Source organism: Nicotiana tabacum, chromosome 7 (genome assembly GCF_000715075.1).
Source record: "Nicotiana tabacum cultivar K326 chromosome 7, ASM71507v2, whole genome shotgun sequence".
Classification (NCBI taxonomy): Eukaryota; Viridiplantae; Streptophyta; class Magnoliopsida; order Solanales; family Solanaceae; genus Nicotiana; species Nicotiana tabacum.
In genome coordinates this window covers 30040895-30112983 of record NC_134086.1, presented here as the reverse complement: position 1 = coordinate 30112983, position 72089 = coordinate 30040895, and the positions used below count along the sequence as shown (strand labels likewise).

Here is a 72089-nt window from a genome sequence, read left to right as displayed (position 1 = left end):
ATTGGTTGCAGTATTTCTTAAGATGTGCAATGGGGTCACCGTGCCCATCGTATTTCTCAAACTTGGGGGTCTTGAAACCCGTTGGCAGGTGCACGTGAGGGAATATGCACAGGTCGGCGTAAGACGCTCTTTTGTCCGCTCAATCCTTGCATATTCTTCAAACTTTGTTCAAGGCTTCTCATTTTCTTGGCAATCTCATTTTGTTCTGCAATTCTGGGGTTCTGATCCTGCCCGGGTGCAAGCTCGCACTGAGGCGGTAGAGGATTAGTACTGGTAGCGAACCTAGTTGGTTCCATTGAGAACGATGGGGCTTGGAATGTAAAAGAGGATGAGTTAAAGCTTGGCTTGTACGTGGTAGGCTGTGTCGTAACCGGACAAGGCGATGCAGTAAAGATGTTCATGCTTGCATCAGTGGATGACATTCGGGGATGAGGCTCAGAAGGCGATCCAGCGGAGAAGGCTGAGGTGGCCGGGTACCCAAATGGGGTAGCAGGATAATTTATGGGGACATTAGACGTTCCACTTGACCTGGAGAATAATTCAGGGAATTCGGGGACGACACTTGGCGGCTCTTTTCCATTATTCCAATCGTCCAGCATTTCCAGCATGCGGAGCCGTAGGATTCTATTTTCCTCCGCAGTTGCGGATTCAGGTGTGAGGACGGCTGAGATCGAGCTTTCCTCGGAAACAGGGATCGTTTGCAGTGGAATTTCTGAAGACATTTCCGCACTTCCTTTTGACCTGGTGAAGTAAGTGTGAGTACTGCTTCTGACCCTGACAACAGGTAGTTGAACGCTTCTCCTTGACCTCGTAAAATATGAATGTGAGGCCAGACTTTCACCAAACCAACCGTCTTTTCAAAAAACCCTGAAAATACTCAATGACAAACGCACGGTTAATTTGTAGCAAATAACAGATAGTTAATCTCACGTTGGGCATGATGCACCTATACAGTTAAGTGGATTACTATATGTTTGCTACGAGAGCATGCGTCATTCCGGCATTTTTATTAGTTTTCTTTTTTTTCTTTCTTTTCTTTTCTTTTCTCTTTTGTTTTTCTTTCATGTGTTTTTTTTATTTTTTTTCGCAGTAAAAGAAATGTGACCGGATCCGATGAGGATTGCCTACGTATCACGATGCCTACGTGAATCAGATCATTACGTAGTTCGAATAACACAAATGAGCGTAAAAGAAACAACCTCTTTATTGTTGAAACGTTCTATTACAAGCTACATTTTGCAAAAGAAAAAGCGAACTTTGAAAACAAAACTAGATTCAAAATGGACTAAAAATCACCCTGATGGGAAAAACAAACAGAAGATGCTAAGATACAGATTTGACCTATGAATGCATTATGGTTTTGAAAATTGGTGTCCGCGGGGCATCGTTCGGCCTCACCGCGGTCCTAGGCGTGAGATCCCTCTCAAGTTGCTCCAGCTCGTGCATAGTCTGCTTGACATAACCCATTACTGCCGAGAGGACGGTAACGCTGGACATGTTCTCACATCGTAGACATCGTCTGGTGATGGCATGGGCAATGGCCTTGATCCTATCTCTGGTTTGCTTCTTCTCTACGAGCAGGCTTTATCTGATCGCTGCATATCTTGAAGACTTGAGCATCTTGTACATGTTGATGCTTCAGTCGCCGTACTTCCGACTTCATCTGGGATATTGAGTCGTACCAATATCTGCTCTCAATTTGGAAATCCTTGGCCTGATTAGCTGCTTTGGTCTTGAGTGTAGCCATCTCCCCTTTTATTTCAGCAACAGTTTTCTCGTGGTCGCCTTCCAGTCGATTCAGGTGTCGACGATGCTTATCTGCTCTTGTATCCCACTGTGCCTTGAGCTCTGCTATGACGTTCTCAGATTTCTCCAAACCATCTTGCCATTCTCTGATCTCGCTTTTTAGCCTTTTTATCAGGTGCTCGTCTGATCGACGCCTTGGCTGTTTATCTGCATCCAACCTTATCTGTTTGATTTGGGCTCTGAGCATTTCATTTTCTTGAATTAACCTGTTCCGCTCTCCAAGATCGGTAGCAATTTGCACGTTGTGCTCGTATTTCATGCCTTTTACTTACTGCCTTAACCTGCTGATTTCGGCACAATAGCCTCTTTCCTTTGCTAACCAATCCCAATGCCTTTGTGATGACTCGGCGAAATTCCGGATGTGGGGTCTCTTAGCTGGCCTTTCATGCTCAAGCTCCCTTCTGTACCATGCAAGGTAACCTGGCGCCGTTTCTCCTTTGGCTCGATCCCGTACGCAAGTATCTGATTTCAAATATTGACCCTCATTCCAGATTTGGCGAATCTTTGCTTCTGGGAACTGTCCGTTAGGACTTATCTCAACTGCTTGAGCGCTAAGATCTTCCTCATGAGGTATTGTCTGACATCTTCCGAACTGTCTCAAGACTCGGCAGGGTGCGTAAGGTTGAATGCTCTTAAGCCCCATCAATAAGAAATGAGTTTTAGCTGCAGACATACATAGGATCTCATCAACAGGCAACCACCCCAACATCCATTGTATTTGGCTGGTGGTAAGAGCTTGAAAGAACGAGGTCCATGCCAGGACTCCCTTGGGCCAACTGATCTCTTTGGTTCTCGTGTAAGATTCTTCTATGCATGTCCTTTCCGAGGAACCATGGCTAAAAATCTCGGAATGATGGCAGAGGTGCTCGGTCATCCATATCTGTAGGAGCAAGTTACAACCTTCGAAGAAATTTCCTCCAGCTTTACAAGCTGTGAGAGCTCGAAAGATGTCGGATACCACCATTGGCGCGAGAGTACTGTCACTTTGCGTGAGTAAAGTGCTGACGACCCCAGATATCTTTAAATCAATGTTTCCATCTTTCCTTGGAAATACCAGAAGACCCAGGAACAATATCATGAACGCTACCCGTCTGTGCTCCTCCCACTTCTGACGGACTCCTTTGCTGCACAGTTTGTTGATTGGATTATTGAATCCCCCTCATGACCGTACCTATCATATATGAAGCATGGAGTACAAAATCCGGCTGCCAGGTCCGGGTTGTGGACTGTTCTAGGTATCTTCAATGAATCTAGGAATCGATGTACCGTGACGACTCTTGGGGCGACCAAGTATTTTTCCTTCAAGGGAAGCTCAGTATTCCCGATGTATCCGGCCATTTCTTCCAAAGTCGGGGTGAGTTCAAAATCAGAGAAATGGAAAACATTGTGCGCCGGGTCCCAATAGGTAACCAAAGCTCTTATGATATCTCCCCGAGGCTGGATTTCCAACAAACCCACAAGACCTTTCAGATATTTCTTAACCTCATTTTGTCCTTCAACACCTAGATCATTCCACCATAGCCGTAACTTGACAGGGATTTTGGTCATTATTGAAAAATATTCATTTTGCATCGTGCTCATCCTGCACATTTATTAAGGTGATTTCAACAAAAATGATTTTGACTCAAAATATTTTACAGAGGGGATCAAGTTTTGAACACGGCCTTTAAACACTTCGGGGACGAAGATTTTAAGGCTGTGTGGGTCTACTGGACAAAATGCTAAACAAGACCCAAAGGTGGCTATTTATGCAAAGTCAGCCTTTCGGCGTCCCTTTCGGGAACATTCGGCTATTTATGACAAAACAGCGTCACCCGATTTATTTACGACTCTTTTTTAAAATTTTGACACATTTTTTTTTATTTATTTATTGATTTTGGCTATTTTAGCAAAAATGGTGGTTGAACCCGATGAGGGTTGCCTACGTATCTCACATCCGGTGAGAATCAAACCGGCGTAGTTTGGGCGCATCGTAAAAATAGGAAAAATTGAATAAACCTAGAAATCAGGAATACGTATTTTTATATTTTTTTTAAAAAAGAGATAAAGATTAAAGAAACTATTTTTTTTTATTTTTTTTTTATTAGGAAAAATTTTGACTATTAGTCCGAATTCATAAAAGGGGTACTACGAAAGAAACAACACACATTTGTTTTTTGAATTATGAATTTTCGATTTTTTTTTCTTTACTTTTAAGTAAATACCTTCTCTTTTTTTTGATTTTGGACATGAAAGAATTTTTTTTATTTTTTTATTATTTTTTTAATAATTCAAACTAAGAAGACAAATTTTTTATTTATTTATTATTTTTTTTTTAGAAAAATTCCGGCGAGGTTTTGACAATACTTGAACATTGGTTTTATTTCTTCCAAAATAAGTAATTATCTCCCTACGCTGCTATTTTCCCCTTTTTTTTAGAAACCGGTCAACATGCGGAACCGAAACAAATAAATGCACAACATAGATAGGAATGCAGCAATGATGGTCTTTTCATTTCCGGTTGCCTGTCCTAGACGGACCCAACCCCTGTGTTGAGTCCCCTAAGTCAAATGCAATATGATGCAAATAAGCGTTCCTACTAGGGATCCGGCATGAAGTTTCATTATACTAGGTTTAAACCTTGGTATTTGTTCTAGACTGTGTACCCGAGCGGACAACTCGAGTCGAGGAGGGGGCTACGTACCGGGGACCCGCGAGATCGTCCGGCTTTGTAACTTGTCCGACCTCTTTCTTATTTCAGGTATTGACACTAACAGAATAGGGAGTCTCGATCAGCGAGCTTCTCCCCGGAGGTAAGAAGAGAAGGGTTTCGGCACAGTTTATATACAGTTCAGATAATATCAAAGCGGTAAAAGACAACATTTAGCACGTTATGCAAAATCATGTAATAAAGATCAGATAATAAACCCAAGTATAACAATTATTCTAAGCTCGAATTCTTGAATCATGTTCTAGGGCCTTCTGAAATTCTATAAAATCAGTTGTTTGATGTCACACCTCCTTTTTGCGCGCCTACCCCAAAGGATAAATGCGCGAGGGAGTTTTTTCAATTTAAGTGACAATATTCGAAATGAGATTATTTATTTAATTCAGAGTCGCCACTTGGGAAAGGTTTGGCTTTTGGTGTCCCAAGTCACCGGTTTATCTTGAATCCCAAATCGAGGAAATTTTCGACTTTTCCAAATGAAGTCTGCGAACCAGAAATTCTAAGTAAGGAATTCTGTTGACCCGAGGGAAGGTGTTAGGCACCCTCGAATCCCGTGGTTCTAGCACGGTCGCTTAAATTGTTATAATGGCTAAATATCTGATTCAAATACATGTTGTGACTATATGTGCTTTTATTAAGTTTAAAACCGCTTTTATCATTATCATTTATTTTTATAGAATTGCAACGTCGTGAAAATGCATCTCGAACCACGTCACAATCAATGCACCCGTAGTTGTTAACACATTTCGACTTCGTTGAGATTTGAATTTGGGTCACATCAATGTGCACCCGAATTTAAGAATATAATTTACTTAAACCGTGCCTGAAGAGTCTAGCGCGTTATTATTTAGTGGAAGGCCGTGAGATTCACTAAACGGCCTAGCCTGAATTCTAAAATATTTATTATGATTAGTTGTTGAGGGCCCCGCAATTTGTATTTTTTATTTGGCTAGGCTAGGCTCATTATTTTTAGAAGGGTATCCTATAGTGACTACATTTCTATTATTTTTGTTTCCAGAGATAGAAGAACGAGAAATGTATGCTAATTTAAGTATATGCTTTGGCCTAAGTCAGACTCTTGTCAATTTCTGATTAATTACTTATAAAGTAAAAAAAACATCATGCCTTACGAAAATGCTTTGGTCGAACAAAAGATTACATATGAGATTGATGAAATGCAATACTTAATCCGAACATTACATACGAAAATATTTCTTGTTGAACTTAACTGAACTTATTTGTGCTAGATTAAAGGATAACTGGCAAAGTAAAATGTTTTTAATTTGACGAAGAATCATGTGCGAGCTAACGAAATACAACACTTAATCCGAACACTTCTCGAGTTGAACTTAACTAAACTTATGTGGACTAATCTTAACTAAAAAAAAACTAAATGAAACAGGAACAATATTGTATAAGGTCGAAGTATACATGCCCATATTAACAAACAAACTACCGAGCTAAAACACAACAGGATAAACTTAGTCGAATATCAGTACATACTTTCGAACTGTTGAATTATAAACTAATCAATTTTCACAGGCCTGTTAATGTACTATGAATATTACAATAAATACTTGAACTTCTTCAACCTTTTTCATTTCATGCTTTCAAACTGTTTCAATTACATCAATATGGGACTTGAAATGTGTACCTGAAAATGCTGAAAATGCAAAGGAGAAGAAGAAGAAGATGGGGGAATCAGCAGCAGCAAAAAGCAGAATTAACAGTAGCAGCAGGACAGAAATGCAGCAGCAATAGTGAGCAAGATAGCAGCAGCAATCAGAACAGCACAACAGAAAGGATTCTGTTGCGAGATGGAACTAGAGTTGAAGAAGAAACAGCCAAATGAAATAGCACACAGTGTGATGGCAACAATACTCCAGACAATCCAATTCCGGACTATACCAAATGCAACAAAACACTAACCATAATCTCGATTGAAATTTAGAAGAAGGAACACTGCCTAACGTATTGACAATAGATGAACTTCAGACAAACAAGACCAAGTTTCTGATTTCCTAATCTGTTTTTATCTCTTTCTTGCTCTCTTTCTATTCCTGCCAACTCTTTCTTTTTCTTGTCTATCCTCACAATGTATGTATTTCAAGCTTTCTCTTTCAAAGCTCCTCACAGTGTATTTTTTCCTCTCTCTGTATTTTTCAGATCTCCCGGTCCAGTCCCTCCCTCTCTGTATATCTATCCTTTTATATCTCTCAATGTGCCCCCTTTATCAGCCTTCACATTACTCCTTTTAACAGCCTGTTTAGAATCTCACAGTACCCCTCCCATGTGCCCTTTTTTTCATTTTTAGATTCCAATTAGTTATTTAAGTATATAACCCCATCAACATTCCCTGGCAGACTTATCTTTTCCATTTTATTAACTAAAAGCAAGTATGGGCAGTAGAATATATCTGACAGCATATGCTGTCAAACAATTTTTAAAATCAAAAGCCTTCTTATGCAGGAAAACAGGCTGTGCACAATGCACATGCTGTGCACAAGTGCACATGCCATCAATTCAGATTTCAATTAACAGACCAAGCCTTAGGTTTCTGAAATCATATTAACAGCTATAAGTAACTGGACTTGGTTCTTAATTGATTCAGGCAAATGTTCAACAGAAGCAAGTCGATTTGTTATTGTTCGGACAGTTGAAACTAATTGACGACATATGTCGACTCGACTATATTAATCATAACACATACAACCGTAACCAAAAATCAAACATTCAACAGTATCGACATATGATTTGAATTGTACTGGCTAAGCAAAGTGGTGCTCGAGAAGCCAATTGATCAGTTCAATGTTGAGAATCAGCTAATTGCACACCACTTACATACACATTATCAGGGCAAATAGAAAGACTCATTCAAACAAACAGAAGTTCAGGCAAAGTGGACAAACAGAAGTTGGTAAAATTAAAACAAATATGAACAGACTTTTTAAAAACAAATCACACGGGCTAAAACAAAATAAAGAAAAGAAAACAAGACTCACCTCAAATCTTTGAAAAATCAAAACCTTGACTCGGATTTGGACAGACCTTTCTTAAGGCTGAATGGACTTTAATCGAAGTGTTTCTCAGATGAGAAACACTTTGATTAAAGTCCATTAGACCTTAATCTCTTCGGTTGAACCGGTATGAACCAGTGACGAAGAACTACAAAATTTTCCAAAACTCAGATCCGGGATTCATGCTTCCCTGGTCAGATTCGGACCAAACCAAGTATGGTTTGGTCACGAGGAGGGGTCTGGGGAGTGTTTGGTGTGAAGCTGGGGTTGGTTGGTGTAGATCGAGTTTTGACTCGAATCTTCAAATGAAGATTCGAGGACCTGGAGGGTGATTCGAACCAAACGGTTAACAGGTCTATGTTCAGGGTGGTGAGGGGGTTCTATGGTGTTCAGGGCGAGGTCACCGGCATTCATGCCGCCGGTTTTTCATGGTGAAGAGTACAGGGGCGGCTCTAGGGTTTGTGGGTTTGGGTGAAGACGACGAGGCTGGGGTATTGGATAGGGGGGTAGGGTACGATTATGAACTTATATAGTTAGTGGGTGGACGGATCTCGACCGTTAGATCAATTTAGATCTACAGTCTGGATCTGGTGGTTAAGTGGAACGGTGTCGTTTCAAGTGTTGAGGGTTTGGGTTCGGTCCGTGTGTAAACGGGTCGGGTTCCTCAGTGGGTTGTGGGGAAGTGATCTTGGCCGTTGATCAATATGAGATCAACGGCCCAGATCACACTGGACTAAAACGTCGTCGTTTGGACGTCCTGGGTATCAGGTGGTCTGGACCGGGCAGGCCTGGGTTTTGGGCTGTTTGTTTGGGCCAATTTTGTTAAAATTGGCCCAAGTCCGGAAGAAGAAAGGGACCTTTTCTTTTCTTTTTTTTTTATTATTTTTTATTTCTTTTCCTTATTTATTTAAAAACAAAACTAAACAAAAAATCAAAAATTAAATACACACTCAATACAATTATTCGCACACACACTAAAATATTTCAAAACAAGTAAAATCAAACAAAACAAAATCACGGACAAAGATGCCTGTTTATGCCTTTCTATTTAAACCATGTTACGGTTCAGATTATGCATGACACGTACACATTTTTTTTTATTTTGTTTTAATAAAGTAAATAAATAAAAATGGGCCAAAGTCACAAATAAATCAACAAAGTGCCGCACAAAAATCCAAGAATTATACAGCAGGACCAATTTTATTCTTTTGGAGCGACTGTCGCGCAAAAACAAAAATCACGTGCTCACAGTTGTATTGAGAGAAAAAGACAAGGTAATGACGCGACCACACCAAATTAATCGTTACATAAAGTAGCATGTGCCACTTTATCGTACTGTATTGTATTGTACGTATCGTTTGATAAATACAATACTTGGATAAATTGTGTCGTTTGTCATCGTTTCATGAAATCACGCACCAACAATATGAAGAATAAACGTGCAATATTATTAAGAAAAATTATGATACAGGGTAAAATTATTATATAAAAAAGTAAGCCAAATGATAAAAAAAATTATTTAATAATAATGAAGGTGAGATTGAGAGAAAAAGACAAGGTAACGACGCGACCACACCAAATCGGTCGTTACATAAAGTGATACATTTCGTCGTTATGTAACGACGGATTTAACGACACGATACAATAAAATTTAAGTAACAATCAAAACAAATATTGTATTTAAAATAACAATACGTTATAATACAACAGGTAACTAGGGGTGTTCATGGTTCGGTTTGGATCGGTTTTTCCCTAAAAAGAAATCAAACCAAGTAAGTCGGTTTTTTCTTGATTCGGTTTATGTTGGGTTTTGTCGATTTTTCGATTTTTTCGGTTATTTGTCGGTTTTTTCTTAAATATAAGACATACACTATCAAACACATATTTCGGTGACCACATTTTCAACGTAACACTATCAATCAATTGCCCTTTGAGAAATCTATTATTTAGTAAAATATATTGATGATAATTGAATCAAATAGTGATGAACAATTTAAGGACTCAATTAAAAATATATTTTTTGAACATGAAATGAATTCTTACGCTTAACAAAAGAAAACTACCAATCAAACTAGAATATAAAGGTAAAGAACTGTACTAAAAGTGCAAATGATTAACATTCACCATAAAATTTTTGAAACTTTGTATAAAAATATACATATATATAGGTGTAATAATAAATTTGAAATAACTACTCCTATAGTCGGTTTGGTTCGGATTTTTTTGGTTATTTTTTGATTAAAACCAAACCAAATTTGATCGCTTTTTAAAATTCAAAACCAAAACCAAACCAAACAAAAAAGTATCGATTTTTTTGGTCGGTTTGGTTTGGTTCGATTTTTCGGGTTTTATGAATACCCCTACGGGTAACAACCATCCAAACAAGCTGTTATGTGGCAATAAAGAAGGAAGGAAAAAAGCTAACACACACGCCGGGAAAGTTTAGTGATGCACTCGTGAGAATAATTGATAAAATAGTTAATTAATTATCTTTTTAATTGTTTAAACAATTAGAGAAACTTAAATAAAATATGCCTTAGTCGGCGTAACTTTCTGTTTAGCTTTTCAGATATATTACACTTTGCTTTTGATTTATTCAACGAACTTTATCTTTGGATTAATCTAATGAAATCAAGTTGTAATAGTTTTAATACTTAGGCGTACTTGCTCTACACAAGAAAAATATTTAACAAAAAGAAAGTAAGAAATATTCCACAACTTTATGAAATCACGAAAAGTTCGTTAATTATTTTGGCTTTGAAACAGTCGGTGGATAATTAAACCATGTTTAGAGCTTTAAATGGACTTATATTTAACATTTTATACCATTAAGGCCGATGTTAGACTTCTAGCTAGTATAACAAAATAAAATTATATAGATTCTTGGACAAGAAATAGTAGGATATATTGGAGCTTATGAATTAGTTGAGTCTGTAGCTTTGGTACAATTTAGAAGAAAAAGTATCACTTTTGAATGATAACAAAAAGTAAAGTATAATTATAAATGAGCCTGTGATTATTTTTGAATAACACAAATTTTGTTTTCAAAAATATATTTGCCCATTTGGATATCCAACGTACACAAGAAAGTAACACAAGGCAATAGGCAAGCATGTGAGGGTTTTGTATTTCCAAGATTTCATTTCTAAAGTTTTTTTTTATTGTTGGTAGTCCCAAAGTAAACAACGAAAGAATGTTTTCGATCTCTCTTTGACGAAAAAAATGGCTCTATTTCTCATTCGCATTCTAATTCCTTTTTGATATCTGAAAAAATTAAATACAGTAGATTATAGAAATTAAAGTGAAACAAATGAAGTATCTTCCAGCAAAGGTTGTAAAATTTATTTATATCTATTTGGAATCAAGAAATAAAAGCTCGTTATTTGTTTTTTCGTTTTAGCACAACCTGAAATAGTATCCCACAATCAGAAAAAAATACAAAAAGATTTACAAATTTGAATAACTATATGTAATCTTTAGATAGAAATCATCCACATATAAAGAAGATGTAAATGCAAATGTTATCCCTACGGTTGTGGAGATTATGAGAGCAAAACAGAAGTTTTAAAAGTAATTTTATACGATATATGGGCATATTTAATGATTTTACTTATTTAATCAGTATCAATTTATTTAATCACAACCATGCACGGTTGGTTTCTTTAAAAAAGAAAAATTAATTGTTAGAGGTAATAACGTACTAATTAAAATAAGTCAATTATTTCAGAACTTTAGTCTATCACTCGTTACTTGAACCAACACTTTTTTAGGAATTTCATATCATATAATGTAACAAGTTAAATCGTAATGTAGTGTTTTTATATCGATGAAGATTAACTTATTGATATATATTATGAGAATTTATCATAGAATGAAGTTAGATGTCAGCTTACTGCAACCCTTCTATTTTATGTGAACTTGAAGCCGGCAATGCGAGCAACCGCACAAAGAGAGTTGATGAAGATTAACTTATGCAACCTTTATATGTAAAATCTATATTAACAACTAGGGATGCACGTAAAGGACGGCGCATGCATGTCAAGATCGCCATTTTTTACGAGACTGCCTAGTAATTAGTTAACTCAAATCACTCTCCAAGAAGCCAATGCCAGTGAATGTCTGTGATAAGGCTAATAACATATGTCATTTCAAAATTTAGTTTCCTCTAAGAAATAGTTTCACTTCATTCTTATTATCTTCTCGTATAGGGATGTGATGCTCATGACAGATGGTGGGCCGAGTAGGACATGTCAAAAAAAAGGATTAGCAAAATTTTAGGCTGACAAACTTTTGAAGAATACTCACGTAACACTTTAGGCAAATCTCATGTTAGAATGAATTAAAGAGGAAAGTAAAAAAGCTTTATAATACATAATACAAGTTTATATGGTAAACACGTTTTGAACACGATGATGGCCTAGCCCAAAGAACAAATCCATGAGTCCTGTTAAGACAAACGGACAATAATACGTATCATGAGTTTGGCTGTAATGTTTCGTTCAACTTAATTAGACTATTGAATTTCGTTCTGATTTTTTTTCCTGATTCACTCACAAATTAGATTTGAAAAAAAATGGAAAAAGAAGAAGAAGAAGACCGGTTTCAGGGCTAGTTTATGGTCTATAAAAAATTCCATCTCGATGGTCAAGAAGGATCGAATTTTATAGAGATAGAATTTTTTATCCCAACTCTTTAAAATGGATTTCTCACCACAGAGCCCTCATTCAAAGGGCAAAAGGTGTGACAGAGGTTGTAGCGACTACGGATTTCCCCTCTTCCCAAATATTACATTTCATGAAAATATTATTTGAGGGTGGATATTTTTAATATCATTTTGGTGGTGAACTTTAACAGATCGCTAAGGTCTTTGAAAAAGGAAATATTTTATAGGCTAGTAAATTAAATGATATCGAGGTAGGAAACACAAACTCACGTGTGGCTTGTTAGAAATGGAAATCTCTTGGATAAGAATTGTCATTACAAATAACCAAAAATTACCATTTGAAGTTGGAACAATTACTTTTGTATTTTCAAGGCTAATAAGCAATAACATGTGCCACGATTACTTGCACTCTCTCAGCATAAACTCCAACACACTGTACACATTTTTCAACCCAAACACGAGAGCCATAACCATAGTCGTTTAGTTAATGATGGAAAGATAAAACCGAAGAGGATGGGTTCAATTGCTTTAAGTCTTTTCAACGTGAATCATAGATAAATATGTGAAATGCACTAGAATTTCAGCAAATATTAAATTTTAAACCCATAATTCTAAAAGTACAATGTGTTTTGTGCTAAGAACCTTAGTGGTTGGCGCATTGAATACTTCTTGGACGGTCCCCGTACGGCCTGCTTGCCCACACTGAAGAAGTCATGATTTATATATGTTTTAGGCAGGTGAGAGGGAGTGCATAAGAAGGATTGATATCACTGTATCCATTATAGCCCACCCCATCTACCTATTATTGAAGGTTAATTGTTGCCCCCTCCTTCGAGATTGTAATCCTTATCGAGTCGAGAAGGAATGAGTAATCGGTGGGGGAAGTGTGCATCGGCCCTCTTGGATCCGGCGGGAGTAGATAAGTTAGTATCAATCCGGTGATTGTGTTAAAATCTTGAATCAGCCTCTAAACACGTACAATGTACGAAAAGAAGCTGACAAGGATACGCGCAAACTACCCACATGGAGTAGGTGGAGGAAGAGTGCCTGGGATTACTCACATTTCCCTGTTGGAATTTGGAACCAACCTTGTACACAATATATATCCAGCTTCCCTAGCTAGTTTGTGAAGTTTCATTACATTGAGATTGGAATTATTTCATTCCAAACCTACACTTAGCCTTGAGATTTACACACAAAACATGTTGATAATATGTAATTTAATCTCCGAAGTCCAACTCTTTGCCAACCCTATTCACAGTCCTAGCTAGACATGCACCAATTGCATTTTGTAGCATGACAAAAACACAAATTGAGATGACCATTTCTTGGGCCTAAACTGAATGTCTGTTTAATCAAATGCGTAAAATAATCATATATAGAGGAATATAATATAAAAGAGATGTTATGGGGGAAAGAAGAGTTGCATGTGCATGGAACCTTGGCTAAGGAAGAAACTCTATTCTTTTCATGCAAGAATTAGAAGGTAGTGTTTGTTCTTATTGTGTTATCTTTCCAATGGCTTTGGAAAAAGAGTACGATCATCATTTTTAAATTATCATGACAGCTTTTTATATCCTAAATTTATCGTAGGGAAAAGAAAACATTTTATGTGTTTTGGTTAATATTCTCAAACTAGAGGGTATATTTATATATTAGCTTTGGGAGAAAAAACTTGGATGGCAAGGATCCAATTGATATTTGATAAAGATTGGGAATATTTAGCTAATAGGAGTAGCAAACATTTTCCATGGGAGAAAAAAATTTATGTCCACCTACTCTTGTCTATAGATGGGATTTTTTTTGGTCGATTTCATTATTTCAATAATAGAGAGGGCAACTGTTTAATTTTCTTTTGGAAATTTGTGCATCCGCTATTCAAAACTTATTGATTTGACAAATTCAAATTCGTGCGATGTAGGGCATACTAAAGGGGAAACGCTCCCTATAAGACTTCTAATAAAGCTCAATCACAATACATCTAGTTAAGTGCGGAGGAATCTTTGATCCAATTTAGTTAAAATAGTACGGTCTAGCCAGTTTTCGAACTCGTTATTCAAAAATAGCCAGCGTTTGTCAAATTATTGAAAAATAACCACTATTTTACTGCAACAGAGACCGGTCCAGCATAATATACTGGAGTTCGGTGCACCTGTGTATGAACTTCCAGCATATTGTGCTGGACTGATATACTTTGCTGGGTCCAGTATAATATACTGGAGACTGGAGCAACGGTGCTCAAAACTACAGTATATTATGCTGGACCGGTATATTATACTGGAACTCCAGTATATTATGTTAGAGTATTTTTTTCGGATTTTAAACAGTGTTTTTGTTCAGATTTATCTTTACATGAAAAGTGACTAAATTTCGATTACTTTTAAAATTGTGGCTATTTTTGAATGATCACATGTAAATCTGGCTATTTTTAAATTTCCCCCTCCAATTTACCCTACTCTTTGATGGTGAAAGGAAAACTATTACTATGTAAGATTCCATATATTTGTGAGTGTAATACAATATTGCTTCATATTTTCTAAAGCAATGCGAGGGCTTGTAGAGGTGGATTCAATATTTTGAGTTTATGAGTTTTGGATTCTAGAAAATACAGTTTATTGGGTTCTGAATAAATTATTTATGCATATTTAATGGATTTCTTAATACAAAATATAGGTCTCAACTAAAGAGCTATTGTATTTTACCGAACGCGTAATAAAACTCTAGCTCTGACTCGAAGGTCTTGGAGTACAAAGATGAAACTGTTTATCTCGAAAATATGAGTAACAGTTAAACTTGCTGGTGGTTTTAAACTAAGATATGTGATTTAATCCAATACTAATTGATAAGCAAGGAATCTAATGTATAAATTTAAGAGTAAGGCAAGTCAAATCAATCGTGTAAACAGACCTCGACCTCGAGCAAAGGCGACCTCGAGGTAAATGAGCAAGAACAACATGAACAATAAAACAATAATAAGATGATTCAGATGAGCAGTAGGCAGAAAGTAAGAGAGTATATTCTTTGCTAATGATTGATGATGGTTACAAATGATTGGGGCCCCCTTTATATAGTAGGGGAACCCTAAATAAGGTACATTTCTATTTACAGTAAGGAATCTTACTGGGACAACTGTCTAACCGCCTAGTATGGATTTGTACTAACCCGTACAAATACATTTCGTAATTTATTCCATGATCTTGGGGACGTGGCGGGAATCTTGCTCTTTCTGTTACAAATCCATAATGGCATCATCTCGGGGTTGGTCATACTTGGCTCCGATATTCCTCGAGCACTTAGATCTTCGAGCCTCTTATTCTGCCTTCGAGCCCGAGCTCGGTCTATATTGAACCTGCCCTCGATGCGACCTCTCGAGCCTACAAAATCGGAGGCATATGATTTTGACCGTATACAGATAGTCCCCGCATTTCTTAGAATAAAATGATAAGAAATGATTGGATCCTTGGTTCTTCGGAGTCCTTGATGATGATGCCATTTCTGTGACGTAAGCACTCCATGTGACCGAAACGTCCCATCGGTTCGCTTCTCTGAAATATTAAATGTGTCAGTAACGGTCAGCCACTAACGCCACCGAATCGTTGCCGCTTACCTATAAATACGGGGCTCCTCATTTGATTTAGAGGTTTTACTTCCTTCTTGCAACTTCTCTAGTTTCTCCCTCTCCTCATCTCTTTCCCTTACTACCTGCTTCTACCGTCCCCTTAGTGCCGGAAAATGCTAAACTCCGCCACCCTCTGCATCTCTAAACCCAAAACCATGGTAAATACCTCTAAAATAGTTCCTCAAAAAGAAAAGGCTTCATCCTCTTCCTCCCGTCCAGCCGATGACAAAGCGTCGGCCCTTCACGAGATCGTTCCCGTCACCTGCGTCATAAAGAAAGAATTCAACGTCGAAAGCCCCCTGCAGTTCCTGGCCGATGTGAGCATGCATCGAGGTATATTTGTTCGATAATGGAGAAACACCTCGAGGCTGTGAGAAAGGACTGTGGCTAGGGGGGATGAGGTCGTGGTACAAATCCCGACCCCCGAGGAGAGTGTCACTACCCACATGGAAGGGTTCCTAAGTGCTTACACTTATCCCTTCATACTGGGTCCTCTTGATCCAGTCGTGGTTGACTTCTACAAAATATATCAAGTCACCAAATGCCAGATCTACGCCTCCTTTTGGCGCATAGTGATCATGCTCCGTTATTTCTCCAACAAGGCCAAGGGACTAGAGTTTACCCTCAATCACCTCATCTAATTGTATTGGCCTCAACTTTTCCGAGGACTGATCAAGCTCCAACGCAGATCGAGAAAAGCCTTCTTTGCTAGCAATGATGAGGCCAAAGATCGAGGCTGGATGAGACGGTTCATCCGGGTGAGGACCTCGGACATCATCCCCGAGGAAAAAATGTCGTTCCTAGAGAAATAGAACCCCGATCGTAAGTAAAATCCTTTTCCCGGTATCCTTTGACACTTCGTCTTCTCTTTGTGTGATGCCTTTACCTTTTTTGCGGTTGTTGCTTAGATGCCTCACGCGATCCCCAACCTCGAAGGTTGGGTCCAAAAATTAGTCGCGACCTCCTCGTATGACGAGCGCAAATGGTGTGACTTGTCGAGGGGCAAATGGGAAGCTAAACACCATGGTGAGTTTTTCTGTGTAAGCTTTTTGATGTTTCCCTTATTTACCGTAGTCGTTTGTATCCTCATACTCAATTTTTGATTTATGCAGTCATCGGATATTTCTCCGAGATAAGGCCGGCCCCTCTTGGGGAAGAGATCGATCCCCAATTCTTAAATCGGGGAAAGATATTAAGAGAAAAGGGGTTTCGAAACACGAAGATCCCCAGGACCAAAAGGCTCCTCCTCGAAGACGCAGTAGGAATATTATTCATGTGGACGTAGACTCGGCCCACCAGTTTCTGGATGATGAAGGAAACGAGGGCGAGGAATCGACACTGGTGACCCAAACTAGGAAACCAGTTGAGGCCGCCAAACCCTCCGAGCAGGAGACCTTGACTCGTGATGAGGAAACTCTGAATGAAGACTCGGACAAAGCCCCCGAATCGCCCGGGGTCGAGATTATTCCATCTCCTTCAACAAGTATACCATAGGGGGCAAGTACTGAGACCCCCAAGGCTGAACAGAGCGCCCTAAGTGACTTGCTCGGGATGACAATAGGTCATTCTCCTTCTTTACCATCTTTTTCTGAGGAGACAATAAATGAAGCTCGAGCTCTGCGAACACCTGACCCGAGCAGAGTCCCCGATAAAGAAAATCCTTTCCGGGATTACTTTACTGGGGTTGATGATGCCGCCGACGTTAACGACGCATCTACCCTCTTTGAAGAGGCTCATCGTCTTTTCTCCCGGGTAAGTATTAGCTCCCACTGTAGCAATTTTTCTTCTCTCATTCTCTTATATCTTTTTGTTTTTTCTGTAGGCCATTACTAAGTTCAGGGGCGAGCTAAGACAATGTTAGGATGAGCTCAAGAAGTCTTCGGATGAAGAGAAGGCCATGAGTCTCCTTTATAGCCAAAAAGAGGAGAAGCTCAAGGACCTTTATGCGGATCTGGCCAAAGCTCGTAAAAATGAGGCCGAGCTAGAAAAGCAGGTAACCGTAATTTTAAAAGAGTATGGTCTTCTTGACCTTACGGTGGAGGATAACACTTCAATGTCTCAGCTACAGTAAAAATTGGAGATGATCGGGAAACTTCGGGGTGAGGTCAATTAGGTTAAGGTCAATTGCAACCGATAAAGGAAAAATATGGATCGGCTTACAGCTGATAAAGAAGCTACTCTAGTTCAACTGGACTCAGCTAAGACCCAACTCCGGGGTGCTAAAGTGAAAAATCTGGCCCAGGCTAAGAAGATCGAGGAGCTCGAGGCCAAACTCGCTGAAGTCGAGACTGAGGTTGCTGAAGCCAGGGCAGAAGTGAAGAGGACGAAGGCCACGACTGATAAAACCATCGTCGTGTACTTAAGGGATGACAAGGCTATTCAAGCAGAGCTAAGGGAGGCCTCCGACTGGGAAAGACAGAACAATGATCTGGCTAAGTGTCAATCTCGGAGGGAGACCCTTGAAGAGATCCACGCCCGAGGTTTAGACCTCACTGAAGAGATAGCTCTAGCAAGGGCGCTGGAAACCGATGTCAGGTTTCTCGTTACTTCCGATGATGAAGATTCCGCTAGTGGTTCTGAGAGCAGGGGAGATGAGGATGGAGTCCCCGAGGAGGAGGTTCCCGAAGATGCGGCCCCTGAAGATGCAGCTCCCGAGTATGCGGCTCCCAAAGTAGATTAGGCTCTTTAGGATTTTGTTTTTGTTTCTTTGTTTTTGTGTAAGGCCCATCGTGAGCACTATAAATACCTTTTATAAATATTAAAAATTCCCGTGCTTCATCTCCGATTTGTATTGAATTCTGCTTCGTCTTCATTATGTGAAATTTTTTTATGTTATAATTTTAATGATCAAGTGAACACTGGGTTGGACTCAGAAAAGAATAAACCCTTAGGTTTTTTAGTGATCTTATAACAGAATACCTCTTAAGATTTTTTGTTAACCCCAGAGCTGTGCTTAAGTCAATTTGATGCGAGCTCGGGATGATGGGACTCTCGGGTCCGAGTTGAGTGAGAGCAAGGTCTCGAACTCTACATTTTTCAGCCCTTAGGCCCTTTTATATTGGCCCTTAGGCTCTTTATGTTGGGCTAATTCGGCCTCTAAAACAGCTAAAAAAATTCCCTCTTTTCGGCTAAAAGACTTAGTGAAAATTTCTTTATGCCTTAGCATGTATTTTTGTACCCTTTAGGTTTTTCAAGGGTTCAATCGATCAGAACCCGTTTGTGTTAATACCACTGAGGCTTTTTCAAAGGCCGACATTATCGAAGCCTTCAAATTATTCATCGAAGCCCTTTTTTATTTGCTTTATCGAGGCTAACCTTATTTAACCGGGTTTTCAAAGTATTTGAAGGCCTTTAACTTATGGCGGAAGTCAGGCGTCTCCGAGCCGCACTATTTCGGCCCCTTTTTATATGACCGTAGTCTTTAATATGGCCGTAGCCTTTGGGTGTGTCTCTTGGACTTGTTTCCCGATAACCTTTCAAACTTTTCCAAAAGGTAAGTCCCCGAGTATGATGGACTTGGCCTTCAAGTCGAGGGATGCCGTTTTTAGGTCTTATAAATTCGAGTTTAGATATTGGAATGTGTTTATTGTCGACGGCAGTCTCCAAGTATTCGAGGTGTATTTGCGTTTTGGCCCTTGAGCCATTTTTCACAAAATCATAAGTATGGAGTTCGTATAATAGCAAATTTATTTGAGACACAAAGTATTGTGATATAGAAGGAATGCTTTTTTGAATAATTAATACATGCGTACATGTTTTTCCATCGGGGGTCGACTATTCTATATAGACATGGTTCATCTGACCGTTTGGACCATTACAAGGTTTTCCTATCGAGACCCTCTTTGGCGTGAAGTATTTTCGTCGAAAATATAACCTCCGAGGGTGATGCCCCCCCAGTATTCAAGGTTGATTGAAAAGAAGCCTTGGATACCGTTGAATTCTCCTTAGGTAGCACATAGTTGTTGCCTCGTTAAAAACCTCGCCGGGAAAACCTATTTGGGATAAAACCCGATCTAAGGGAAAAAGAGTGCAACGCGTGCTTTAAAACCTAAGGTCATCATGTAGAAAGGTCCCCTCGACGTCTTCAATCGAACACCTGCAGTGAGTTAGTTTTAAATTCAAATGGAAAAAAGGAGGAGGTCATACCTTAGCAGTAATATCGTTTGAGTAGTGATACATTCCAATTGTTTGGCAATTGGTCGCCCTCCATTGTGCCAAGTTTGTAAGATCCTTTACCAATAACTTCGATGACTCGGTGTGGTCCTTCCCAATTCGGGCCTAGTTTTCCATCATTCGGGTCTCGGGTATTGAGGGTGACTTTCCGTATAACTAAGTCTCTAATTCCGAAGTATCGGAAGTTGGTCCTTCTATTATAATATCTTTCGATCCTTTGCTTTTGCGCGACCATCCGAACAAGTGCAACTTCTTATTTTTCATCTAATAGCTCGAGGCTAGTATTCATAGCCTCGTTATTTGATTCCTCTGATGCATGATGAAATCTGGCGCTGGGTTCCCCGACCTCGTCTGAGATCAAAGCCTCATAGCCATATACTAGGGAGGACGGGTTGCCCCCGTGCTTGACATCGATGTTGTTCGATATGCCCAAAGAACCTCAGGCAGGATTTCTCTCCATTTCCCTTTAGCGTCGTTTAACCTTTTCTTCAAGTTTTGAATGATAGTCTTGTTTGTTTACCTCGAAAATACGAATAACAATTAAACTTGTTTGTGGTTTTAAAGATATGTGATTTAATCTAATACTAATTGATAAGCAAGGAATCTAATGTATAAATTTAAGAGTAAGGCAAGTCAAACCAATCGTGTAAACAGACCTCGACCTAGAGCAAAGGCGACCTCGAGGTAACTGAACAAGAACAACATGAACAATAAAACAATAATAAGATGATTTAGATGAGCAGTAGGTAGAAAGTAAGAGAATATATTCTTTGCTAATGATTGATGATGGTTACAAAAAATTGGGGTCTCCTTTATATATTAGGGGAACCCTAAATAAAGTATATTTCTATTTACAGTAAGGAATCTTATTGGGACAGCTGTCTAACCGCCTAGTACGGATTTGTACTAACCCGTACAAATCTATTCCGGAATTTACGCCATAATCTTGGGGACGTGGCGGGAATCTTGCTCTTTTTGTTACAAATCCATAACGGCATTATCTCGAGATTGATCATACTTGGCTCCGATGTTCCTCGAGCACTTATTAGATCTTCGAGCCTCTTATTCTGGCTTCGAGCCCGAGCTCGGTCTATATTGAACCTATCCTCGATGCGACCTCTCGAGCCTACAAAATCGGAGGCATATGATTTTGACCGTATATACAGACTTCTTATTTTTCAACTTGACTTCATATGGTAAGAAACTATAATTTACATATAAGAAGTTAGGGAGCTCTATACTACTCTCTTTTTAAAATTGAATTTTTTCTTTCTTGAATGAGTCTCAGTCGAAGATTATGATATATTCGACTCTGTAAATGTTATTACGTTATATAAAATTACACTAAAAGGTATTGAGGTTATAGTTTCTTTTGAACTCAGGCATAAGGATGACTTAGAAAGGTATTAGTATTTATTTTGACATAATTCACAAGTTAATTAGCTTCAAGAAACCTTGTAAGAAACACGCTGTCTTTTCAATAGGATTTTGGATTTCAGGTGGCCTGGGGGAAAATTTAAAATTAGCCTGATTTACAAATGCTAATCGAAAGTTAGTCATTATTTTCAAATTAATTAAAAATTTAGCCACTTTTTAATGCGGTGATAAAATCTGGATAAAAATACTCTAAGTTAAAATCCGAAAAAATTTCAGGATAATATGTTGGAGTTTAAACTTTTTACATATGCAATTCCAGTATACTATGCTGGAGTTCAAAATACTCAGCATAATGTACTAGAGTTTGAACTTTTAAAAGTTAAACTCTAGCATAATATGATGGAATTCGCATACAAGGTATTTTCGAAGTTGAACTCCAACACAATGTGCTGAAGTTTTGTACTCAAGGAGTTTCACAATCCAACATATATGCTGGAATTTTTATGTGTCTCAGCTAAGAGTATTAATTTTGTCCAGATTGCATCTTTGAATTAAATAATGGCTATTTTTTAAATTATTTTGCAAATGCTGCCGATTTTTTAATTATTAGTCCGAAAACTAACTAATCCATGCTAATTTGACGTCTAAAAGCGAAATCCCTTTAGCGGGTAGGAGGCTGCCGAATAGCTTTATTCCACCCAAAACCCGGTCCCAGGACCGATTAATTTACGTCAGCCCGGACCGAGATTCGAAATGACTCACTAATCGCGGACTGGGTTGACCCAGCCCGGCCCATTTGACACCCTTAGTAACTCTAGACTCATTTAAATTTTCTTCTTTCCCCTCCCATAATCACCCTCCAAGAAACCTACCTCCCCAAACCCCCCAAATTAAACACAAGAAAATAAAATAATACTCCGTGTGCCACCGTCCACTAGCTAGTTTCTTATAGTAAAAAGGTGACTCCAGCCAGATTGTTACAAGGGGCCCTAGAAATGGCATATTTCCCATGCCTAAAATGCCACTTTTCAAGAGTAGAAAGTGTTCATAAATCTTCTCTTTCACATTGCTTCTTTAATTCGATTACTGTAAAGAGGCTTTCATTTATTTAATTTATTTACTTTTGTAAATTATATATGGATAAAAATCTTATGAATCCTACTTTCTGTTTTCGGCAACATTTTTATTACTAGTATTTTGGTTCATATGGTGAAGCAAACGCGTACATCAATATTTAGTACTTTTGTAAATTTGTTTGATGCTGTTTCTACGCGGAGTCAAAACTAAAGCGTTTTGCAGCTACGATTCAATAATACAAAGCTAGCTTCTTCATTTTTTTCCGAGTCCTCTTTTCCTTATATATAGCATGTTTGGTCAAAAGTGTTTTTTCCCGCAACATTAAGATATTTGGCCAAACTTTAAAAGAAAAAAAAAAGTGTTTTTGAATGTTTTTGAGAAGCAGTAAGAATAGCTTCTTCAAAAAAGTATTTTTTTGAAAAGTAATTTTGATAAAAATACACTTAGAAACACTTTTAAAAAACGCTAATTGCTACTAAAAAAATTTCAAATAAATTAGTCAAATACAAACTACTTCTCACGAAAAGTACTTTTAAAAATTATTTTTTAAAATAAGCTGATTTTAGAAGCTTAGACCGGCTAATAGTAGACTATCAATTGAAGTTCTATAGTACCAAAAGAATCACACGAAGGATCAATAACACGTCTAAAATCTGGTAATCTATTACGTTGGGTATATTGTTATACTTTTCCTCTTTGAATCGCGAATTTTTCTAGTAGTGTTTTTGAATTGCAAACATATTTCATATGTGTAGTCCATAGAATATGCAAAAACCGTCACTGCACCATTTTTGTTAATACGCTTTGTTAGAGATCAACTAATTATGGCATAATTATTTTTCTATTAGCAAGTTTTTAGAATCTCTACTTTCAGCTAGAAGAACACCGCCACAAGACGGCATAAAATCTAGTCAACTAAATTAGATAATCATGGTAGACTATTTCGAGATTGCATATGCAATCCATTACTAAATCATTAATACGTTAGAGAATTGAGGGATAAACTATAATATCTATAAGCTATGGATTCAGACATTATTTTAGCTCAGACCTTGTATATACATTAAAATGTATATATATATATATATATATATATATATATATATATATATATATATATATATATATATATATATATATATATATATATATATATATATATATATATATATATATATATATATATATATATATACATAAAATATATACATGTTGCATTCATTAGTTTAGTTTGGTGTAAAAATGAATTTTGGACTCAAAATTATAGCCCCAATATTTATACCAAACCAAGCAATTTAATCCCCTGTAGGAAAGGGTGTCAATGGATATTCGAAAACCGACTAAACCGACCGAACCGTACCGCACCGAACTGATTTTTAGGTTTCTTTTTAAGAAACCGTAGGTTTTTATATAAATATATAACCACACCGATAATTAGGGTAGGTTTTTTATTTTATAAAAAAAAACGAAAAAAACCCGAACCGTACCAAATAGATTTTACATGTAGAAAATATATTTATTTAGTAAGTTTAAAAACAATAATGCATTAAATTTTCTTTGAGCCTTGGAATTATGAAAACTATTACAAGCCAACAAGTAATTAAACTCAAAATACTAATTCCTAAAACCTATTATGCTACTTCTACTTAAACTAAGTTATTTCAAGTATCTTTATTAGCAAGACACAAAGTATTCTAGCAATTATGAGTAGCAAACTACAATGTATTGAATATGTTTCCTTTCATATAATTTAGATTTATCTTTTTGAATATTTAATCTTCTATAGACTTTATTCTTGAGTCCCAGCTTGGTATATCTTTCAACTCGTGTGATTAATATTTTCTTTGCCTTTGTTTGATTTCTTTTACGTTGTTGTAGAATAGTTGATGGATCTATACTCTAGCCATATTTTTTTTTTTAATTCATCACCCTTTAAACAATAAAAATGTCTAGAGAGTTTTGCTAAGTCCTATAAAAGAACGTACATTATTGCAATTCTACTTCTACTGGTGAATTTTACATGATATTAAAAAAATACCGAAAATTAACTGAACCGTACCGATATCGAAGAGAAACCGACATGATTGTGACGGTTTTGAAAAGTCTAATTTTGGTTATACATAATAGAATAACCGAAAAATTAGTATGGTACAAATTTTATAAAATAATCGACCGAACCGAACCATTGACACCCCTATATATATATATATATATATATATATATATATATATATATATATATATATATATATTAAATTTCAAACGTAGTAACTATTAAATGGTCAATAAGTTCCCGACTCAAATGCCTACACTTTTAAGTGGTTAATTGTTTTACATGATCAGTAGTCCTTGCACATGCATCAGATTCTCTACCAATTTTCTAGGCATTTATTTATGGAGAAATACCAACAATGATTTCCTTTTTTCCCACGGTGTAGAAGCCCTACCAAATATTAATTAATTCATTGAGAAGTGCAAAGTAAGTTAGAGTTAGCATATTAATAATAAGCTAAATACTTTCTTATATACTAAATGCATGTGATTTGAGCATTTAATAAACACAAGTTGGTATCTAAATCATTTGCCATGTTCTAATTATAGAAGCCATGGTCAAAAGACGCAAGAAAAGGAGGAAAAAATGGCAAAAGAATTTATTTTATTTTTTGTAAATTAAACTTGATACACTTATGATTGGCATTGACCAGTGGAAGTGCATGTGTGAGACCACATATATAATTCTAATTTTTAGCTACATCATTCCTTGCACATTCAATTGAGGCAGTTTTTCCAATAATGAGATTCAGTTAATGAGGTCAATAGCTAGGATTTGAATGAATGAAGACTTGTTTTCTAGTTCTACTAGTCAAAATATGTATTAACCTTTTCAATTATGTTAGCCATTATCTAGGGAATAGTCAAAAATCTTTCTTGAATTTTACCAACCCCCTTAAAATCTTCATGTTGTCCTAAATTTTGAGGTTTCCTTTGTCTGCACATTTATGATGTTTCAAGAGGGATAGAAAGAGAAGAAAATAACGTAGGTATACAACTCAATGAGCCTTGGATATGTATTACTCCATTCATTTCTTTGCCTCTTTTATGTGCATATGTGTTATATATATATATATATATATATATATATATATATATATATATATATATATATATAACACATATGCACATAAAAGAGGCAAAGAAATGAATGGAGTAATACATATATATTGATTCGTGATTCGATTAATTTTGAATTGCACAGGAAAGATTCGTTGTGATATAAAGCACTCTCTACTGAAAGGAACTTTAATATTTTTAGAGCTCAAACTCAAAACAATACATAATTAATTAAGGAAGGGAAGATTGTTTATAATATAGAAATATATATTTTTAGTCGCTCTTAAAAATAATAGACGATAAAAAATATTTTTTTTGTATATATATATATATATATGTATATATATTATATACAAAAATATACATATTTTATATATTTTTTGACTAGAGAATGCAATTAGTTTCGACCAAGCAGCCAATTTTATATTTTACTCTTTATAATATATATCCGACTACATCCTTTGGTGATGGCTTTATTGTATACTCCGTAAAAGAAGAGAGATTAACCTAATTAATTTATAGGGTTGAAACCTATAAAGGCTAATTAGGACGAAGTAATTATTTGACAAAATTATTAAAGTCTAGGTCGTTGTCTAATAGATTGTTCCTTTAATAGGACTATCATATCACAATACACTTTATATGAAATTGACGTTCAAGATATAAGTTTAAGACTAACCGTGTTAGTTTTCCATTATTCATAAAACAATTATTTTTCCAGTCAAATATAAACTCGTATATTTAAAACTCTATGCTCTAGACTAATCAAAATTACAATAGGGAAAATGTAAGAACAAAAGGTTTTGAGATATGGCACAAAATTAAGATCCAACTGATCGCGTTTAATTTATCAATGGAATTTGGTTAATGCTAAATTAGAAGAGGTCTTTTGTCTTTTACTTCATTCATATTTACCAGGTTATACCGATTAATGATTATCATATAGATTTACCTCATTACCTTTTAAGTGAGCAAGTTGTGCCAATACAATCAAACTTTTCTATAACAACCTCATTTGTTTCGATATTTTTTGGTTGTTATAGTGAAATGCTGTTATAGAAGACATATATTATAATATAACGTAAAAATTAGTTCCGAGAAAAACTTAGCTTTTATAATGAACGACTGTTATATAAGAATGATAATATAGAGAGGTTTGAATATATATTTTTATACCATAGTACATATTCCAAATAATTTTCAATTTTCCCTTTTAATGACAAAGTCATAAGATGGAGTTTGTCATAAATAATGCTAAACAAGACCATCTTGGAATTACTTGTTGTACAATCATTTTTTCCTTTCTTGGGGAAAGTACTTTTTCTCCAGTAATATGTCTTGAATCCTTACAGTTCATTGAATTAAGATGATATACTAATTAGTAGCATTAGATTTCTAACTTTGTTTTGAAGCCATTTCTAGATTTCATGTTCAAAGGACAAGTTAATTTCACAGGTCCTTTAATCAACATGTCTCAATCCAAAGAACCTAAACTCTCAAGTTAGATTCAAAATTTAATTTCCCAAGAACAATTTGCCCCACAACTAAAATTATATAAAATAATAAGTTAATAAAAAATTCTTATAAAAAATTTATATATACTTCTGTGATTGTACTGTAAGATTATATATTCTAATGCAACTAACTCCATAACTGTAATAACTGAAACACATTAAAATATTTGATATTTATATCATGTGACAGAGCCAAATGTCCGTAAAATAAGATAAGAGGAATCAATTAGAAAAAAACATGGGAATTCATGTGATCACATGACCCTGTGAAGAGTTGTTTGAGACCATTTCTCAAAATTAGCCAATGACCTCCCTAATAATATTTTACATCTGCAGCTAAATTAAATAACTTTAGGTTAATTGTTGCAGAATTATCCCATTTGGAATTAATTAATTTTAATTATTCATTTTATGTGATATGATCGGTTGCATTACTTGCATTTCTCCCTTGCCCTGTGCCAGAAGTTAGGGGGTCCGCGAGAGGAGTTACATATAGAGGCGGATTTAGAATTTAAAGTTTGGTTCCAACAAAAAAAATAAAGAGATAAAGAGATTTTGCTTCCAACTATCCACGCTTGATAATCAGATTTTATTGAGTTTTAAGTAGAAGTTTGAAGTTAATTATAATTTAGATGTTTATAGTTGGAAATAATTGAAGGTGTATATATAAAGAAAACGATTTGGAAGTAAATTTCCAAATTGTTTGTTGGACAAAGAAATCTCATAATGAAGTAGAAAATCATTTTAATTAGGACCACATTAATACGCAGCAAATTAATAAATAATGTAGTCAAGTAGCGTGTTAATATTCTCACTAACTCATTACTCATAGATGATGATCAACATTGTTGCAAATGATAATCTTATTAGAATCTCAATATTTTGGAATTATATCCACCATATTAGGCAATCATGGTTAAGTTTATTTAAGGTAAAATCATGTATCAATCTTAGTGAAGTATACAACTACGTTACATCCTTCACTAAGTAATTAATCCGTGCGATCTATAAGTCACGGGTTCGAGTCGTAGAAGTATCCATTAATGCTTGCATTATGGTATACTGTCTATATTACATCCCTTCAAATGCAGCTCTTCCCCGGATCCTACATAAATGCGGGGATGCTTTATGCACTGGGCTACCTTCATTAATTCATTTCAAAATCTTTAGAGGTAAATTTGTTCCATAAATAATGCACCCATACGTGTAATATACATGCATGCATGTATACATAACATACATACACATGCACATATGCTATAAAACAAGCATCTATAATACCTCGAGGAGGGGCGAGGGGAATTTACCATCGTTTCAACATACGACATGCAGACTTAATGGGATTGGCTCTCTGAGTATATACACACTAAGCGCCAGTTATTACAATATTCTAGTATTTCAGACTTATTGATTCAGAATTCAAGATTCAATTTCATATTGTATCTATTCCTTATAACCTAGAGAACTAGAACACTTTTTTTTTGTATTGAATAATTTTTTTAAGGAAACCCGGAGCAACAATAAAAGTTGTCTCTGTATGATTTATGGGTCACGAGTTCGAATTGTGAAAGACGTGAACACATGATACTTTGTGCACCGGATTATATGGACCAAGTTTTTAAACATGTCCATATCCATCAACTAAAATGTTTGGGCTTCATGAAGGCCTTAAATCCCACGTGCGGAAATTCAATAGCCCAAGTAATAAGTATTCTTTTGAAATTACCAATTTTCTTCTTTCACCAATTTAAACTAATAAAGAAACAGTATAACTATATTCATAATTTCATATCATGAAACTGAAACCACCCAAAATAGGTTAGCAAACAAATAACCAAATTTGTTCTAACTTTTGAATTATCTAAAAAAGAATAGTAGTTGATTTGAATACCATGGCATTTAATTTGTCGCAACCCGTTGTATGGAGTAAATTAGTTGAATACAAGTGGCTAAATAACAAGGTGACACATGGAATCGGGAACAAATAGAAGTTGAACCAATGGATAATCGGCATCGGTCACGAAGTGCATAACCGGTACAAGATGGATTCCGAAGGGAACACACCGATGGCAAAGACTCAAAGGCTTGACATCGGATAACATTTAATGAGCAACCGTTGCAAAGGAATATTTGCACTCAAAGCCAACCGTTATGCACCCATCAATGACATTTTTGTATACTTTGCTGACTCCAGTATAATATATTGGAGACTGGAGCACCGGTGCTCCAAACTCCAGTGTATTATGCTGGACCGGTATACTTGCTGGAACTCCAGTATATAATGCTGGAGTTCTAGTGTACTTATGTTGAAACTCCATCATATTATGCTGGAGTTCCAGCATACTTATCTTGGAACTCCAGTATAATATGCTGGAGTTCAAGTATACTTGTCTTGGAACTCCAGCATAATATGCTGGTGTATTTTCCGGGTTTTGAACAGTATTTTCGCTCAGATTTATCTTTACATGAAAAGTGACTAAATTTCAATTACTTTTGAAACTGGGCTATTTTTTAATTTCACCCTAAAAGCAGGTAAAAATAGCACGGTATAGCCAGTTTTCGGATTGGTTATTCAAAAATAACAGTGTTTACCAACTCAATGAAAAATTGCCACTATTTTGCTGCAACAGAGACCGGTCCAGCATAATATACTGGAGTTCGGTGCACTTGTGTATGAACTCCAGCATATTATGCTGGACCGGTATACTTTGCTGACTCCAGTAAAATATACTGGAGACTGGAGCACCGGTGCTCCAAACTCCAGTATATTATGCTGGACCAATATATTTGCTGGAACTCCAGTATATTATGCTGGAGTTCTAGTGTACTTATGCTGGAACTCCATCATATTATGCTGGAGTTCGAGCATACTTATTCTGGAACTCCAGTATAATATGTTGGAGTTCAAGTATACTTATGCTGGAACTCCAACATAATATACTGACGTATTTTTCTGATTTTGAACAGTGTTTTTACTCAGATTTATCTTTACATGAAAAGTGGCTAAATTTCGATTACTTTTGAAACTGGGCTATTTTTGAACGACCAGTTGTAAATCTGGCTATTTTTGAATTTCTCCCTAAAAGCAGGGGTGGAACTAGAAGCCCGATTACGGGTTCGGCAGAACCCAGTAACTTTTGCTCAAACAATATATTTGTGTTAACAAATTCATTAAATATATAAAAATATGAAATTTAGAACCCAGTTATTAGCACTCAAGGTCACCAATCAAAATTTAAGAACCCATAAAATTAAAATTCTGGCTCCGCCTCTGGATTTAGCTACTTATTTTCCCTTTTGTTTGGAGTTTAGACCAATATTAATTTTTGGGATTGTCTGTAACCTGGTTGACCTAGGTGTTACAGAATGAGTTTGGTATTAAATAAAAAAATTGAACCAACTTGTTAAACTTGGTTTCTGGTTGTTCTTTAAACCTTTCTTACAATGATAAAACTGGTTTGCTGCTTTATTACTTTGATTATAGTAGTTGTTTTCATTGTTGTTAATTTCATTGGTTTATCAACATTCCATCTGATATCCCTTTTTTATTGTTTAATCATCTCATCTCACAGAGGTCTAGAATGCAAATTGAAAACACAATAATCAAGAAGGGAATTCATATCCTAACAAGATATGTCTATCCTTTTAAATGCACTAAAGTATTCAAGATGTTAAAGGCGGTAGAGGTAAAAGGTTAGTAGGCGGTTGAACGTCTTTCCTTTCATACTAGTAATCATAGTCTAATTCTCGCGTTTCCATTATCTTAGATTTCTATTACTTGTAATCATAGTCTTATTCTCGCATTTCCATAGTCTAAGATTTCTATTACTTCCCGATTACTTGTAATCATAGTCTTATTCTCGCATTTATATAGTCTTAGATTTTTATTACTTCCTGATGATGCATATGATTTGGTTATACTATTATCTTGATGTGTTACTGCTTCTCTTTTATGAATCTTCACTACTACATGTCTTCCGCTATGGTGTTGTGATTGTGCACGCTAACTTTGAGCCGAAGGTCTATAGGAAATAGTCCATCTACCTACACAAGGTAAGGGTAAGACTGTATACTTACTACCCTTCCCAGACTGCATTTGTGGGATTACACTGTGTATACTGTTATTGTTGTTGTTTTAAAGACTGTAGGGGTACATTATACATATGAGGTAACTTGTGAATTCATGTTGAAAAATTAGAGACCTGCGCTTTGATGATGTCCATCTCATTGAAGAAGTATTAGGCATGTGCCTAATAAAAATTTCTTTGGTTTGGTTGCCAACCTTGTTGACTTGGTTTAGTTAGGTAGCCAACCTTGTTGAATTAGTTTGGTTTGGTAGCCAACCTTGTTGAATTTCTTTGGTTTGGTAGCCAACTTTGTTGAATTGTGAAAAGTGTGTGTAAATTGTCAAATATTGTATGCTTTAGAGAGTGAAGCTTTGGCTATAAAAGGAGAGCTTTAACTCTCATTTCTTCACACCAACAAAGAGAGAAAGAAAGAGTGAGGTTTCACAGACAGGGTATAAGAAAATAGTGTGTGAGGAAAATAGAGAGTGAGCGATATTGTAGTGAGGTAGGAATATCAAAAGAAAGTTATTTCTTTTGAGTGTTATAGTGGTCTTTGGAGTATTTTACTCAGACCTACAAAGTGTAAAATTCCTTACTATAGTGATATCAGTTGCTCCTCTCGGGACCGTGGTTTTTTCCTTTATTAAAAGGGTTTTCCACGTAAAAATCTTGGTGTCGTTGTTACTCTTTTATTCTTGTTAATTATCGTATCTCGGTGCTACATTATTATTCCGCTTTTATTACTGTGAATATTATTTCTGTGGGGGTTTATTCCCAACAACTGGTATCAGAGCACAGGTTCTGCTCGTTCACTGAAATACTATTCACTATCAGTAGTACTATACTCGGTGAAAAATAAAAATGTCTGGAGTAAAGTACGAGGTAGCAAAATTTAACGGAGATAACGATTTCTCAACATGGCAAAGAAGGATGAGGGATCTGCTCATCCAACAAGGATTACACAAGGTGCTAGATGCTGATGCCAAAAAGCCTGATACCATGAAAGCTGAGGATTGAGTTGACTTGGATAAAAAAGCTGCTAGTGCAATCAGGTTGCACTTATCAGATGATGTGGTAAATAACATCATTGATGAAGACACTGCACGTGAAATTTGGACAAGGTTGGAAAGTCTATACATGTCCAAAACACTAACAAATAAATTGTACTTGAAGAAGCAGTTATACGCCCTACACATGGGTGAAGGTATGGATTTTTGTCACATGTAAATGTGTTTAACGGACTAATCACACAGCTTGCCAACCTCGGAGTGAAAATCAAGGAAGAAGATAAAGCCATCTTGCTATTAAACTCGTTGCCATCTTCGTACGATAATTTGGTAACAACCATCCTGCACGGTAAGACTACTATTGAGTTGAAAGATTTCACATCGGCTCTTTTACTCAATGAGAAGATGAGAAAGAAGCCTGAAAATCAAGGACATGCTCTTATCACAGAAGGTAGAGGCAGGAGTTATCAAATGAGTTCGAACAACTATGGTAGATCCGGAGCTCGTGGGAAGTCAAAGAACCGATCCAAATCAAGAGCCAGAAATTGCTACAACTGTGATCAATCAGGTCACTTCAAAAGAGATTGCCCAAATCCAAGGAAGGGCAAAGGTGAAACCAGTGGCCAGAAGAATGACGACAACACAACCGCCATGGTGCAAAACAATGATAATGTTGTCCTCTTTATAAATGAGGAAGAGGAATGCATGCACCTGTCAGGTCCAGAGTCGGAATGGGTGGTTGACACAACGACATCTTACCATGCCACACCGGTAAGAGATCTGTTATGCAGATATGTAGCAGGTGATTTCGGCACAGTGAGAATGGGTAACACAAGTTACTCAAAGATTGCGGGATTGGTGACATTTGTATCAAGACAAATGTCGGATGCACATTGGTTCTAAAGGATGTGCGACATGTACTTGATTTGCAGATGAACCTGATCTCGGGAATTGCTTTAGATCGAGATGGATATGAGAGCTATTTTGCAAATCAAAAGTGGACTCACTAAGGGATCATTGGTGATTGCAAAGGGAGTTTCTCGTGGCACGTTGTACAGGACAAATGCAGAAATATGCTAAGGTGAATTGAACGCGGCACAAGATGAGATTTCTGCAGATTTGTGGCACAAAATAATGGGTCATATGAGCGAGAAGGGATTGCAGATTCTTGCCAAGAAATCACTTATTTCTTATGCCAAAAGTACAACGGTAAAACCTTGTGACTACTGTTTATTTGGTAAGCAACATAGAGTCTCATTTCAGACATCGTCTGAAAGAAAATTGAATATACTTGATTTAGTATATTCTGATGTTTGTGGCCCAATGGAAATTGAATCAATGGGCGGTAACAAATATTTTGTTACTTTTATTGATGATGCTTCACGAAAATTATGGGTTTATATTTTGAAAACCAAAGATCAGGTGTTGCAAGTTTTCCAGAAGTTTCATGCTCTAGTAGAAAGGGAGACGGGTCGAAAGCTAAAGCGTCTCCGAAGTGACAATGGAGGTGAGTACACTTCAAGGGAATTTGAAGAGTATTGTTCAAGTCATGGGATCATACATGAAAAGACAGTTCCTGGAACCCCGCAGCACAATGGCATAGCCGAGAGGATGAACCGTACAATTGTGGAGAAGGTGAGAAGCATGCTTAGAATGGCTAAACTGCCTAAGTCATTCTGGGGTGAAGCAGTTCAGACGACCTGTTACCTGATCAATAGGATTCCATCAGTTCCGTTGGCGTTTGACATCCTAGAGAGAGTTTGGACCAACAAGGAGGCGTCCTACTCGCATCTGAAGGTGTTCGGTTGTAGAGCTTTTGCACATGTACCAAAAGAGCAGAGAATAAAGCTGAATGATAAATCTGTTCCCTGCATATTTATCGGATATGGAGATGAAGAGTTCGGGTACAGATTGTGGGATCTTGTAAAGAAGAAGGTCATCAGAAGCAGAGATGTAGTCTTCCGAGAAAGTGAAGGTGGAACTGCTACCGATATGTTAGAAAATGCGAAGAATGGTATAATTCCTAACCTCTTTACTATTCCTTCTACTTCTAACAATCCCACAAATGCAAAAAGTACGACCGATGAGGTTGCCGAGCAGGGGGAGCAACCTGGTGAAGTTATTGAGCAGGGAAAACAACTTGATAAAGGTGTCGAGGAAGTGGAGCACCCCACTCAGGGAGAAGAACAACCTCAACCTCTGAGGAGATCAGAGAGGCCAAGGGTAGAGTCATGCAGGTACTCTTCCACAGAGTGTGTCCTCATCAGTGATGAGGGGGAGCCAGAAAGTCTTAAGGAGGTGTTGTCCCATCCAGAAAAGAAGCAGTGGATGAAAGCTATGCAAGAAGAGATGGAATCTCTACGAAAAAATGGCACTTACAAGCTGGTTGAACTTCCAAAGGGTAAAAGATCACTCAAATACAAATGGGTCTTTAAACTCAAGAAAGATGGAAATGGCAAGCTGGTCAGATACAAAGCTCGATTGGTGGTTAAAGGCTTCGAACAGAAGAAAGGTATTGATTTTAACGAAATTTTCTCACATGTTATCAAAATGACTTCTATTCGAACAATTTTGAGGTTAGCAGCTAACCTAGATCTTGAAGTGGAGCAGTTGGATGTGAAAACTGCATTTCTTCATGGAGATTTGGAAGAGGAGATTTATATGGTGCAGCCAGAAGGATTTGAAGTAGTTGTAAAGAAACACATGGTGTGCAAATTGAATAAGAGTCTTTATGGATTGAAGCATGCACCAAGGCAGTGGTACATGAAGTTTGACTCATTCATGAAAAGTCAAACATACCTAAAGACCTATTCTGATCCATGTGTATACTTCAAAAGATTTTCTGAGAATAACTTTATTATATTGTTGTTCTATGTGGATGACATGTTAATTGTAAGAAAAGACAAGGGGCTGATAGCAAAGTTGAAGGGAGATCTGTCCAAGTCATTTGATATGAAGGACTTAGGCCCAGCACAACAAATTCTAGGGATGAAGATAGTTCGAGAGAGAACAAGTAGAAAGTTATGGCTATCTCAGGAGAAGTACATTGAACGTGTACTAGAATGCTTCAACATGAAAAATGCTAAGCCAGTCAGGACACCTCTTGCTAGTCATCTAAAGTCGAGCAAAAAGATGTGTCCTACAACAGTGGAAGAGAAAGGGAACATGGCTAGAGTTCCTTATTCTTCAGCAGTCGGAAGCTTGATGTATGCAATGGTATGTACTAGACCTAATATTGCTCACGCAGTTGGTGTTGTCAGCATGTTTCTTGAAAATCCTGGAAAGGAACATTGGGAAGCAGTCAAGTGGATATTCAGGTACCTGAGAGGTACCACGGGAGATTGTTTGTGCTTTGGAGGATCTGATCCAATCTTGAAGGGCTATACAGATGCTGATATGGCAGGTGACATTGACAATAGAAAATCCACTACTGGATATTTGTTTACATTTTTAGGGGGAGCTACATCATGGCAGTCTAAGTTGCAGAAGTGTGTTGCACTTTCAACAACTGAAGCAGAGTACATTGCCGCTACAGAAACTGGCAAGGAGATGGTATGGCTCAAACGGTTCCTTCAAGAGCTTGGATTGTATCAGAAGGAGTATGTCGTCTATTGTGACAGTCAAAGTACAATAGACCTTAGCAAGAACTCTATGTACCGTGCAAGGACCAAACACATTGATGTGAGATATCATTGGATTCGAGAAATGGTAGATGATGAATCTCTAAAAGTCTGAAGATTTCTACAAGTGAGAATCCCGTAGATATGCTGACCAAGGTGGTACCAAGGGACAAGTTCGAGCTATGGAAAGAACTTGTCGGCATGCACTCAAACTAGAAGACAATGCTACCTCCTCTAGATGAATGAGACTGGAGGGGGAGATTGATGATGTCCATCTCATTGAAGAAGTATTAGGCATGTGCCTAATAAAAGTTTCTTTGGTTTGTAGCCAACCTTGTTGACTTGGTTTGGTTAGGTAGCCAACCTTGTTGAATTAGTTTGGTTTGGTAGCCAACCTTGTTAAATTTCTTTGGTTTGGTAGCCAACTTTGTTGAATTGTGAAAAGTGTGTGTAAATTGTCAAATATTGTAGGCTTTAGAGAGTGAAGCTTTGGCTATAAAAGGAGAGCTTCAACTCTCATTTCTTCACACCAACAAAGAGAGAAAGAAAGAGTGAAGTTTCACAGACAGGGTATAAGAAAATAGTCTGTGAGGAAAATAGAGAGTGAGCGATATTGTAGTGATGTGGGAATATCAAAAGAGAGTTATTTCTTTTGAGTGTTGTAGTGGTCTTTGGAGTATTTTACTCCAACCTACAAAGTGTAAAATTTCTTACTATAGTGATATCAGTTGCTCCTCTCGGGGCCGTGGTTTTTTCCCTTATTAAAAGAGTTTTCCACGTAAAAATCTTGGTGTCGTTGTTACTCTTCTATTCTTATTAATTACCGTATCTCGGTGCTACATTATTATTCCGCTTTTATTACCGTGAATATTATTTCTGTGGGGGTTTATTCCCAACACGCTTTGTACTCTTTGAATGTAAGTTTATGGTATTCCTTTGATTGACTCAAGTTGAGAAAAGACTATACTCTACCAAGTAATGAGTTTTCTCTTTTTACATGAAATCTTTACTGCTGTTACTGCAGCTGTTGCAAGATTTTGGAACAAGAACCATTAAAATGGATCACAGCCACAGGAAATAGTAAATGCAGGTCATTTACAAAGACATGTTCATCCTGCTGAATTTGCGATTTCTGATACATAAAAAATTGGAGATAGGATTCCATTTCAATGTCTGCTGAAGAAGGATATACATGAATCAAATTTAAAAATCCTTTAGACAAAGGGACACCTTTAGGGGGCACTAAATTGGCCATTTGCTCTTACAATATAGTACTCCAATTAGTCCTTGTTACAAAGAATCTAACTAATGGCAACTATAAAAGTGTACAAAAATGAGACAATAAGAAGAACAAAGACTAACTGGAACAAGCTCTAGGTTGGAAAACTTCATCCTTGCCCCTTCTCCTATCTAAACTAGACCTACAATTTTACAAGAGACTACCTTAGAGCAACTTTACAAGGGGCTTTGGAATTTATAATATGAAGAGACAACTACCGGAGGGACAAAAGAATCGGTTGGTGGATGTACAATAGTGATATTCATGACGTGCTAACTTGGATGACGTCCTTCCAACAAACATGCAATTGGTGCTAGAGAAATGTTAGCCTTATTCGCATAAAAATTGGAAGGCTGGATGTTCAAGCAGTTCTTTTGCAGGTTTTACACCGGTAAAATCAACATCCTTGAGGGAACTGTTAATCTCCTCAACAGAGATGGGGATGCTGCATTGGAAGCAAATAGATGAATGATAGAACATGATCTATGTTCATTTTGACAGCAAAATGGAATTTATAAGCTACCTGGAATTATCATCCAATATAAAGTTATTATCTGCCTCCTTTGCTTTGTCTACGTCATTCCCGTCTTCTTTTGCTTGATCCTTAAAGCTGGAAATGACCTGTTCCGAGCAATATGGTTTAGGAACCAAGTGCAGAAAAGTTGATTTAAGCTTTGTCATTGAGAGAGAATCACCAAAGCTAAGGTGGTTTAACTTCGCAGATAGAAGAAAAGTAATCCAAAAACAAGAAGTTGAGGATGTAACTGATATCATGTATTGATGAGCGTTGTTGACTAGCAAATCGTCTCTAAGGAGCACATTTCATATACCTAATTAGTACTCACCCCCAGCCCCAAAAGCACCCAAAACTAAGAAAAGAGATTTAGTAAAATAAAATATAAGCAGAAGGAGAGAAAGGTAGACTTACATCTGGGGATACACCTTGAGTATTGAAATCCTCATCCCAGTAAAGCGTGCATATTCGATACAACTGTTGACTACTCAGAATCTGAAAAGATAATCCCACAAAAAAAAGACACTCAGTGCAAGGTGTTAAAATGATTACGACATGAATGCCAAGGACTCATATCATAACATAAAGATTAACTTCAAAACATCCATCTTAACACTGCGAATAATTCATTTAAGCCCTTAACAATCGGTATACAATTCATAACTTGTCCAATAGTATGCTTCCCGTGCTAGCACTTAAACAACTAACTAAGAAATTTTTACTGCCACATGTGGCAGCCTGGAACTGCCATGTATTAACAAATAACAATATTTGAAATCTACAATTAAGAAGACTATAAAGATGAACTTACGGGGCAGAGATCAGTTGTTAGATCTTCAGATGAAAGTCTCGACTTCTGATTAATAACCTGAAAACAAGCTATTTAGACAGGGCAAAATAGATGGTACATTTAAGGTCATTATCTCAAATTTGGAGATAAATTTCCAAAAACATGGTGTCACTTCCAAGTAACAGGAAACACTTCTGCAAATTCATACTAGGACGTAAACCGGATAGAAGGCCTCTATTACCTACGAGTAAAAAATTTAGGAGAAAAAGAACATCTGATTGATCAAAATTTGCCCATTCAGAGAGGAGAAACATACCAAAAATCCTACTGCCTGCCTCACATGCTTTAGTTCATCCCAAGAAGAACCAACATACTGCGAAGAAAGAAGGGTTACCAGGAGTTAAAACCTCAAGAAGTATAAAATTACAGATATGTAAATACAGTTCATGATATCTAACATCTACTAATAATGTACCCTTAGGGTACCAATGACAGATTACCTCTTCTTTAACATTGCCACACCAAAGTTCTAGTTCTTGCAATCCAGCTTTTACATACTCCCCGTTGCTGAATGAACAGCACTCTTTATTAAGGAGAAGGCTGCAATGAGGATTAAATAATATGGTAAGTGGTGTGTCCATGAATTTCTGGCCAATCTTTCTGCTATGAGATAGGAAAAAAGTTACCTATTGAAAAGCTGAACATTTATGTACGAAAAAATCTGGTTTAGAATTTTCTGGACAAAAACTGGATGAACCTGAAACAAAATATTCATATAAGTCCACTCATCAGTTTATAATAATATTTGCACATCACACTATTTCCAATAATGAAAAACATACATAATTTTCTTTCAGTGTACCGAGAAGCCCATTTAGGCTCTCAATTAAGCCGTCCCAGGGACCTGGTGGAGAACGACCATCGAGGGACTTCCGTGGTGATTGCGAGGAGCCACCTTTTGATATTTGAGATGCCTAATTAAGATGGAAAGTGCAAGTAAAGTTAGAAATTTGAATATCAGAAATACAAAGACCATAATCCTGAGAATTTTTTACTCAAAATACAAATTAGTTGGAAGCACAGTAGCTTATCACAATTTTCTTTAAAAAGCCAGAATCCTAGTCAACGCGACAGTGAAATATAGGGGCCCAATGAATCCTTGTGAGCTAGGGAAAAGTGCTAATTGAGAAGAGGATTTTATTCATGTGATATTTTGATTAACACACGCCAAATGCTATTATTCATATTGTTCAACCCCACTTGTGGGATTATACTGGGTTGTTGTTGTTGTTGTACACGCCAAATGATATTATTCATATTGTTCAGAATATGTATGTGTACTGATTTTAACTGCGTCAGGTTCAAAATACAAAATTGTATAACTTCAAGACTAGACACGACGCGGGTCTGCGTTCAGCCCTTTCCTATTTGCCCTGGTGATGGATGCTATAACACATCATATTCAGGGGGAGGTGCCATGGTGCATGCTATTTGCTGATGACATAGTTCTAATCGACGAGACACGACGCGGCGTCAGCGAGAGGTTAGAGGTTTGGAGACACACCCTTGAGTCCAAAGGTTTCAGGTTGAGCAGGACGAAGACGGAATACCTTGAGTGCAAATTTGGGGCAGAGCCGACGGAAGCGGGAGTGGAAGTGAGGCTTGATTCTCAAGTCATCCCTAAGAGGGGTAGTTTCAAGTACCTGGGGTCGTTTATTCAGGGGTCCGGGGAGATCGACGAGGATGTCACACACCGTATAGGGGTGGGGTGGATGAAATGGAGGTTAGCGACGGGAGTCCTGTGTGACAAGAAAGTGCCACTGTTACTGAAAGGTAAATTTTATAGGGCAGTGGTTAGGCCTGCTATGTTGTATGGGACCGAGTGTTGGCCGGTGAAGATCTCACACATCCAGAGGATGAAAGTTGCAGAGATGAGGATGTTGAGGTGGATGTGCGGGCATACAAGGAAGGATAAGATTAGAAATGAAGATATTCGAGAGAAGGTGGGTGTGGCCCCCATGGAGGACAAGATGCGGGAAGCAAGACTCAGATGGTTCGGGCACATTCAGAGGAGGAACACTGATGCACCGGTGAGAAGGTGTGAACGACTGGCAGTGGTGGGTACGAGGAGAGGTAGGGGGAGACCTAAGAAGTATTGGGGAGAGGTGATCAGGCAGGATATGACGCGACTTAGGGTTACTGAGGACACGGCCCTAAACAGGGAATTGTGGAGATCGAGCATTAAGGTGGTAGGTTAGGGAAATTGTGATGTCTTTGTTACAGCGCACTAGAGTGAGACTAGCCAGTTAGGAAGTAGTCTTAGGATGCTATTGATCAACTACTGATGATGGGCTTTATCTCCTGTGTATTAATACCTTACATCTTTCTCGTATTTCCTATATCTCTTATATTGTTGTTACTTTGTTTTTATGGTATTTATGTTATGTTATGGATTTTATGGTACTTTATGTTGTTTTATTATGAGTCTATTGATAGTACTAATATAGTGTCTCTTGTTGCCTCTTTGAGCCGAGGGTCTCCTGGAAACAGCCTCTCTGCCCCTCGGGGTAGAGGTAAGGTCTGCGTACATATTACCCTCCCCAGACCCCACTTGTGGGATTACACTGGGTTGTTGTTGTTGTTGTTGTTGTATAACTTCAAGACTACAAAACTGGAAATGAGGACAACATTAAGCTGACTACACAGCCAAATAAAACAAGACATTGTCATAGTACTTCTGGAAAACATGGTGATATACCTGGATACATGAAGTCAGTAATGAAGATAAGTCCCTTTTCCAGTTATCTCGAATAATTCCATAAATCTTTTCGACATAAGCACTGAGCTGTAGCTTGAAAAGCAAAGCTGGCTGCTTTGCCTCAACCTGGCGTACAGTGTCGAGACCACCAATTGCAATGTTGGCTGATGAAGACCTGAAACTCTAGAAAAGAAGTACAATCCTTTCATCAATAAAGCTGCATATTCCAGTTCCTCATTCTAGGTACCAGTATGTTTTATTCTGAGAGATTTACATTATGTCCAGCCAACGAAACTGAAAACAAGTAATAGTTACATTGTCTTGCTTGGACGCAGCATATGAGTACATAAACTATTAGAAAGTCAAGGACATCACCAACAGGTAGCCACCTAATAAGTAAGTCAATGGTGAAAATAATGTGGTTTTATACCTTAAACCGTGCATCACACCTATATATAAAGTGTATATTGTATTTCATATTAATCAAGTTAGAATCAATATGATTAGTTCTCCTTATCTCTTCCTCTACATTCAAACTTTCATCATTCTATCAGAGCCTATTCAATCTGTGTAAAACATTAAAGTTAATTTCGATCTCTCCGGTATTTTTAGTTTCTGTAACAGACTCCCCCCCCCCCCCCCCAAAAAAAAAAAAAATTCAACATCAACAGTAGTATCAGATACATGTCCAATTTTGTAGGTAACATAACAGGGAAATCAAAGAATAACTGTAGAAGCTTTCTATGGATGTGCTTTCAAATACACAAAGTAATAGTGCAAAAGATATAGCCAACTACTATAATGGTTTCTTTGCATAATATTATGCCACCCAGTTTTGGTTTAGATATAATGAAAGGGAACACCATAGAAACTTTAATTCAATAGTTTTAGGAGCACATTCAATAATAAAGACGATGTAAGAATTTAAATACCTGCGCCATTCTACCAAAAAACGATGTTGGTTGGGGCGGTTTACTTGGAGCTGAACTAGTAGTTTTCAGCGTATGCTGAAGCAAAAACAACAATGTTGCACCATTGGACAGCCAATAAGCCATGTGATTATTGTTTGTCTCGTCCTGCAAATTGATATAAGACGAGCATGTGTGTAAATAAGCGTATATCATCAGTTAGAGAGAGCATTTTTAAGCCGTGATTTTAGAGGATAAAAACTGAAACTACAGTCACATAGATTATGACTTCACCGGGAACTGTTTAAGCTTATGTTTTGTAGATTATAGCATGTATAGTGTAACACCTATTCTGCTTAAGCTGGAAGTTAAGATGATGAGCTAACTTGACAAATCCTTCTGATTTCAGTCATCAGCTGCTTTCTTTCATTGTCTTCAGGATTTCTTTAGGAGGGTGGAAGATGAGAAGCGGTTAGCACCTCTCAGATGTAACGGGTAATAATGAAATTCCTTCCCATTTTTGAAATGATGCATTTTTGACATAGCAGTACAAAAGTCCAATTCCGGACCAATACAGGCTAGTATGTATTACACTGATGTCATGACTCATGAACACCTACAAACACAACCTCTAATTTCTACAAGATATTGAAAATTACCTCTATCGCAGAACCAATCATCTGAATAAGACGATCAAATACATTAGTTTTTTCTGCTTCGAAGGAATTCCAATGAAGTAGGCATTTGTATATGGTAAATGCCGCCACTGGTTTCCCTTCACTGAACCCTAGATCTTGACTGACACATTTGATAAGATTATCCACACTCTCCTGAAACATAATATTAAAGAGGATATTAAAATTAGTAGCCACATTATTATTCATTCACAGGAAAGTGGAGGAATAATACCTCTGCTGATATATTATCCATCTCTTTCATGAAATATACCAGTGGGAATAAAACAACTTCTCAAACACTAGTAGCACTTGTTGCGGAAGCCAAATGTATATAGTGTGAATAAGTCACAACTACTATACCAAAAATTATGACAGCCACCAAATAATAAATAAGACAATAAAACAACAATAAAGGAAACACCAGAATTTACGAGGTTCGGCTAATTTTGCCTACTCCTCGGACACAACCAATATTTTATTCCACTCCAAAAATACAAGTGAAATAATACTAAAGAGAGAAGATACAAATGCCTTAAACAGATGAGAAGGCAAATGAGAGGTGTGTTTCAATCCTAAACATTAGGCCTTCTTTTATAGGGGAAAAATCCCCCCAAACTTAACTCCCAACCAATGTGGGACTTTGGCATTTTGCCAAACTTCAACAAATCTCCACCTTGGCAAAATTCCACATTTTCAATTCTCTCTCAATAACAAATTTTGGTTGTGTCTTCATCTTCAATCTTCAGTGTTCAACAATGTTGATCAAATCCAAACAATGTTGAAACTTGACCGCAATCACCACCTTTGTCAGCATATCAGCAGGATTCTCTGTAGTATGAATTTTCTTCACCGTGACTCCACCTTCTTCTATGATTTCTCGTACGAAATGATACCGAACATCAATGTGCTTCGTCCTTGCATGATAAACTTGGTTCTTCGCTAATTGAATAGCACTTTGACTATCACAAAAAATTGTGATACCTTTTTGTTCAACACCAAGCTCCTTTAGCAATCCTTGAAGCCAAATTGCCTCTTTCACAGCATCTGTAATAGCCATGTACTCTGCCTCTGTTGTAGACAAAGCAACTGTTGACTGCAAAGTAGACTTCCAACTAACTGGTGCCTTTGCAAAAGTAAACACATAACCAGTAGTTGATCTTCGTTTGTCCATATCACCCGCAAAATCTGAGTCACAATATCCAACTACAAACTGATTGTCTTCCTGCTCAAAAACTAACCCGACATCTACAGTATTATGAATATACCGTAGAATCCACTTCACAGCTTGCCAATGCTCCTTCCCTGGATTGTGCATATATCTGCTAATAACTCCAACAGCTTGTGAAATGTCAGGCCTTGTGCAAACCATTGCATACATCAAGCTACCAACAACATTTGCGTATGGTACCTTTGACATATACTCTCGTTCAGCTTCATCCATTGGCGACATAGTAGTACTTAGCTTAAAATGGGAAGCAAGTGGAACTGGCTTAGTCTTGTCATCTATGCCAAAACGTTGAAGTACTCTCTTCAAATATTCCTTTTGAGATAAACAGAGTTTCTTTGAACGTCTATCTCTAATTATCTCCATGCCAAGAATTTTCTTTGCCTCACCCAAATCCTTCATCTCGAACTCCTTCTTCAGTTGAATCTTCAACTTATCAATTTCTTCCAAATTCTTGGAAGCTATCAACATATCATCAACATATAGGAGAAGATATACAAAGGAACCATCTTTAAGCTTGTGCAAATACACACAATGATCGTATTTGCTTCTCTTGTACCCTTGCCGCAACATAAACTCGTCAAATCGCTTGTACCATTGTCTAGAAGATTGTTTCAATCCGTACAACGATTTTTCAAGTTTGCACACCATATTTTCTTTTCCAGCAACTTTGAATCCTTCTGGCTGAGTCATGTAGATTTCCTCCTCCAAGTTTCCGTGTAAAAACGCAGTTTTTACATCCATCTGAACTAGTTCCAAATCCAATTGTGCTACCAAAGCCAACATAATTCTAATGGAGGAATGTTTTACAACTGGAGAAAACACTTCATTGTAATCAATTCCCTCCTTTTGAGCATATCCTTTGGCCACCAATCTTGCTTTGTAGCGAACATCTAATTGGTTAGGAAATCCTTCTTTCTTTGCAAATACCCATTTGCACCCAATTGCTTTCTTTCCCTTCGGGAGATTGGCCAATCTCCATGTATGATTCTGATGAAGGGACTGTATTTCATCATTCATGGCAATCCTCCACTTATCTTCTTCTGAACTTTGGACAGCGTCTTTATAAGTAGTAGGAACATCATCAGCTACAATTGAGGTTGCACAAGCAACCGTCTCTATGAGACGAACAGGTTTCGTTATTGTTCTTTTTGGCCTGCTGGTTGCTATTGATTCAAGTTGTTGTTGAGATTCCTGAGTTGGAATCTCCTCTACTGGCTCTCCTTCCAGAGGGTAATCTTCATTTGTTTCCTCCTCTGCTTCTTGTGTAGGAAAAATAAATTTTCCCTCAAACTCCACCTGCTTAGAAGCACCTTCATTTTGTTTGGTATCTTCTGTTACCTTATTTACCATAGCAAATTCATCAAAGGTAACATCTCTGCTGAATATTACTTTCTTTGTCATAGGACACCATAAGCGATATCCTTTGACTCCAGAAGTAATTCCCATAAAAATAGCCTTCTTTGCCCTTGGATCCAATTTTGACTCCGTCACATGATAATATGCAGTTGAGCCAAACACGTGCAAAGAGTTATAATCTACAGCAGGTTTTCCGTACCATTTTTCAAATGGTGTTTTGCCATCAATAGCAGCAGATGGTAGACGATTAATGAGGTGGCATGCATATGTAATTGCCTCAGCCCAAAATTCTTTGCCCAAGCCAGCATTGGACAACATACACCGTACCTTCTCCAGCAAGGTCCGGTTCATACGTTCTGCCACTCCATTCTGTTGTGGTGTATGTCTAACAGTGAAGTGTCGGATGATGCCATCATTTTCACAGACCTTATTGAAATGATCATTTTTGTATTCACCTCCATTGTTTGTGCGAATACACTTGATTCTCCTGCCTGTCTGATTTTCCACCATCGTCTTCCATTTGAGAAAAATTCCCAACACTTCATCTTTGCTCTTCATTGTATACACCCATACTCTTCGGGAAAAATCATCAACAAAGGTTACAAAATAGTGCTTCCCACCCAATGAAGGTGTTTTGGAAGGACCCCAAACATCAGAGTGTACATAATCCAAAATGCCTTTAGTATTATGGATCGCTGTACCAAATTTAACCCTTGTCTGTTTCCCTTTAACACAATGCTCACAAAACTCCAAGTTGCAAGCCTTGACTCCTTTTAACAATCCTTGATCTGATAGAGTTTTCAAGGATTTTCCTCCAGCATGTCCCAAGCGCATGTGCCATAGCTTGGTTGCTTCTGCCTCTTTGTCGTCACTGGATGTCACTGTCGCTGTCCCAATAACTGTACTGCCACAATAGCGGTACATATTATTATTCTTCCGATTAGCCTTCATTACCACTAGTGCACCGGAGCATACTCTCATCACTCCATTTTCTGCAATGATTTTGAACCCTTTTGATTCTAGGGCTCCCACAGAGATGAGATTCTTCTTCAAATCCGGTACATATCGAACATCTATCAATGTTCTGATCATTCCATCATGGTTCCTTAATCGTATTGAACCAATGCCATATGAGGTAAGAGGGCTGTTATCCGCTGTGTGGATGACTCCATATTCTCCTTCTTGAAATTCCACGAACCAGTCCCTGTTGGGACACATATGATAGCTACAAGCCGAGTCCATCAACCATATGTCTGATGATGTTGATGACTCTGTTGTAACTAATGAGAAGTCTGAATCATCACAATCAGCTACATTTGAATCCATAATAGCCTTTCCATTGTTATGTTTGGCCTTATTCTTCAACTTCGGACAGTCTTTCTTCCAGTGCCCTTTTTCTCGACAAAAGGCACATTCATCTTTGCTGGGTCTGGATCTTGACTTGGATCTTCCCTTCTTTGTCCTCGTTTGATTTTGAGGACGATCCCTCACAAACAGTGCTTCTCCTTCTCCGCCCTTCTGTTTTTCTCGCTTTCTTTGTTCATAGCTGTACAAAGCTGAACAAACTTCTCTGAGAGAAATTTCGTCATTTCCATGGAGTAGAGTAGTTTCAAGGTGCTCGTACTCATCAGGAAGTGACGCCAACAACATTAAGGCCAAGTCACCATCATCATAAGTTGTATCCATATTTTGCAAATCTGTGACCAACTTATTGAAACTGGTGATATGTTCATTCATCGTGGTACCAGGAACATAGGTGAAGTGAAACAGTCTCTTCTTCATATACAATTTATTTTGACTATTTTTCTTCAAAAATTTATCCTCCAGTGCTTTCCATAATTTACTTGCAGAAGTTTCCTTTGTGTATGGATATTTCTGCTCTCTAGCAAGGTAGGATCGAATGGTACCGCAAGCAACACGGTTGATAATTCTCCAATCTTCTTCTCCAATAACATCTGGTTTCTTTTCTTCAATGGCCAGATCTAGCCCTTGTTGAAAAAGGACATCTAGAACCTCGCCTTGCCACATCCCAAAATGTCCGGACCCGTCAAAAATTTCTACCGCAAATTTCGCATTTGACACAATTCTTGTCATAAGCGAAGATGCCAATGATGACGTATTGTTGACACTTGATGTAGATTCTTCTTGTTTATTGTCTCCCATATTTGACACAAATATTATTTAATAGCTGACGACACAAATCAAGATTATTTCTTTTCTGATGTAGAAGATCAGACTAAGCTGCAACTACAGAGCATACTCAGACAGAACCTTGACTCAGTTACCAAGATAAATCTTTTCTGATGTGGAAGATCAGACTATGCTGCAACCACAGAGCATACTTAGACAGTACCTTGGCTCTGATACCAATTGTTGCGGAAGCCAAATGTATATAGTGTGAATAAGTCACAACTACTATACCAAAAATTATGACAGCCACCAAATAATAAATAAGACAATAAAACAACAATAAAGGAAACACCAGAATTTACGAGGTTCGGCTAATTTTGCCTACTCCTCGGACACAACCAATATTTTATTCCACTCCAAAAATACAAGTGAAATAATACTAAAGAGAGAAGATACAAATGCCTTAAACAGATGAGAAGGCAAATGAGAGGTGTGTTTCAATCCTAAACATTAGGCCTTCTTTTATAGGGGAAAAATCCCCCCAAACTTAACTCCCAACCAATGTGGGACTTTGGCATTTTGCCAAACTTCAACAGCACTAACCTAGAAAAGTAAGCCAATATTTTTTGTATATGAAAAACAATTTAAACACAAATTCATCTTAAGCATTGCGTACACACATAAAAGCGTCCTACCCAGGTTTAAACATATGCAGTTGTGTCCTTGTACTATCTTCTGCTGCAGATTTGCCAGCTTTTTTTTATAGGTACACTGTAACTTCTGAGAAAAAGAAATTGCAAGGAAGGTAGCTTTAAAGAAGCATCAAGAGAAGTCCAGAGTGGCCAGCACTCATTATTTGTTCAATTCTTTAGCTGCCACTACATATTGTTTACTATTTTTAACCAAGATAAAGCCAGTGAACAAGGAAGTTTACAAGGGATCATAAAGAATGAGGGTGAGGTAAGGAAGAAAAAAATTAAAAGCCGAAGGATGTGGACACCCGTTCCCCACCCACCGGAAAAGAAAAGATTAGCTGTATCAATCTCTTAGCACCAGAGTAAAGAAATTCAATTAATCCTCTCTTTCCCCCGACTTCTCATTGAATCAAAGATAATTTTTAACCCTGGTTTTTCTTTCGGGGAAAAGGAATTTGACTAAGCATCAGCTCATAATCTGCAAATCTCACAGTCAGAGAATACAGTTCAAACCACAGGCTTTTCAAAATAAACATTTGTCTGGCGTAGCATGTTTTATGAATTTCAATATTTGGATATCTTGTCCCATCTATACTCAAAAAGAAAAGGTTCTAAGCAGAGAAAGATGGCAAACAGAAAAAGAAATCTGATTGAAAAAAATTTCGACCACATCCTGGGTACATACCCGCTGCTTTTCGGCCATGGATCTCCTCATAGACTCTGTACCAAACCATTTTCCTTGTACGCCAGCATTGGATCTCCTCATAGAATCTGTACCAAACCTTCTTGCTGGTGTTGCAGCCTGCGGTTCCTGTATACAATATTTCATAACTGACATTATTCAAAGCACCAACCTGATTGTTACTCCCTCCATCCCATTTTATGTGACCATATTCGAGTACACACAGTGTTTAAGATGTTAATTTTGACTTACATGTTAAACTAGTTATTGTGGAAGAAAACGTCAGAGTAATAGTTGAAATGTTAGTTCCTATATTTAAAACTCGAAACACTTTAATGAATTTGAATTCTTGAAAGTTGTGAAAGTTTTCCAGAGATGGAATGGTGTCAAAGGTTTTGAAGCGTTTTAAAATGATAAGAGTATTATTCAAGTTGGGACAGAGGGAGTATAAAACTAGGAACTATATCGGTGATTCCTTCACTTACATGATGACCATTTTCAGAAGGCTGCAAGAGGAAAAACGGAAAAAGAAAAAAAGTTAGGACATGCTCAAGAAAGCTATGCAAAAGGATTGACATTTCTATGGCATCAGCACCTGAGTTTTTATTGCGAATCGGTTTGAAGTTTTCCCAGAAGGTAAATGTAACGCTTGCTGTCGAAGAATCTGCTGGTCTTCTATATCGGAAAGTTTCTCTTCAAGCCTGAGATACAAATGCAAAGTTAAACAAGATATTCAAGCTAACTAATTTCACATGATTAAGAAATCCCGGACTTTAACTTGTACATATAAAAGATAAAGCAATTAGATTCTTAATAGAAGAAATCTATCTTCTCTGCTAGTTAATGGAAGAAATATATCTGAGTTCTACATTTTGTTAGAATGAACAATAACTCCTAAGAAGACAAGCAAGTCCAGTAATTCTGAAGGAAAGCAGGAACAAGGAGTCATAATTCTTAAGAGGACCTGGTCCATATTAAGCAGAGTGGACAATTCTCCTGGAACATACATGGAGCAAAAGAGGGAATGATGGCACAGGAATAGAAACCATAAACCCATTGGAAAAGGGGGGCACACAAGTGGGAACATCATTACTAACAGACCACATTAATAGTGCGAGTGCTATTGTACAGCGGGAGAGCAATGAAAAGGGAAAAATGGATCGCATGTTGTTCTATCTGTTCAAAGTTTGCTCTAAAAAGAAGAGGGACTATACAAGAAATATTGGAAAACATACAGAAGCTGCATACATGGATCTATCATCTGCTTTGACATACTTGTGTCGAAGCGATTTGATTAAGATAAATTAAAATTTGAACTTTTAACGCAAAAGGTTTAATTTTCATAAACTAAAAAGCCTCTCAAGAAGACTTGCTGAGTTGACAAGTTTAGAGTTGTACTTCTCTCGATGGGTTTAGAATGAAAAAGAAGGCGAAAATTAGGATCTTTAATGGAGTGAAGATTTCATAGACTAGATCTGTGTTATTGACAAGAAATTTCATTCCTCCTGGCAATTCCAATAGCACGATAATAAAATATGGATCCAGTAGGACAAACTTATGAAATTTTGGGCCAAGCACATTAGCTTCAATTCAGAGGGAAGCTGAGGTGGATTGAAACTAGTGAACCACAGATTTATTGGGAGTTAACACAGTTGTTTCGGTAGTGCACAAAACTATAAACTTCGACAATTCAACTATAGGAAAATCAAACAAACAAGGATGATCCTGATTGACTTTCAGCTTGAGACAAACTGCTAGCAAATCTAAACGACATGCGAAACCATATTCTTTTAGAAAATAATAACAAATAAGATAAGATGCCAGAGCCTGTTGAAGAAACCAAGCCATATATGTTAGATTTTCTAACCTTTGCATGCTAATCTTCAACTCAATTATCTTAGCCTCTGCATCCAGAGCTTGCTTCAATCGCTCCTCACTTAATTTGCTTGTTTCCTCATACTTTTTCTCTGTTTCATCAATTTTCTTTTCCAATGAGTTAACAAGAACCTGCGACATATTTGATACACAATGTTTAAAGCAAGTTCAATAACTGAATTAGAAGCAGCAATAAAACTGGTTGCAGCCAAATTTCCATCAGGTATTTCTTGAAATTTAAGAAGAGCATCTACTAAGTAGTACATCACATTTAAATCTAACATCCTCACCTTGAGCTGCTCATTTTCAGCAGTAAGCTTTCCCGTCACCTCCTGATTAACAACCTGAAACTCTACTTCTTCCAACAACTTTGTGGCAGCCTCAGGATCCTTCAGTAGCAGCTCTTTAGAACTGTGGTTCTCTCAATCAGTATCAAATGAAAAAGTAGGAGAAAATAAGGATCGAAATTGGTGTGAGATTAACCAAGCTGCTAAAAGAATGTTACAAGGTAAATAATGTTAACAATTATTACACTTAGACCATTCAACTATAGGGAAATCAACCAAGGGAAAAATTCCTGATTGACTTTCAGCTTTAGACAAACTATGATGTATAATCCAGATTAATACTAAAACATATATATCTATAATTAAAACCAGAAGACCTCGTGAAGCTAAATAGCAGAACAATAGAATGACACATGACATAATTAGTTATTAAATTAGTTATTGGTTATTCTTTTTAATTTAAATATATCTAAAAAATGAAAATAATTAAAAAAACTACCATATATATGTATATATATAATTGGTTATATATATATATATATATATTAATTGGTTACTTTAATTTAATTAATAAATATAGATTTCTTATCTATATCTATATTAATAATTAACTATAATAAAAAAATAAAAAAATATATATATAAAAAAATAATTACCCATTCAAATTGGGTGGGAGTAGTTTCAAGTTGGAATTTTTAAATTATTTTAAAATAAAAAAACAAAAAAAAACTATAAAAAACAAAAAAATAGAAGAAAAACAACTCATTCAAATCATGGAGTAGTTTCAAGTGGGTGTTTTAAAATAATTTTAAAATAAAAATAGATACCTTATAATTAACTATAATAAAAAAACGAAAATATAAATATATAAGAAAATAACTACCCATTCAAATTGGTAGTTATTTTTAATTAATAATTAGTTATTGGTTATTATTTTTGAATTTAAATATATATAAAAAACGAAAATTAAAAAATACAAAACTACCATATATATATATATATATATATATATATATATATATATATATATATATATATTGGTTACTTTAATTGAATTAATAAATATAGATATCTTATAATTAACTATAATAAAAAAAATCAAAATATAAATATATGTAAAAATAACTACTCATTCAAATTGGGTGGGATTAGTTTAAAGTTGGAGTTTTTAAGTTATTTTAAAATAAAAAAACAAAAAAAAACTATAAAAAACAAAAAAATAGAAGAAAAACAACTCATTCAAATCATGGAGTAGTTTCAAGTGGGTGTTTTAAAATAATTTTAAAATAAAAATAGATACCTTATAATTAACTATAATAAAAAAACGAAAATATAAATATATAAGAAAATAACTACCCATTCAAATTGGTAGTTATTTTTAATTAATAATTAGTTATTGGTTATTATTTTTGAATTTAAATATATATAAAAAACAAACTATGATCAATTTTCGTCTGACTTTATAAGTACGTTTGAAAAACAAAAATATAAATATATAAGAAAATAACTACCCATTCAAATTGGTAGTTATTTTTAATTAATAATTAGTTATTGGTTACTTTATTTAAATTAATAAATATAGATATCTTATAATTAACTATAATATAAAAACAAAAATATAAATATATAAAAAAATAACTACCCATTCAAATTGGGTGGGAGTATTTTCAAGTTGGAGCTTTTAAATTATTTTTTTTAAAAGCAAAAAAAAAAAAGCTATAAAAAACGAAAAAAGAGAAGAAAAACTACCCATCCAAATCGGGAGTAGTTTCAAATGTGAGATTTAAAATAAAAAACGAAATTAAAAAATAATAAATTATCAATTCAAATTGGGGAGTAGTTTTAAGTTGGAGTTTTAAAATTATTTGAAAATAAAAATACAAAAACGTTATTCGATGCGCTGCCTGTATAAGTCCCGTTAGTTTAACAAAGATTTTATTCGCTAAAATTAAGAACAACAGAATCTATATATTACTAAAAGGAGAGGAAAAAGCCCTTTCGTTAATCCAAGTGGCAGCTTAAAAAAAAGCCACATGACATAATTAGTTACTAAATTTATTATTTAGTTAATAATTAATTATTGGTTATTCTTTTTGAATTTAAATATATATAAAAAACGAAAATAATAAAAAAATATAAAACTACCATATATATGAATATATTCATATATATATATATATATTAATTGATTACTTTATTTGAATTAATAAATATAGATATCTTATAATTAACTATATAAAAAACGAAAATATAAATATAAAAAAAACTACCCATTCAAATTGGGTGGGAGTAGTTTCAAGTTGGAGTTTTTAAATTATTTTAAAATAAAAAAGCAAAAAAAAATCTATAAAAAAACAACAAAAAAAAAGAGAAGAAAAACTACCCATTCAAATCGGGGAGTAGTTTCAAGTTGGAGTTTTAAAATAATTTTAAAATAAAAATAGATATCTTATAATTAACTATAATTAGAAAATGAAAATATAAATATATAAAAAAGTAACTACCCGTTCAAATTGGGTGGGAGTAGTTTCAAGTTGGAGTTTTTAAATTATTTTAAAATAAAAAAGCTATAAAAAACGAAAAAAAGAGAAAAAAAACTATCCATTCAAATTGGGGAGTAGTTCAAGTTGGAATTTTAATATAAAAAACAAAATTAAAAAAATAATAAATTACCAATTCAAATTGGGGAGTAGTTTTAAGTTGGAGTTTTAAAATTATTTAAAAATAAAAAAATAAAAATAAAGTAATAAAAAAAAACTTCAGAGAAAAATATTAAATAACGTAATATGCTAATGAAACTTTCTATTAACAAAGTAATAGTATTAAATATTGAAAGATATAATAAAGAAAATTACATAACAAAAACGTTATTTGATGCGCTGCCTGTATAAGTCCCGTTAGTTTAACATAGATTTTATTCACTAAAATTTAGATAATATTATTAAGAACAACATAATAAAATTTAAAAACAAAAAATTCAATAGTAATAAATTATATATCTTCTCATATATTACAAAAAGAAAGCGAATACTAAATATTGTTTAATATAATAAAGAAAAATAGAACAAAAAAGTTATTCACTGACTATATAAGCACGTTTGATTTAATAGAGATTTCATTATTGGGTATATCGTATTGACAAACAAGATGACAATTGAATTTTATTAAAGCAATACGATCTAATAGAATCAAACAAGCCTGATCATAATTTAATTTAATTAATATTTTTTTAATATTGACCGCGCATCGCGCGGGTACGACTACTAGTTAAGGTATAACAAATAAGGAAAGGCGTTGTCTAAAATTTCCCTACCTTTGCATGACTTCCTTCAACTGAGTTATCTTAGACTCGGCCTCCAGAACTTGCTTCAATCGCTCCTCGCTTATTTTGACTGTCTCCTCATATTTTTTCTCTGTTTCATCAATTTTCTTTTCCAACGAGTTAACAATAACCTGCAACATATTTGACAAGATATTGAAAGCCAGTTCGACAACTAAATTATGACAATAATGCATCAGAAGCTGTAACCATGGAGTACTAATCTTGAGCAAGAAAACAGTCTATAGAATATTAAATTAGAAGCAGAAAAACTTTTCCTGGTCAGACTTAACTCATGTGCTTTTTGATCTTCAAATAGAGTATGTGTGAAGATATGAACCTTGGGCCTAACTCAAACCCAAAAGCTAGCTCATGAGGGGAGGATTGCCCAAGTCCATATAAGGAGACCACCAGCTCATTCCCCAACCATTGTGGGATTCTAACCCACTCTAACACCCCCTCACACGCCCAGACCGCCAACTGGAGTGTGGACAATATAACACTGGAGCCCAAACGGGAATGGGCCCGGCTCTGATATCATGTTAAAGAAATGGACCTTGGGCCTAACTCAACCCAGAAAGCTAGCTCATGGGAGAGGATTGCCCAAGTCCATATAAGGGGATACCATCCCATTCCGCAACCAGTGTGGGACTCTAACCTACTCTAACAGTATGCAATATCCATCAAATAGTACAACACATTTACTTCTACATCCTTACCTTAAGCTGCTCATTTTCAGCATTAAGCTTGTCGACCAGCCCCTGATCTATAACTCGGACCTCTTGTATAATAGATCCTTGTTCCGCAACCTTTGTGGTAGCCCCACGTTCCTTCACGAGCTGCTCTTTTGCTTCTTGAAGCTGAAGCCTTGTCTCTTCCAATGCAGACTGTAATTTCATTGTTTCCTGGGCTTTAGTTTCCTCCAGATTGTCCTTTGTGGTAGCCCCGCGTTCCTTCACGAGCTGCTCTTTTGCTTCTTGAAGCTGAAGCCTTGTCTCTTCCAATGCAGACTGTAATTTCATTGTTTCCTGGGCTTTAGTTTCCTCCAGATTGTCCTTTGTGGTAGCCCCACATTCCTTCACGAGCAGCTCTTTAGTTTCTTTAAGCTGAAGCCTAGTCTCTTCCAATGCAGACTGTAATTTCATTGTTTCCTGGGTTTTAGCTTCCTCCAAATTGTCCTGTATAATATGGTTTCTGTCAATTAGCTGGTATAGAAACAAGATGCTACTGCAAAATAGAATCACATTTTGTTTCTGTTTATTTTCAATGCTTGCTTGCATTGATCCAACTCCATAATCCAATAATAAACACTTCATAGTGAAACTATAAAACATACATGTTTCCAACATGATTTGCATCAAAAATATTTGAGCTATATAAACTCCAAATACAGCAGAATAGACATATAGGATGTGAATAGCCGAGCCCAACTACTTTCAGATTGAGGTTTAGTAGGCTCTAACGCAAAAAAGATATAAAAATTAACAAATTTGATCAAATACTGAAGTCAGAGCAACAACCAGAAGTTGATCTAAGACTCCAGCAAATGGAAATCTATTTTAAGTCTGAAGTCTAGAAATACAATTAGATCTATGTCTTAGTTGCCAAGTTTAGGACCTGTAACTCACAATAATGTGCAAAAAAGATGGACTGGTCAAATATGAGAAGAAATCATTTCCTTTAAACTGAGTGCAAAGAGGAAATACGACATCATAGCTAACCATCCTGTTAGAACATAATTACCAATTATAAAAACTGATAGTAATCTAGTAAGTTCAAAGAAATATATTTACCCTCATGCGCTTCTCCACCTGTAGTCTCTGTGTCAGCTCTTCAACTTCCTTTTCCAGCTTGCTTTTGGCTTCTTGGAGAGCTCCAGTTTCTTTCGCTGCCTGGAGCAGAAAATAAAATCAAGACATTTAACACATCTATTAAGGTATTTGAACTAAAGCCTGCGAAATCATATGAGTTGAACATAAAAGTCGGCTTTATGTCACTAAAGAAAATAAAACTAAAGCTCCAGCTCTTCGGTTTCACTCCACAAAAGCATGTTCATTTCCAAATAATTCCTTTCTTTTAATGGAGATCTTGCTTTATGTCCACTAAAGAAGAGAAAACTAAAAGAGAAATCAGAAGGAAGAGAAGGAGATGATAAAAAGAACTATACTGGCAGAAAATTTTGCACTGCAAGATCATATGGATTGAACATAAAAGCCATATCAAAAGCCTTATTTGTCATCCTTCGTGACACAATGCGCAAAAGGCACACCATAATGCACAAGGGTCGACACAGCAATTGTTGGGACTTCCACTGCTATGACATGGACTTCCCACAAACCACCTGGTTATTTTTGGTTCACCGTTCAAAGGTGCCCAGTTCAGCACACACATAAAAATTACCTTCTACCATCGCCCTGATGACTGAACCTCCATACATTAATTATTGGTGGGTAAGGGTGAGAGGAACAATATGTTTCTTGCCTTTCTATTCAACTATTTCTTGCTTTGTAATTAATACAAAGTACTGAGAAAGTTCACTATTATTCACTGAATGATTCAGAACTAGTTGTTATTCTATCGTAACAGAAAACTGGGAGAATAATGACACATACAGTTTACACAGATCAAGGGACACAACAAACTAGCATGTCGTACCCAAAATCTTGTGAGCGGTAAAGGCGAACAGAGTGAGTTCTTACCATCTTTAGCTTTCGTAGTTCTCTGCGGGCCATTTTAGCTCTCCAGGCACATTGTAACACAATTGCTGCTTTCTTCATCCTCCTATAATGTAGCCGTTTCAAGTATCTCCGCCAATCACTCTATAACCAGCATAATCAAAGAAAGAAAAATTACGCCGAAGCTATATGTCAGTCAAAGCATGTAAAATGGCTTAGTTACTTGCGTTCTAAATTATCATTATGCTGATCCTGAAGGATAAAAAATTGACGCTAAAATGGCATGTGAAATTCAGAAAAGCCAGTAGAAAATCTCTCTTTACCTGGATAAAGATAGCTGCATTTGTTCGCTTTCTGAATTGAAGCTCATTTCGAGCAGCCATGCCACGCAATCCTGCTTGAATTGAAACAGCTGAAAAGCACAGCAATCCATAAGATTTCCGTGCAAGGTACTTGCGTGCATCTTTTTGGATCCTCAGAGAGGCAGCTTCTCTCCTCATGCACTCGTAGATAGCCCGTGCAAGTTGGCCTGCATAAGGTATCATAAAACAGTTATTGGGCATTTCTTTTTTTTTTATTGCATAAGTAAAACATTTGAGGCATTATTGAATTTAGAGAAACCAATTCACACGGTGTGATGAACGGCGTGTACAGGATCCAGGTACATATTCACAGCGGTTTCTAGCTTTTTGTCGGGGCATGGTCATATAAATTATATATAAAAGTTAAACAGGCTATCGTACCCCTACAAACAGCTTGGACTTGGATTGCTGAAACCCGTAACAACAAAAAAGTTTTGCGAGCGAAATATGTGCGAACTTTTGCCTGGATTATGCTAGCAGATCTGCCAAGGACCTCATTTCGGCGGGTGTCTAATTCTGCCATTTGGCCGGCTCTAAGAAACACTTTTGTTTTACCAACCTGCAATTATGTAACATCAGATAGAATGCATCAACCAGCAAGTTTAAATTTTATGAGCTTCAACAAAAAGAATCATACAACCAGCTGATACAAGTTTGAACGATATAAATACATAAAATCTGATGCAAAAGGAAAATAGAAAACCTAGTTTACAGGTTTCCCACAAGATTCTCAACAGTGCTCCTCAACTAAATTGCAGCATCTAAATGACCAAATACTTCAATTAAAGAGAGAAAAAGGCACGGCATTTTCGGAGCGAAAGGAATAAAGCATGATTTTGAACTGTCCTTATTCTGGGAAAGGATCTCAAAGATTCCACAATTCTGGATTAGTACACTGTTTCTAGACTAGGAATCCGGATTTTATTTGTTTTCTAGATTATATAATATTTTAGGAAGGTAATTTATTTCCTAAAGGAAAAGAGAATTGGGAGATCCTTTACTCATTGATTTCTTGCTGCTACAAACACGTTGAAATAGATCGCCACTAGAATAAAAAATATAGAAAAAGGGAAAATGGAACTTCTTTACTTCCTTACTTCCCTACAAGTTCCAAGCTTGTCTTAATCAATATCTACAACCTAGCTCGAGGAGTGTTTATATTCTGGGAAAGGATCTCAAGGATTCCAGAATTCTAGATTTGTCAGCTTTTCTAGAGTACAAAACCTGATTTGATTTGTTTCTAGAATAGGGAGATAATATATTATTTGAAGTAGGTAATATGTTTGTAATTCCTTCCCTAAAGAAAACCAACCAAGAAATTTCAGTTCACTCTTCTTCCATCAGATTTTTACACGCTGCCCTTTTAAATGATGATAGCAATAACAATTAGTCACAGCATTCCATTGATGTAAGGAATTTAGTGAGGGCTAAAAACCTTATCTGTGGATATAAATGCACCTATATAGCTGCCGATGTAATTCAGCACACAGAACAGAACATTTTTCTCTTTAATAGATAATCTTAATGATTAACCACTACCAGAAAAACGACGACCGGTACCTGATAACCTTTGAGTCCAGCCTTCTCTAAAAGTCTCCCGCAAGCGGCGACCTCGTCAATACTATCAATGAGAATACTACTAAATGAGAAAGTAAAAGAAAATATAAATGTTGACAGACCAAAGAAGAAAATGGATAGAAACCTCGAAACTCTTTGAATTGTGTTAATGCGAATAATACCTTCCATTTAAAACCTCAGGTGCAAGGACCTTAAACCGGCTTAAGAATTCATCAAACGGTTTCCGAGTAGGATAGCCAGCACAACTGATCCGAATAGCCTCCAGAACTCCCTATAAAAGGTTTAGTTGTGAAGTACCCAGGCTTGCAGAGACTATACAGTTTATAACAGACGGAGGTTATTAAAGCTTACCCCACAACGAAGCTGCTGGAGTACATTTTGGTTCTCAAAAATTTCTGGCTTCAAAAGATTATTTGGCTTCACACAACGAACATAATGAGGCTCTGTGGCATTAAGTGTCTCAAGCAATGCTTGCAATTGTTGCTATACCAGGTAAAGTGTAATATATTTCAGAAGCATGAAACAATGAGATAAAAACAGGTTGATCAAAGGAAAGAAGAAAATATACTTTAAATCGAGCGCCAATAGAGGAGAACTTGGTCTGTTTAGAAGATTCTTCAGGAAAAGGTGGAAACAAGCCAGAGACAAAGTGGCACCTTGAAGCAGTAAGTGTTGCTTGGTGCTCTGGAACTACATAATCCTTGTTCTTATCCAAAAAGAACTCAGTTTGGTAAGTGACCTGACATGAAAGAAGTCAAAACAAGATTGAGCAACACTTGCTTTTCTTAGCAAAAATTGCATAACCCTCACTCTTGTAAAGTACATAGATATATTTAAGTACTTTTGCTACATACATCACCAGCATAGTGGCAAATAGTAAAATCAGTCCGGGACAACTTTGGCTTGCTGAACCGCTTATGATCTTTAAAAGTCTGATATAGCTTTTCTGCGAAGGTTTCATATGTTGATCTCGGGAACATACTGGCAAAAGTGAGCCACAAGAGGAGTCAAAACAACAACCAATGAGTTTTGTGGGTATTTTTGGCAATTATACCTAAAGAATGGAAATTTTGAGTAAAGAAAAGATTTGAACTCTCTACATACCAGGCCTCATCAAGAAGAGCAATGATCCCGCCAGGTTTCTGAAGGAAACGAAGTATTCAGAACATAAACATGGTAAAAATGGAACCAAAACATATCAATAAAATTAAAATCTATAACATATAACAGAAACTGACAACAAAGATTTATTTTTCTTATATTAGCATATCTGTGGAGGAAAGAAGTGAAACAAATAGTATGGTAATCAACATAAGATGATTCAACATGCATTGATGATTTAATATATTCGGTAGAAAGATCTACTTTTTATAGAACTCATCTATTTTTTATAGAACTCCTTATCTCTACGCACTTGTATATGGTCTTGTCCCATTTTCTGCCTATAAATCTTTCTCTATACATGTCGTAGGCAGTCATCAAAAGTAAAAGATGGTGATATAGTATATATCCAGGTCACCTTTTCTATAAGATCCAGAATATCTTGATTATCAATGAACTCTATGTAACTCCAGTCAATTTCCTCTTTGGTATACTCTTCTTGCTCCATCTTGAAAACATGCTGGCAAAGGGAAATAAAAGGTTTTTCAGTATTTACATTAACATGTCCGAGCTATGAGACTATCAAATGAATGACTACGCAAACCTGGTTGAAATGTTGCTGCAGCTTTTCGTTGGTCAAATTAATGCAAAATTGCTCAAAACTGCATAGAAGAAATCAATAATCATAACAAAGGAGAGAGCATAAAAAAATAAAATTAAAGAAACGAGCAGGAAAACAAACAAGGCTATTCATCTAAATGTGAACTCAACACCAAAAGTGCTTTAAGAAGTAGAATGTGTGTATAGGCAGCTATAAATAAAGTAGGAACAGTAAACCATATCCAGAATAAATCTTGGAACAGAGCCAGATGTTGACAGAGAAAATTATGGTTATGTCAGATCATGGAGGATAATGAAATTTTAAATCCAAAAATCCAAATTTGCAGAACAGAACTTTCATCCAGCATTCTGCAAAACTTAACTACTTGAATGATGAAAACAAAAGCATACCGGTTAAGCACCTGTTTGTCTTGAAACTCTCAAATCCATAGATGTCTAGAACACCAATTGAGAAAGTTGAATCAGGATCTTGGCCAATGGAGTTATTGATCTTGTTCACTATCCTGAACAACAAAACAACATTTGTGTTGGGTCAATTACCTTTGATACAAATGAACAAGCAATAAAATTTACGGTACTCAACTAACCAATCAAACAATCTTGAGTAAACTATCTTGGCTAAAGCATCTCTACTGACAGCTGCAGCCTGTGGATCGAGGGACTTTGTAATGGTCTCATCACGAGTTACCATGACACGTTTGCACATGGAGTCCTCAAGAGACTTCTCATCACACCTAAACGAGATTTCAGCGAAATGATAGTTTTTACCGAAAAGCACGTGGGTATCTGGAGATATAAATAGAAGAAACCACTTACATGAATAGTTCAGCTGCAATCTTAAGATGGAACCGAGACTTATCATCCTTAGGTTCTGAAGCGTCAGTTTCTGTTCCCTTTGCAAATTCAACGTTTCCCAAGTGAAGAATCGCAGCAACTACTCTAAAAATAGCATCCTGCAGTTGAATATTAAAACTAGAGACTCTCATGAAGTAACCCATGTATGCGAAGAATTTAATGATGCTAATACCTGCTCATCATGACTGATCCCAACAATATCCATAGCCCGCCTCGTTGCCAGGTATTCCTCTGACTCATCCACTCCAGCTAGTTCAAAAAAATTTGATTGGTTCAGATAATGAAATGTCCTAGGATTCCCTACTTTGTATTTTTCAACATCCTGCAAGAAAAAAAGAAAACAAGCAAACTAAGTAGCTCCAACTTAGAAAAACAGCATTGCATGTTGCATAAACTGTTGAAATATGTGATAGCTCATCTAATGCTTAAACTGTTAAAGAGGAGTCATTTTTATTTATTTATGTAGCGCTGCAACATATTTGTTTTGGGATATGTTTAACAAGGATTTTCTCTGGTCTTAGTGGGAGTACTGGTTTAAGTGTAGCACTTCAGGAAGACAACAAAACTTAAAACAGAAGCGATAGTTCATTCGTGATCAGGTCAAGTAGAAACTGCCCAAAATATGCGTGCTGATATTTTCTCTTTGGATATTTCTAGTGAATCCAAGCAAGGAACTAGGATTTATTTCTCATCAAAACTCTTATGAGTTATGCCATGTGAGAATTAAGTGGAAAAAAATGCCTAAAGACAAGTATCTTATATTCAAACTTCTAAATGTACATGTGTTATATTTATCCGATGTGACACATTAGTACATTACGGGCGTGTTTGGTATAACGGAAAATGTTTTTCGTGGAAAATGTTTTCCAAGAAAATGTTTTCTTGGAAAATAAGTAGTAATCTTATTCATTTTCCGGTGTTTGGTACGCAAATTAAGGAAAATGACTTCTCAAAGTATTCATAAATAATTTAGATATAATAAACATGAAGCCATAAACTTTCAAACCAACAACCTTCCGAACCCACAAATTTCATAAACTTTCGAACCACTAAACTTTCAAAACCGCGAAATTTCGAACCCATAAACTTTATAATTTCTAAACTCGTAAACTTCCAAACACATAAACCTCCGAACTCATAACTTTGGAACTTGTAAAATTTTGAACCTCTAAACCGATAAATAAAAAAACTAAAACTGAAAAATATATTTAAATTTTTTTTTCGGGAGGGGGGCAGGGGGTGAGGGGGCGGGGCTGGGGGACAGCAAAACGAAAAACAGCAAAAAAATAAGGTAAACAAATATTTGTTTTGCGGGAGGGGAGTTGGGGGTGGATGGGTAGTAGGGTGGGTGGTAACGGAAAAAATGAAATTTGAAGAAAAAAAACCTTGGGAGAGAGGAGGTGGGGTGGGTTGGTGAGGATGGGAAAGGTTGAGAAGGAGTTTTGGAAAATGTTTTCCCTTCTCTTGATGAGGAAAACATTAATTGGAGGAAAACGAGTTCATAAGGAAAATGTTTTCAAAACATTTAAGCCAACCAAACATGGAAAAATTGGAAAACATTTTCCGGAATACCAAACACACCCTACATCTAAGTCTAATCAAATTACAAAGCTATACAACAAATCAAAATAAAATCATTTCGTTTCAAGTCAAATACTGTCATACAAAATGGGATGCGGTAGTACAAACTAATACTTCTATTCAATCATTCAAACTTAGATTTAAACCTTTTCACATTTCAGAGTATTATTTAATACACTTTTTATCAAAATCAGTAAAATAATCTCATCGATCATTTCACTCTTAGTAACCTTGCAGATCAAACCAAATCAATGAAATGGAGGGAATAGTATGTTAACAAGAACTTTGGCACGAACAACTAGTGCTTAAATGAAAAACAGACCGTAGCACCTACTGCTGTGGCTTCGGCTGACCATACTAAGTGCTGACATCTACTGTCTTGTTCCAATTCTCTCCGAAGGCATTTATGATTTTGGTGTACAAAAAGACACGGGAACTTCCGAAGATACCTTTTAGTTTCGATGTTATTAATTTAGCAGATAAGTGTTGAATGTTTCTTTCATCACTAATCTTCATTTAATCTTTTAATAAAAAGGACAACCTGATACACTAAACTCCCGTTATGTGCAAGGTTCAGGGAAGTGCCAGATCACATTAGGTCTAATGGTAGCAATCTTACCTAATATTTCAGTAAGAGGTTGTTTCCACGGTGCTTACTTTGGAATTCTTTAAGAAAAATGAAAATAAAAATAAGACCTTCGGAACTCTTTTCTTTATTAACATATTCATGTTGCTTTTTGAAAAATAGACAAATTGCATTTGGAGGGGCATCATCAAGTACAATTTAAATCCTAATAAAGGTAAAGTGCTCCCTAACTTCTAGAAATAAACATATTGCAAACATACAGGGAAAGTAAAATTACCTGAGGTGGTGCAGCACAAAGCAAATAGAAGCAGTGATAATTTCTCTCAGGATCAGAAACTTGACAAACACGTGATCGTTCCAGCAGATATGTTCTGATAGCAGCACCGGATATCCTCCCTCTTTTATCAAACTGGAGCTCCACAAATTTACCAAAACGACTGCCAAAATACATGGTGCAGCAAAATTCATGAGTTAAACAGAATGTGTAATACGGTGAGGAAAAGGTATCTGAATTTTTGAGTTTCCTCACCTTGAGTTGTTGTTTCTGACTGTCTTAGCATTACCGAAGGCTTCTAAAACCGGATTTGACTGAAAAAAGCAAAATTAAATATGTACATAGATCAGGAAATGTTTTTAAGTATAGTTGATCAATTGATTGATCCAGAAATATTTTGAACAGATTTTGTAAAGTCAACCTTGGCAAGAAAGTGGCTATTTCAAGATTCCAATAATCGAATAAATCAAACAACGGAGAAAATCTACCAAAGTATCATACCTCAAGGACTTGCTGCTCCACGCTCCTTCCCTCAGCTGCCGCTCGTCCTCCCATATATGCAAGATATTGCATAAGCATTTTTGTGCTTTCTGTCTTGCCCGCTCCACTCTCTCCACTTACCAAAATTGACTGGCTTATCCCCTCATTAATCATCAGCCTGAATTCAGAAGCACAATGTTAAAGATTATACAGAAGTTAATACTTTGACAGCTACACGAAAAACCATGAATCTTGCCTATAAGCAGCATCAGCAATAGCAAAAGGATGAGGGGGCAGCTCCCCAAGTGCAATGCCTTTGTACTGTTCCATCACACTTTTATCATATAAATGGGGTAACCGCTTGAAGGGGTTCACGGCAATCAATATGCTCCCAGTGTAAGTCTGAATGCACCAAATCACATGTTAGCTTTCTCAACCAGTTTACTCAAGACATGACAAAGAAAAAGAAAACATAAGGGGTTGTTTGGTTGAACGGATTAGCAAAAATAATCCTGACATAAAAAAATGCAGTGTTTGCTTGGATGGATTAGAAAATAAATTTCCGCATTAAGGCAGCATTTGGTTGGAAATATTATCCCTGCATAACTGGTGTTATGTTTGGTTGACGGTATCAAATAAAACCTGCATTAAGTTATACTAGGAAACTTACTTTTTTTTTATGTGTAATACTACATTATTATTCACTGTACATAATTCATATCATTATTATTCATTGAATTATAGTCCCCACATAACCATGAACCAAACCAAACCACCCCTTAATGCCTAAAAATCATCAAGAAAAGAAACAGAAAATATATCTGATTCAAAAAATGCATAACAATCGTCCTGAAAGCCCTTACATAAATTTCATTCATGTCATATCGACTTTTCAAATTCTGCAAAACTCCTGGTTCATGCAGATAAGAAAGTTTTGTCATATCATCCACGCCACAAGAAGGCGCATCAGTATCTTTTGCGTACACATGGGATAGATTGGTTACAACCTACAAAGGAAATTCAGGGAGATTTATCAGACAACACATTCAGATACCGGGAAAATAAAATGATGTAATCCTGTCAATCTGTTTTCCAAAAAGTGACAGTCTACAGAGCTAGCTAGCAGCATGCTGCAAACACTAAAGATGGATACTATTGCGCTTTATGATCATTGTTATATTCAAACCAAAACTAATTTTAGCTCATAAAGACTAATTTTCAAAATTTGCCAAAGAGCACTCTGCTCAGAGACCATAGTAAGCTAAACAAACAACATGGTAAACAGACCTTTACTCAGTATAACCATATCTAATCTTATCAATAATACTGCCTGCCACAATCAGATTTTTATCTTCTGAGATCAAAATTGACTGAAATCAGTAGTTTATGCGCTGGAATATCAAATCCCACGATGCTATTTATTCTCCCAAGAAAAGAAAAAAGGAACTTAAAAGTGAAGATGAAGATTCAACAGATTATTTAGACAATTACAAGAGGACAATACAAGTCAAAACACCAAGGCATCTGCTCAATTACCAGAGCGGACAATACTAGCAAGTTAAAGAATTTCTAGTTCACCTACTTTCACAACTATCTAGAAGAATGTATGCAGGAAGCAACAAGTCATAATTACACTATCATTCAAGCATTTGCCACGGGCACCAAGGATGTGGATCAAACATAATACAGCAAAAGTAGAATATTAAAGCTTAAAAGACAAAGAAAAATTTACTTTAAATAATGTAAATAATAGAAATGTGTAAAAGGTGTATGTTAATGTAAAACTCACTGTCTTCCCTGACGTGCAGTTAACTGTGATCTCTTCACCATTGACTTCAGCAACTACCCCATCTATCCAAGCTACCTCAGGATCCTCAACCCATACATGAGATCCAACCACAACACTGGCGGAAACACTCTGCACAACATTTAGAATTTTCGAAGTCTCAGTCACAGCACTAAAACATTTTGTACCTTAAAAACCACTATGCACATAGAAGGTTTGAATTATACACTAGAGAGGAGATATAAAAAGCAAAAAAGAACCGAAGAACATGACATAAAATCAGAAGAGAAAAGGAGAACAAGAGACGACAGATATACTGCACATGGAATCTATATTTGTCTACATATCTTACTCTTGAATATGCCATTTTGACTCTCAGTAACATATGCTGATGATTTAGAAGCTGAAAGGCGAAGCAAACATTAAGGCGTGTCTAACGGAATCTCGTTTATAGAGTTTAGTTACTAGAAAAATAATACTTTGAAGCGACTAAAGCTAGCTATGCAAATTTTTATCTTGACAGGGAGAATAGAACACTGGCTAATACTTTAACAGAGATGGGCCCATCCAAACACACAAATTTACTTCTTTTTGTTTCCAAATAGAAGCTTCATGCAGGTAAACCAACTTTAATCTTGTGAAGAAGATATGAACCTTAGGCCTAACTCAACCCCAAAAACCAATATGAGAGTCTAACCGACTCTAACACCCCCTCACACGCCCAGACCTCCAACTGGAGCATGATCAATATAATACGAGAGCCCAAACGGGAACACACCTGGCTGGCTTTGATAGCATGTGAAGAAGATATGGACCTTGAGACTAACTCAACCCCAAAATCTAGCTCATGAACGAAGATTGCCCAAGTCCATGTAAGGAGACCACCAGCACATTCCCCAACCAATGCGAGACTTAACCCGTTCTGACAAATCTCAAGAACCTCTAACTTGGAGGTGCAGTATGCAACACTTGACAGTTGAAAGTGAGCTTTAAAAAATAAGTTCTTCTTGGAGCGATGAAAGTTGGCTTGCTTATTTTGAAGATATGGACTTTGGTCCTAACTCAACCCCAAAAGTTAGCTCATGCGAGTAAGATTTCCTAAGTCCATATAAGGAGACCACTACGCACCAGCCCAATCCCCAACCGATGTGGGACTCTAACCCACTCTAACACTTATGCACTCCTTAGCCAATCGACAAGATGGATAAGGCCAGTTTATAATATACTTAGACCGTCATGCGGAAAGCAATTTAACTGCCACTCTCTTATTAAAGAAAATACAGCTTCTCTGAACCTACTGAAAATAATGTTATTTTTCCTTTCTCTGAAACAAACTCTGTGGTTATTTCATCCAAAAGCTTAAGTTGTAGCACGTGCAAATTCTTTCTGATGATTATGGTTGGAGGTGAGAATTGAACCTAAGACCTCTGTCTCATACCATGTTGAATTATGTGATAATCTCATCTAAAAGTTTAAAGTCGTAAAATAGAATACACAATTATGGACTTAGTTATATCTGAACAATTTATCGCCAAGAAGTAATTATAATAACCCTTCATTAGAACAGTATAGTTAAGCAAAAACAAATACGTCACCTTTCTCATGCAATTGAAAACATAATAACCGCAGCTGTCAACTACTTGAAGAAAATAACAAAAACTTAAGCAAAAGCCAACATGCAAACTAAGAAAATTCTTCAGAGAAAAGCAAGAAAGCCATACCATTTCTCAACAAACACAATGGAGATCAATCAAGACTCCAATTTTTCCCTTCAAATCCACAACCCCATAAAAACCAATGATATTTTTATCCAACAATTACCCACAATGCGCCTCATTATATATGCAAATGTGCACCCAAAAATTGCCTTTCAAGGCGTGGCCTTTGGTCTCTCATTCTTCTCTAGCTTCTCCACAATGTGTAATGCAAATTCAAGAAAATGAGATGGAAAAAAAAAGAGAGAAGAATTGAAGGGTTTAGAAATGAAAATGGGAAAGAAAAATATAATTGGAGTATGCAATAAGGGGTATATATAATATGAAATCAATGTCCCTATATTTTGTTTTTTCTTCCTCAATATATGGAGATGATGAATGAAAAGGAAAGAAAAATAGCCCCCTTTGCAATTCTCATTTCCTTTCCTTTCCTCTGGAAAAAAATTGTTGTTTCTCTCTTCAGAATGCTAATCTTTGTTCTACTATTATGTTTTGTTGAGGCATTTTGTTTTGTTTGAGGTTTCTTGGTTGGTTATTTTCACGTCAAATGCAGAGAGAATCCACAACATGAATGTGTCTAAGGAGAGATGATTATTTAAATTCCATAATGCCCTTATTTTTCGTTCTATTTGCATAATTGTCATCAGCTTGAGATTTTATAGTTACGTGGCTTGTCTCGGAACTTAACTACCTCCCTGGTTTTGCCCTTGAGGTTTGGTTCAAAATTAGCTATGGTAATTACCAGGAGAGAAATGACTTCATGAATGGTTGACATAGGAAATGGTTATGATTTATTATGTGTTTCCTTTATCATTGGCAGTATGTGAAAGTGTTGGAATGAGGCTTTAGTTGTTAAGAGGTTTCCTATCGATATTCGATTATTATGTGCCGCGCTTTCGAGGCCTTGAAAACCTCACTTTTAGTAGTTGTCTCGATTGGCGTGCGCAGTTCGGGCGCGTAGCCGGAAAGTTTTTATGTTAGAATATGTGAATTATGTGAAATATTTGATGAATTTTGGTATTAATATGCATAATGTTGACTTCGGTCAACATTTTGGGTAAACGGACCCGGACCTGTGATTCGACGGTCCCGGAGGGTCCGTAGAAAAATATGGGACTTGGACGTGTGCCCGGAATCAAATTCTGAGGTCCCAAACCCGAGAAATGAATTTTTGAAAGAAATTGTTTTTCTGAAATTGATATGAAAAGGAGTTAGAAAATATAGGTATCGGGCTCGTATTTTGGCTCCGACGCCCGGTACAAGTCGTAAATATGTGTTAAGCACTATCTGTAAAGTTTGGCTAAAAACGAACGTCATATGACGTATTTCGGACTAAAAATGGAGAATTTGAGTTATGAAAGTTGAAAAAAGAAAATCATGTGTTTGAGGCTTGATCCTATGTATATGATGTTATTTTGGCGATTTGATCGCCCGAGTAAGTCCGTAAGATGTTTTTAAGGTTGTGTGCATGTTTGGTTTGGAGCCCCGAGGGCTCGGGTGAGTTTTGAATGGGGCCCGGGAGGTCTTGGACTTAAGAAAATGCAGGTTCAGGTGTTGCAGATGTGAGCACGTGATTTTTGCATTACGAAAAATTGCTCCAAAATAAATCAAAATAAATTTCTTTTACTGTGTAATTTCTGAATTTTGCGTGGTGTTAAATATTTGTTTATGCCCGTAAAATGTTTGCTTTGTTATAATTAAACAAAATTAAAATAAAATACATGTTGCATGCATATAGGATTTAATTATGCATTTAAGAGATAATTTAAATAAAAAACACAAAAATATGCATTAGTTCTATTTTAAATGTTTCACTGTGTGATTGATGTTTTGTCTATGTGTTAAATAATTATTATAGAGTAATTAATATTTTTTTGTGTAAGGTTAAAAAATTGTTTATAATTTTATTAGGATTTTTTTTATTTACTAATAAAATTAGAAAATAATTGAAAAGGAAATAAAAATTGGACCTGGATTTAAATCCAGGCCCAAAACAAATTACACTTCCTCAGCCCAATCCAAACAACCTGTCCGGTCCAGTCCCAAGCTAAGACCAAACGACGTCGTTTGGTCACCTCTCATCAAGAAACCGTTCGATCAAATCCAATCAACGGACAAGATCTCATCACCCTTACCCGCAACCCATAACCCGATCCATTAACCCGATTCAATCCGACCCCAACTTCAAATCAAACGACGTCGTTTGGTTTAATGAATTAATCCTGGCCTTTCATCTTGCTTGATCGGACGGACGAGATCGATCCATCCCACCCCTATATAAATCCCAAACCCTTACCCCGGCCCCTAACTAAACACCCCCCCATCCTCTCCTGTTCATCATCTTCTCAAACAGACCCCTAACCCTAGCCGCCCCTATTCCCCTTCGCCTGAAACCCGGCGGCATCAACGCCGCCGGTCACCAAAGTAACACCCCAGAACCCCCTGAGCCTCCTCTATCCGAATATGTTACCTGCTTGGTTCGAATCTCCCTGGAGGTTCTCGAATCTTCATTTGAAGATTCGAGCCAAGTTCAGATCTAAACCAATCAGCCCCAAATTAACACCATGGCTTCCCCTAGTCATCCTAAGTATGGATCTGTTGGTTGTTAGGTTCGAATCCGTTCGGAACTTCTCGAATCTTCTTTTGAAGATTCGGACCAAACAAAAATTTACCCAGATCTGTTTCAAACTCACACCAGTTACCCTCCTGGCCTCCCTCGTGCCTAGAATATCTTTGGTTCTTCTCGAATCTGACCAGAAATGGTTAAATCCCAAATCGAGTTTTTAAGAACCCTAAAAAATACCAAACTTCCGGATTCTGTGCCTATTAAATGAAGATTGAGGTTTAATCGACCTTAGTCGAAGTATTTTCAGTAGAAAATACTTCGACTAAGGTCAGTTTGATTTCAAACAAAAAGGTCCAAATCCAAGTTGAGTTCGAGTGAAGATTCAGAGGTATTCTTTCTATTTCTTTTGTGTATTCTACGTGTATTGTTGTCTGTTTTAATAGCTTTTTAATTTTTCATATTTGTTTTGATCAATTCTGTCATTTCTGTCTCCTACCTATTTACTTGATCCGAATGTGAATAGTTTCTATTGTTTGTGATTGTTTACAATGTGTGTAATCGACTCGATTAAGTTCGTCGATTAGTTATATTACGAATTTTTCATTTCTGAAAATGTTGACTGAAACAGTCTGATTCTATTGTTTGGACTAATTATTGACAAATGTTGTAAATAGTCAATTGATTAGTATTCGTCAATTAAATCATGTTTGTTTATGAATTAGTGAATTCAAATGTATGCTGTATTGTTGTTTTCTAAACGGGACATTGTCAGTATATTGACAATGCTCCTGTATTTGTTTGCTTTTAATTCAGTTTTGAATTCCAGTTGAAAGAATCCTGCATGTTCTGTATAATGTTAAGTTTGTTTTTATTCAGTTGATAATTCCCTGTTTTAATTCAGTTTTTGTCAGTCAGCTATTAGAGATGTAATACTGTTTCAAAATCATAGGATTGGTTATTGCTGTGAATCAGGAGATAACTAAGTTTGTACAAATTTTAGAATCTGTTTTGTTATAGGTTCTGATTTTTCAGTAATAGCATCAAGATTTCAGGGACATTTCTGGGAATGAGCAGTAAAAAAAATAGGGTGTTAGTACTAGTATATTATAATGTAATGTTAGTGGCTATTAGTTAATGATACTAATGGGGAACAAGGAATAATGGGCTGCTGAAAATCAGGGAAAAGGTTTTACATAATGGGATTTTCTGTTTTTAAAAAGAAGAAGGGGGTCCAAGAAGCACTTAAATTGCCTAGGACCAGCCCTGTATAAATACAGGAGCTGGACAGACAGTTAAAGAGGGCAAAATTTTTGAGTGAGAAAAAAAAGAGAATTTTTGAGTGAGGAAGAGAGAATTTTAAGAGAGAGTTTTGCATGCAGAATTTAGGAGAGTCTTTGAGGAATTTTCAGAAAAAACTGGAAGAAAGTTTAAGAGTTCCTTTTGAAGAAATTTTAGGAAAATTGAGAGGGAGTTTCAGATTTTAGGATCAGTTTTCAGAAGAGGAGAGTTTGAGAGATTTAAAAGAGGAAAAAGAAACAGAAAAGGAACAAAAGAGCATTCACACACACACAGATATACAGCAACAGAAAAACAAAAATCAGAAAAATGGGATTTTGAAACTGAAAAGGAATTGAAATTTGAAATATTGTTTCT

At 36.4% G+C, this 72089-nt stretch overlaps 1 protein-coding gene across 2 annotated transcripts; it reads right to left on the bottom strand.

Moving 5' to 3' along the window:
* Window positions 1–36989: 36989 nt before the first annotated feature.
* Window positions 36990–68402, bottom strand: LOC107793012 (myosin-6-like). 2 transcript variants are annotated; one of them, XM_075257029.1, is made up of 41 exons: window positions 67877–68402; window positions 66159–66287; window positions 65233–65376; window positions 64626–64771; window positions 64391–64547; window positions 64145–64203; window positions 63893–64052; window positions 61621–61770; window positions 61410–61546; window positions 61181–61327; window positions 60995–61096; window positions 60577–60634; window positions 60391–60492; window positions 59976–60013; window positions 59726–59852; window positions 59440–59610; window positions 59223–59354; window positions 59033–59142; window positions 58854–58929; window positions 57675–57852; window positions 57255–57460; window positions 56956–57075; window positions 56050–56148; window positions 54976–55434; window positions 54251–54390; window positions 50941–51061; window positions 50643–50782; window positions 49371–49476; window positions 49261–49281; window positions 48779–48904; window positions 42667–42837; window positions 42032–42175; window positions 41100–41282; window positions 39184–39315; window positions 39028–39098; window positions 38842–38941; window positions 38658–38714; window positions 38363–38419; window positions 37966–38046; window positions 37561–37658; window positions 36990–37482 (listed from the first exon to the last, which is right to left on the bottom strand). In XM_075257029.1, exons 1-41 carry the CDS (start codon window positions 67877–67879, stop codon window positions 37368–37370), a joined length of 5073 nt encoding a protein of 1690 aa, XP_075113130.1. In that variant the 5' UTR covers window positions 67880–68402; the 3' UTR covers window positions 36990–37367. The 2 variants fall into 2 exon arrangements, with proteins under 2 accessions (XP_075113130.1, XP_075113131.1); XM_075257030.1 differs by having other exon boundaries at window positions 58854–58914.
* Window positions 68403–72089: the final 3687 nt, after the last annotated feature.

Bases quoted from the DNA above. Each gene is read 5' to 3' on its own strand.
- LOC107793012 (XM_075257029.1), bottom strand. The intron at 61,328-61,409 runs GTAAGTGGTTTC...AATCTCGTTTAG, and splicing joins ATTGCAGCTGAACTATTCAT to GTGTGATGAGAAGTCTCTTG. The intron at 38,715-38,841 runs GTAATCTGTCAT...CTTTCTTCGCAG, and splicing joins GTGGCAATGTTAAAGAAGAG to TATGTTGGTTCTTCTTGGGA.